Genomic DNA, 72,089 nt, shown 5'->3' on the forward strand with positions numbered 1-72,089 from the left:
GTGCCACAACTATGTTCATTGAACCATCACATATTCGACCACATATGTATGCATTAAAAATTAGATTATCACATATAGGTATCCACACACACATTACCTGTCACAATAGCATCACATTTCATAACTCGTCATACATTAAGCATGTTTTCACAACAAGGTAAAAAATATAAAAAATACTTACACTCAGAACTTAGGATAGAGGTTTAGGCTATTCCTAAGCTTTCGTTTAATGCTATGAATCGCGCATACCAGCAGTGACTCTGGACACTCACCAATTACTCTTTCGCTTACAAGCTGAAAGCTTAAACAAACTTTTCCTTGCCCTTAGACTTGCTAGTAGAAGGCTCCAATAGTTCTGAATCTTCACCAAAATTAACCACACAATAAACATAACTAATTTACAACTATAGACTTACCCAAACAATAAAAAATGCAAGTCTAAGGTTTCTTCCTCTTGAAATTGAAATTTTCGACTTACAAATTCAAAATAAAAAAATCTTAATTTTTACTCATTCCCTTTTCCTAAAATTGATTCCAATCATCTAATTATTTATCTAAGAATGACTCTCAACCTTCATACCATACAAATTTGCTCAAAATCATGGTTCCAAAATTTCGACATACAATGGTAATTTTTCATGAAAACTTCACAAACCTTGAAAAATTTTAATGAAATTTTAGAAGAGTTTAGAAACCTTCTAATCACATCAAAATGAGTTGAAAAATACTTTGAAACATTAATTTCATTCAAAATCCCGAATTTCACCATTAACCCCTCAAAATTTGACATTTACACCAAACCTTTGATTAAATAGATAAAAACTCGATTTAAATAGCTAGAGTTCATAAAAAAACTATTAGGAAATTGAAACATTACCTTGATAGAGGTGAAAATGAACGTTTGGTGCAAATCCAAAAAACCCACAAGCTGAACAATGGTAAAATCAATGGTATTTTGATGCTTTTCTTGAAATTCTAGGAAGGGTTAATGTTTGGAAGATGGTAGAAAACAAGGGATTGGAGTAATGAAGACCAAAAATTGAAGGATAAAGTTTAGGAGTTTTTCTCTTTAATGGACAAAACAAAGAAAAGATGAAGGATGTTTCTCTTTTTTTTAAACATCAAAAGTAAGATAAAAAAAAGGGGAAATAGGTTGATTTTAAAACTTAATATATTTGCTTTAAAACTACTATTAAATGAACTCTTTTTAAAATTGAAAGTCTTTTCTACCATATTTTCATAAATTGATTTAATTTTCAAAAAGCCATAGTCGAATATATTTTCGGGTTACCATACTTCAAATTTTTAAACAACTTTTGAGCTAAAATCCCTAAATTACCCTAAAAACTTCTAGACCCAATGGTGGGATGTGATAAAAGTGATAGAAGGAACTGAGTTGGAATTCAGTTCCTCCTCAAAAGTAATGTCTCTAACCTTATTTCTCCCTCTAAACTCAACATCCTCAAAAAATGTTGCAGTTCCCATCTCAAAAATATTCCTAATTGTGGGATCATAAAACTTATAACCCCTAAACCGCTCAGAATAACCAATAAAGTAGTTGCTCACTGTTTTGGAGTCTAATTTCTTTTCATGTGGCCTATAAGGCCCTACTTCATCTCGACATCCCCAAATGTGAAAGTGTTTTAGACTAGGCTTTTGACCTATCCAAAGCTCATAAGGTGTTTATGCAACTATTTTAGTGGGTACTTTATTCAGAATGTAAACTGCTATCTTTAATGCTTCTCCCCAGAAAGAGTCAGGTAAGGTAGAATGAGCAATCATTCTCCTTACCATATCCATAAGAGTTCTATTTTGTCTTTCAGCTATGCTATTCATACTGGGTGGTCTTAGCATGTTTTATTGTGGGACAATATCGCATTCCTCTAGGAATTTCCCAAATGGTCCTAGACATTATTCACCTCAGCCATCATATCTACCATAGTACTCACCACGAAGATTAGATTTGACGTTCTTAACCCTTTTGTTGAGTTTATTCTCAACTTCAGTTTTATAAGTTTTGAACATGTCCAGAGACTGAGATTTCTCATCAATGAGATATAGGTACCCATCATGTGAGTAATCGTCAATGAATGTTATGAAATATTGTTGACCATTCCAGGATACCGTAGGGAATGGCCTGAGTAATCTCTTCAGATTTTGTGCCCCAAAAGGCTTCTGGAATATTGTGTTTCATGATCATTAGACTTGTGCATTTGAAAGATCCCACCTCTCAAAATCCCTCTTAACATCAGGGGTGCTTTCTGTAGTGAGAGGTGTAAGTTGTTCTTCCCTTAGTGCAAGGTCTATGTCCATATAACCAAGCACATTAAGTAAGTGTCTTTTCCATTCGTTAAAATTAGTCCCAAAAAGCATGGGCATAGAATTTATATTAGTAGATATTGTGGCAGCGGAAGATGAACTAGCTGAATATAGAATAAAAAATAAATAAAAACAAGCTCACATCAATATTCATAAGTAAACAATAAATTCAAGATAATGTCAAATCTCATATCAGGATTCCAAACACAATATTAATATCAAGACTTTGGACAGTAATATTAACAATAATAGATCCTCTTGTTGTAGTAATCAAACATTGACAATAAATTATGTCAAATAATTAATCAATATTTAGACTAACTTATTGCTCACATAAAGTACCTTATAATTGCACACATTTATCACTATAGATGTCGTTGAAATTCTGTCAAATATTAACTTACCTTTAGGTCAATTAATAAACGCATGAATCACAAAAACATATAATCATCTTGATATTTTAAATAAACTAATCTACACAAAAGAGGTCATTTTGGGGACATTTTGTTTTAACTAATCCATTTAAAATATTAATCCTTGATGAAACCCAAAGCTAAGATTTGAATTTATTTGTTCAAATATTTATCTTAATCTCATCTTTCAACCAAATTAAAAGATAATTGTATATATATATTTATATAATTTTCCAAAACAACATGCATAATATCTTAACTGTCGAAATTCATAAACCATACACTTAATCAATGGAGTGTAATATAGAAACACAATTCATACTTTGAACCAATTAAAACATGCATATATTATATATGTATATATATAATCAAAAAATATATAATAATATATATATGAATTAAGCCATGCGTATATATGAAATATATATATGAATTAATCAAAACATGTGAATATATATGAATCAATTTCTACACTATCAACCTCCTCTTTTTTTATTATTTCGAATTGTTATGGATAGATCATTTCAGATTGAGGCAAATGGATTTGCAGAAGGTATTTGGATCTTATAGAATAAATCGGCAAATGGATTTGCAGAAGGTATTTGGTTATTATGGAATGAATCGGTTATGGTGGACATTGTTTGTTTTAATTCCCAATTGGTGCATATAAGAAGTATGAATGTGCAAGGCTCTTCGAGCTTTTTATGTACTACGGTTTATGCTTGCCTACAACTGATTACAAGGAAGGATATTTGGAACGTGCTAAATATCATGGTAGAGTCAATTATAGAATCATGGTTGATTTCTGGTGATTTTAATTCTATTTTGAAGGGTTCAAATAGAATTGGTAGAGCACCAATTCCTCGTATTGGTTGTAAATGGTTTCAAAAATAGAATTGGTAGAGCACCAATTCCTCGTATTGGTTGTAAATGGTTTCAAAAATTCATGTTTAAAAATATCTTGCGCGATTTGGGATATAGTAGACCCAAATTCACGTAGAGCAAGGGTACCTTATCGCAGAGGCTTGACAGAACTATTTGTAATGCTAAATGGGATTCCTTTGCCCCTAATTTCTTAGTGCACAATCTTCATCGTTTGAAATTTGACCATAAACCAATCTTGGTATCTCTAAGACTTAATATTTCTAAGGGTTGCAAGCCTTTTATATGTCTAGCCAATTGGATGTTGCATGTTGAGTTTAAAGGACTTGTTAAGAAGCATTAGAGGAATGATGAGGAGATCATGAATAATTTGGAAATGTTTCAGATTGCAGTTAGATATTAGAACAAACACATCTATAGGAATTTATTTGTAAGGAAACGGATTTTAATTGGTGAACTGATTCGGGTGTAGAAGATTCTTGACTTAAAATCATTTGTCAAACTTCAAAAACAAGAATTGAAAATTTTCCTGGTGATTAAGTTCTAGAACATGAGAAGCTCCTATGGTTCCAAAAATCTAGAGCGAAATGGCTTAATTTTGGTGATAGGAATACTAGTTATTTCCACAATTTCACTTTGGCAAGACGCAAGCGTAACAAGATCGATGGGCTTAAAATAAGGAATGATTGGTGCATTGATGAGGGGAGTTGAAAAGTCATGCAATGGATTTTTAAAAAGAACTATGTTCCATTGATTACTTAGTTCATTGGGTGATCATTTGTCATGTTGCGTTTCTTAAAATCACTTTGACAAATAAAAATGATTTACTTCTCACTACATCTAATGCGGAGATACGTAGAGCAGTTTTTGGTATGGCTTCCTTGAAGGCCTCTGATATCCATGGTTTCCATGCTAAGTTTTATTAGTCTAAATAGGATATTGTTGGTCAATCAATTTGTTGTCCTGTCTAACAAACTTTGGGTGGGAAGCCATTAGATCCCATGATGAGCATGACATTGATAGTGTTATTGCCTAAGATTCAGGGTCTAGAAAGGATTAACTAATTCAGACCTATCAGCTTATGTAATGTTGTGTATAAGATTGTTACAAAAGTATTGGTTAATAGATTGAGACCTTTCATGGTGAAGCTTACGTCGCAGAATCAAGCAAGTTTTGTCCAAAAAAGAAGCATATTGGATAATATTGTTACGGCTCAGGAGGCTATACATTTCATAAGAGGGTTTAAAGGTAGAAATTTCAAAATGACTCTTAAGATAGACTTGGAAAAAGCATATGATAGAATTAGATGGGATTTCTTGGAGGATACCTTCTCTGAAGCAGGCTTACCATCATTATTAATCACTGTAATCATGAACTGTATGTCTTTAACCTCGTTTTAAATTCTATGGAATCGTACAGTCATAGATGTTTTTATGTCAATGTGTAGAATAAGGCAAGGTAACCCTCTATCACCTTATCTTTATATGTTATGTATAGAGAAACTGGAACATTTCATCGAAGAAGCAGTAAAATGTGGAAGATGGTCCCCGTTATTTCTTTCAATAAAAGGTCCTACTCTATCTCATTTATTTTTTATGGACGATCTTTTTCTATTTTGTGAAGCTGATAGGTCTCAAGCATCTCAAGTGAACGAAATTATCAGTTTATTTTGCCATTTTTCTGGTCAAAAGGTGAATAAAAAGAAATCTCAGGTATTCTTTTCTCTTAACACACCTATTGATTTAGCTTATATCATTTGCAATGATATTGGTATGGCGTGAGTTGAGGATTTGTATATTTATCTTGGTATGCCTCTATTGCATAAAAGAGTCATAACGAGTTCATTTGATTTTATAATGAGTAAGGTTTAGAATAAGTTGAACGGGTGGGAAGCTATGAAGCTCTCTTTAGTAGGCATAATAAATTTAGAAAAATCGGTTGTGCTTGCTATCCCCAATTATTTTATGAGCACAATTCGTATTCTGATTTATGTTTGAAATGAGATTGAAAAGATTGCTCGTAATTTCATTTGGAGCTCAACTTCAGAGTTAATGAGACCAGCTCTTGTCCCATGGAGTGACTGTTGCAGATCGATTAAATTCAGAGGACTAGGGATCCAAAGCTTGATTGATCAGAACAATATTTTCTTGTTGAAGTTGGGGTTCCAGGTTTTAACCAACACGGATGCTTTGTAGGTGTAACTAGTTAAGAGCAAATATAAACTTCATGGGGTGTTGCCGAGTACCATTTCTAGAAGTAATTTCTCTTATATATGGAGATCTTTGGAAAAAAATGGTCGGATGTGATACAAATGTGTTTTGGTCGTTAGGAGATGTGCGCTTGACAAATTTCTAGAATGATGTTTGGGTCTGTCAAGTCGGTTAGCTAAAAGACTTCTTTCAAGTAGTTGTGCAACCTGATGATACTCTATGTACGTGTGATGTGGTGAGGGCTAGTGGTGACTAGGTTTTGACTCATTTATGTAGCTTTCTTCCTGATAATATTGTTACTTATATTATCTCAACGGTGCCTCCATCTGCTGATACGGGTCAGGATAGGTTAGCATAGAAATGGATGAATAAAGATATGTTTTCTAGTGCGGAAACCTATAGGAATTTGTATCAAAGGGATGCAGGTGAATTTTCTAGTTGTTGGCAATTGATTCAGAAAGCTAAAACGCCCCAAAGAATTTGATCATTTCTTTGGATCTTCTAGCAAGATAGGCTTCTAACGAATGGAGACCATGTAAGGAGACATATATCGAATGAGTGTTACTCCCCCCAGATGTGGAAGTGTCCTGGAGTCGAGCCATCATCCTATTCGGGATTGTTCTTTTTTAAAGTTGTCTGGCTCTCTGTGATACAATGCCTTTTCGACGAATATTTTTCTCCTTGATGCATAGCGATTGGTTATTATGGAACTTGAGAAATTTTATGAACTAAAGGGAGGTGGACTTTGAGTGGCATTCTTTCTTTTCCATAATTTGTTGGTTGTTATGGAAGAACTGCAGCACTATGCTTTTGCTAATAGTAATAACTATGTTCAAGATCTTGTGAATACAGGTATTGCTTGGGCAAGAAATTATATATCGAAGGATTCATAGGGACCTCAATCAAATACCTCAGTATTGGTGAAGTATTGGTCACCTTCGGAGCCAGGATGGATTAAGATTAACACAAATGGTGCAATGTCGTTTAATGATGATAACACTTCGATTGTAGGGGAATTTAAAGATGAAGATGGAAAATGGTTATGTGGTTACTCAATGAAAGTCGGTAAGGAAACGATATTTTGTATTGAAGCTCAAGCGATTCTTGAAAGTTTACATATAGCATGGGAGAAAGGTTATAAATAGTTGGAGATCGAATGTGATAATGCACTTCTTGTGGAGTCCTTACTAATAGGCAGTGCTGCCAGCAATAATTTGGCAGAGTTATGATTAATCAACGGTTTTCTCAAACAAGATTGGAAGATAAGAATTTGACACATTTCTAGATCTCTGAATATAGTTGTTGATCAAATGGCGAAATGTGTATATTATAATCCTCTGGGCCTGATGCTTTTCGAGGATCGACTGATTTCTATTCAAGAGATTTTGGAGTCTGAAAGTGCTATCCTTAATCGGATTGTTTAATTGTATTGTTTTCTCTTAATGTTGTTGATTTCTACTGGAAAAAAAATTGAAAATCACCCATCAAAATTTTTGAAAAAAAAAATCCTTTTATAAAAATAAATGAATCTTTCTCCATTATTAAAACGAAAAATACCCTAATTCTTTTAGTTTCCTTTTACACTCATCACTTTTCCATTTCTCTCTTATTTTCTCACATAATAACTCTAGAATTTTAACAAGATAGGTGACCAATCTTCAGTATTTTAGTGGATCTCCCTAATTTCGAATTAACTCTTTTTTTTCAAGCTTTATTAATTAATTTCCAAAAAATTAGGATTGTGGTTTTTCTTGTGATAGACTAGGATTTCTATGTAAAATTTAGTTGTTTTATTTATTGATTAAGTTTGGAATATTGATATTTTTATGAGATTATTAACATCTTCATTGGGTAATAATTTTTAGAAGTTAATTCAAATCATCGAAGAAACTAGGATTGATTGTATTTATAATCTTGAATTTTTTGAATATTGGTTAGAAATTTAACATTTTTATTAATAAATTGTTGTTGCTTGCTAGTGTGAGTATTGTGAATCTTGTATTTAAAAATTGACATATTGCATTCTACAAAAACAAAAATCGAGGTGTACTTACTTTCCAAAATAGAAGTTGTGGCTAAAAAAGTACTTGAAACTATGGCCACTGTTTTAACCACGAAACCAAAAGAGTGAAAACAATAAAGAAGAACACTGAGATTGTTTACGCAGTTCGAATTTAGTCTACGTCTACGGGGTCTTGCCAGAGCAATGATCCACTATCTTTTTCATAGTATAATCTATAATTTAAGTCCTAACATTGGTCTCACACTTAGACTTGTTCATGGGTCGAGCTATTCGCCCAATTCCGAATGCCCGCCCGAAATTTGGAATAGTTTGGGTAAAAGTATTAGGCCCGAAAAATAGGCTTGGGTAAAAATATTAGGCCCGTTTAAACTATGGGTTGGGCTCAAGCTTGAACATTCAAGGCCCGAGCCCAACCCGACCTGACCCATTTTTAAGTTTATAATACTTCATATTATGTTATTTTTATATATTATGTAATTTAGAACACATTAAAAAATAAACATATACTAAATATATAATACTACACTAAAATAAACATTAAAATAATGTCAAGATGACTATATAAAAAATTTCAATAAATAAAAAATGTATAAAATTATTAAATATTAAAATAATATGATATAAATATTTTTAAAAAATTAAAAAATAATATGGGCGAGCCTAAAATGAGCTCAAATTAGTTTGTTGCACATATAGGTGGGTTGGGCAAAATTTTAAACCCTTATTTTGGGTTGGGTTAGGCTTGGGAAAACATAATGTATGTTGATACCATGCTTAGGCTCGACCTAACCCAGCCCATGAGCACCTCTACTCACACTCACTAATTTAGCGACCTCATCGTTGTACAAAGATTAAATCACTTTCCCACTAAGTTTCCCCCTAAAAAAAGCTTAGTTTTACAACTCAAGAGATTCTCCTCATTGTTTACAAAAACAATGCACATATACATATTCCTAACTTGAACAGATTTGTGCTCTCTTAAAGCCTTTTTGTAACATCCCTCAACCGTATCCAATACCGGACAGGGCTCGAGGCATTACCAGACTTAAACATTCATAAACATACAAAACCAGGTCACTAAATTTCGTCCAAAATTAAAACTTCTAGAACATATGCATATCGTCCCTTATACAGGTCATTGGGGCCTATAACCTACATTAAGTCGGTTCGGGACAAAACCGAAAATATTTGGTAAACTTTGGGCAACTTAATAAATTTCTAGCTTTGGAGTGTCACACGCCTGTGTAGGTGGGCCGTGTGGACTCACACGCTCGTGTGACTTGGGGCACGCCTATGCCCTTAGCCCGTGGGAAACACTGACTTTTAAACACGGCCATGGCACACGTCCATGCTACCTGTCCATGTTCAATACTGACTTTGGGACACGGCTATAGCACACGCCCGTGTGACCTACCCGTGCTTACTTAAAATTTTAAGTGCAGGGGACATACGGCCATAGTACACACCCATGGGAGGGAACCGTATGTCACACACGGCCTAGACACACGCCCGTGTGTCCAACCATGTGGACCATAATAGGCTATTTCCCAAGCCTTAAGTCACCCATTTCTACTCCTTATACCATTATACTATGTTTACTAACTTATAAATTAAACATCCATGTTCAGGGCATTAACAACTTATTACCATATCACACATTTATTCCATGGCCATGACCACCTCGAATGGTCCTAAGGCATTCACCATGTATATATGCCATATACTTCTTATACATAGTGAACAAGCATAATTACAAATCCCCATCACAAGACATTTACACATATCATGGATGAATAGGCTTACAAGCCAAAATCATTATAAGCCACATCTCATGGCTACATACAACAAATCCTTATAAGCCAATACATTTGGCTAATCACAACAACATCGATCATAGAAAAACTAAGTCTCTATACATGCCACTCACTTGAACATGTTTAACATATACATGTCAATACTCCAAGGGTAAAGGCTCGATAGTGTGATGCTGCCTCCGACGATCTCCAACCCCGAGCTGACCTGTCAAAACTAAAAAGATGGAAAGGGGGAGTAAGCTGTACGCTTAGTAAGTCCATATGAAAATAATAAGCATTATAATAACATGTTTCCTTAGGTAATACAACTATAATTAGGCTTGTATTCATATTCTGGTCAAGCTGTCTACTCGAGTTATAGTCGATAAATTATTTATAACTCATGCTATAGAACTCCAAAATAATATCTGTTAATTTTTTTCAAAAACTAGACTCATATCTTTTCTTATCATAAAATTTTCAAAATTTTTGGTCCAGCCAATAAGTACAGTTTATTATTCAAAGTCTCCCCTGTTTCGTTGTTTGACAGCCTCAACCTTTCTTCACTAAAATTTATTTATCCCATAGTAAGAGACTCGGATAATGTTCCCGTCTCTTTCTCCTGAAAGTAGACTCATTAACGATTTCATTCATATGAATTTTAACTCATAATTATTTTTTTACAATTTCTAGTGATTTTCCAAAGTTGAGACAGGGGAGTCTGGAATCACTCCGACTCTATCTCGCAAGAATTCAAATATCTCATGATACAGAATTCTTTTGCTTACACCATTTCCTTTATGTGAAACTAGACTCATTAAATTTTTGGTGGATTTTCAAAGTTGGACCAATGCTGCTGTACCAAATTTGTCTTAGTGCAACAAGGTAATAACCATCACAAATTTGTCATAGAAATTATTCTCATAAATATCATTCATTCATTTGCACCATCGTCATAAGTCAATTTCATTTCACATGTCAAACACGTGTTCATGGGTCTCGAGTACTTACCTGTGCTATCATTTAGCACCACACTCGTCCAAACATGACAACTCACATGCATCATAATATTATCATATAACATACATTATGTATCATGGCAAGAGCCTTTTATTTCATTTCTCATATTAATCTCGTTGAATTTCTCGGAATCTCGATGGATATCCCATTCACTGTCAATTCATACAAGTGATCATTTCATATGCGCACTCCCGCGAACCTCACATCTTACGGAAGGATTACTAGTCTAGGCTAAATCCTCTGAAATATAATCTCATGGAGTGGTGTCGGGATTACCAGTCCAGGCTAAATCCCTTGTAAACAACAAGCACTCTCAATGAGCTCGGATCTGAATTACCAGTCCAGGCTAAATTCAGACCCTAATCGGATTACCCGTCCGGGCTAAAACCTTAATGCACAAATATTCTTCGGGAGGCTCAATCACTTAAAGATCACCCGTCCGGGCTAGATCCTTTTTATATTTGAGATCAATGGATTACCCATCCGGGCAAAATCCTTTTCTGCAACACATGCAGGATATCAAACCATGTAAGCCATGGTTTATTCATCGAATTTCCCTTTTTATTCAACCGAGATTTTTCTCTTTCCATCAAGTATCTCATTATGCATAGTTGCTCATGCCATGTACATCTAATTCAACATATTTCCATGTTTATTTAGACATTAGTCCATAAGATAAACATGGTATTACATATAATTATAATTTGGCATTTGTTTCAATATATAATCTTCATATAAACTAAATAAATATCCATCACACAATGTTAACACATCAATTTAAGTTCAAGTATGAACAATAATATTATTGCATCATCATTGACATATGAACTTACCTCGGTTTCGAGTACGACTATTTATTTCGAGTTTGTGCTTAACCTTGTTCAACCTCGTTCTAAGTCTGAATCTTGTTTTCCTTGATCTATAATATCATAATTAGCCTACTAATTAGTCCAAAAATCATATTTTTACAAATTTGTAATTTGACCCCTAAACTTTTACATATTTTCACTTTTGCCCCAAGGCTCGGAAATTAAACTTCATCCTATTTTCTTATGTTTTATGAAATTCTAATAATTTTTCATAACTGTGACAGCTCCCAATTTCCACTAAAGCACCCATTTATGACCAATTTTACAACTTTTACAAAACGATCCTTTCGGACGTTTTCATCGAAAACTGTTTAGTAAAAGTCGTTTATTAAACACCCAACACTCATTTTCTACCATTATACATCAAAATGCATGCATATTACTCATGGTTAAATTTTTTAACATAAACTCTAGCTCAAAATAATGGTAGAAATAGCTAGAACATGTTACCGGGATTTCAAAAATGTAAAGAACTTTAAAAACGGGGCTCGGGATCACTTACAAATGAGCTTGGAAGCTTGGAAGAACCCTAACCATGGCTGCTATAGGTAATTTCGGCTGAAGCAAGAAGAAAAGGACACATTTGGGTTTTAAAATTTGTCTTTTAATGTATTTTACCCCTAAATGACCAAAATGTCATTTTTGCCTTTCTTTGAAATTTTATCCATCCAAGGCCTTTTTTGTCCAAAAAGTTATACAATGGTCTAATTACCATTTAAGGACCTCCCGTTTAAAATTTCATAACAATTTGATACCTCTAACATGTAGAACTCAACTTTTGCACTTTTTACAATTTAGTCATTTTGACCAAATTGAGTGCCCAAACGTCGAAATTTTTGAACAAAATTTTAAAAAATCATTCCATGAAATCGTATACCATAAAAATATAATAAAAATAATTTTTTTTACGTCAGATTTGTGGTCCCGAAACCACTGTTCTAACTAGGCCCTAATTCGGGATGTTACACTTTTTCTCTCTCGATTCTAATTTTAACTTAGGCAAAACATAAGTTTATTTAATACTTAAGTTTTATTTACATAAGAATTACAATCTAATCACTTCTCTATAAAGAAAGCTAAAATTCATCACAAGATTCTACTTCGATAAGATTTGGATTTAACCTAATGCCTTCAACTTATGGAAAGTTCCTTGTTTAACAAGTAATCTGCCTTGAGTCGTCACAATTCAATCTTCAAATCTTCAATTTCAACTCAATTGTTCTCCAAGTTATGGGCTTTACTCATCCAAATATCTTCAAAATAACCAGTCCAATGTTTTTGTTCTAAAATTTGTCAAGTTTTAAAATAGGAAAATAAGGCAATAAAATAGTGCCTAAAAATGTGGTCATTGATTCAGCCACAAAAGCAATCACGAAAACTGTTTTGCCTTCAAATGTGTCGACACATTCTCATGGTAAAGCACTTAAGTGATTTTTATTTTTGTGAAAGAAAATTACTTGTTGTATGTCATGTTAGCTTCGTGAAAACCTTTATATTTAAAGCTTAGATTTTTTTTCTTTTGTTTTAAATGTTTGCTTGTGTTGGTTTTGCTTGTTGCTACAATATGTGTGGAAATATATATATAGATATATTTTTTTTTTTTGCAATGAAAATTATAACCTCTTTAAACTTCTTTGAATTGATTTGAGTAGGGTTAAGGAAAGTTTTGGTCCAAAGAGCATGAAATCAATATTAGCCTTTGGGACGCTCATGCTTAGAATGTTGTTGGCCTTTAGAACTTGTAGAGCCAATCAAATTTGCCCCAACTGTCAAATCTGTGTGTTATATCTAACCACAATCACTTCCTCATATCAGTTTGGCGATGAATCTAATACATCAAACCAAGATACTTCACCATAGGACATTGACGATGGATATGGAAAATTTTGGATGTGAGTTTCTATAGCCTGTCAGCTATCGGCCTATAAAATGCCTTCGGCTTTACGCCTTCGATGATTATCATATTTTTACAAATTTATTTAGTAAAATTTTAGGTAATTAATTTAATTAACACAAATCCACATTCTGTTGATAATAATGTTAATGCCAGTTAAATTGAAATTCAATCAACGATTAAATTCATGTATTTTTTGTTTAATTAATTTTATTTTATCTCAAGTCATCAAACTTTGGAAAAGAAAAATGACTAAAAAAATTAAGAAATTTTTATCAAATAATTAAATTAGTAAATAATCCGTCCAAATTTTAAAAAAAATCACTTATCAAATAAATTATTTAACTTTAATTTGAATTAATTTTAAGAAATAACGAATTAAATTAAAATTTGCCTGCATTTGAAGAATTTATATATCAATTTGAATTAACTTAGAAATGATATATCATTTGCAAGAGCATAGCTAAAGGGGCAAGCAGTGAACTCCCGGTGAAGTTTTAGTTTTTTTTTAGTAATAAAGTATTTAATTTAAGCTATTTTTAAATATATATTTTTTATCTTTTCCCCATGCTTTTTATTTGGACCCCAAAATCAAATTCTTGGCTTTGTCCTTGATCATTTGTTTAATATACTACATCAAACATTGAAATATATGACTAAAAATTTAAAAAATAATAATAATAAGACATTTAGATTACATCACATTATATTTTACAAACAAAAAATTGAGCTAATTTTGATTAAAAAATTAACGAATTTATTAACTTGATTTTATAAGTGCGAGATGCTATATCAAACTACAATTAGATTCTTAGCTGCTAGAACAACCAATGTTGATACGACCAGACCAAACAAACATCTTGATAAGAATGTGGCTTACATTGATAAACAATTATATCATCTGGAAAGTTATATTAATCTCCTTAATAAGAAGAAGGGACGAGTATTACACTATAAAGCTAACCTTTTTTTCTCGAGACACTTGACTTAGCCCTTGGTTTTTAATCAAAAAAAAAAGGGAGAAACGAAGTAGGAGGAGTGATAGGGCTAAGGGAGTGCTGATGATGGATTTTTGCTGGTTATTTTGGTTTTATGGTTTTATGGTTTATTGGTGAGCTCTTATTAGGTCTATACTTAAGATTGGATGTTGATGCAGAGATACTTGAAATTTTGCTATGATTTAGGCACTATGTTTTTCTTTCATTAATGCTATGCTTCTCTTTGCATTAACTATTGGTTTCATAGTTTATTTTCATAGCTACTTATATAGATTAAGGGGGAGCACAGATATGAAGATTGTTTTTTCCTTACTTAAGATTATTACTATGTTTTTGATAATAAAAAAATGTCAAATGGCAGAAGGTTAGTGCCAATTTGCACGTCTCGAATGAACTATTTGTTGCTGCTCATTTTACAAATGGACAATTGTGTAACTTGCTATATATATTCGCATTCTTTTAACGGAAAAATCATAGCTTTAATTCTTATATCTTGTTGAGAATTTTAAGTAGTAATTATATAGATTGGTTCACATTAAATTTTAGTCAAGCAAGGACATTATATAAAGACTTTATGTTTGATTATGTTTCCTTAAACAAAGAGATCCAGTTTCTACAAAGGTCTTATTTCTAAAGATTTCTAGTTATTGAACCCCATGTGTTAGCCTAATGTCTAGGGTGTTCATCGACTCAGATGTGACCTGGGTTTGAATCGCACTGGTCGCGTTGCTGTTAGAGCTTTATCCTCCTCTTGTAATTCACCCAAAAAAAAGAAAAAAACCATGGTTATTTGATTCTTCTATTCAAGCACAATTTAGGGAAGCACATGTTAGCACTGATTGGAGTATTGCAAGCATATAATAGCTATTTAAAGAAGACTTGCTTATTTGATTATGTACGATTGAGGGAGAGTGCTTATTCGTTCATTGATAATTAGGAACTTGTTTTTAATACAAATATTTTGTATATCAATTGTTTTCATGTTCAGTTTGTAGCTAAGCTTTCAAGAGAGAAATTTTAGGAAAAGAATGATCTTAGTGATGTATAAGAATGAGATTACAACTTGATAAATGAGTGAACTTAAAACACATTTTGTATTGAAGATTGATAATGAATTATCTTTGAGTAAAGCTCCACAAACGTAGAACAATTATTCCAATTATGTAGCTAATTTTTGTGTCCATCTCTATTTTTTTTAGCCAAAGGTTTATTAAACCCAAAAAAATATGGTAAATAATGAAAGAAACAAGAGATGTTTCTTTGATATGCATCAACACAATTTTGTTGGACTGAAAGTGGATTGATAATGCTTTGGGACCCTTGTCTTGCATATATTTGTTATGGTTCCATGATATTAATACTTTTATCCCCAGGTTGGCCAAGACTTGATTAGGCTGTAGGTAACTAAATTAATGCCAACCCAAACACAAAAACTTAGGTTTCTTGTCTTTGGCCAACACACAAACTTCGAAGTTCAATGCTAGCTCACAAATTCATAAGCTATGTTAGACTATAAATATCCATCAATTTAAAAATGGAGAAGATGGTTTTTTGTCTCAATCTAATAGGCAAGAGCATAAGAAGAAGAGCTGAGAAACTAACAGATACTTTTTGCTCTTATCATTAGCATTGACTAAGCTGCTCGGTTTTTGGCTTTGGAAAGTTCGTCAAAGTTAACTCTTTTTCATGTGTTTCTTCTTGGGTTTCTACTCAAAGTCAAGACTCTCTATCCAACAGACTAGTCAGTGTTTGTTAATCTCGACGTTAAGATTCGATTCTGGTTCTTTTAAAGAAACTTCATTTTGGTTTGAGGATATTGGCTCTTCATCATTTACATGGAGGGAGGGTTCTCTCTGCTATGTATTTTTTTCTTGGATTTAAATTCTATATTTTTAGTTTTTCATTTTCTGAAATGTGAATTTTAATTTTGAGGTTAATTTTTTTAATTCTCAGACTTTATTTTTAGAAACATGCAATGACCTGACATGGGAAAAGATTGTATGAAATAGTGACGCCACATTATCTGTATCCCTTTCCAATAGTTTTATGGTACATCAGTACTCTTATCCTGAAAAAAATCAAATCCAAATTAAAATACTAAAATTCAGGATAAAATCCTGAAATTCAGAATAAGAATACTGATGTGGCATAAAACTATTGGAAAGGGATACAGATGACGTGGCGTCACTGTTTCATACAATCCTTTCTCGACGTGACATATAGATTTGAACATATTTCTTTCTTTTTTTCCCTTTTACCGTAAAAAATGTCAAAATATATCTCATATCATTACATATTTTAAAGAATAAATCATATTATATTATTTGAAAAAACCAATGAAAAAGTTGAAAAAACACAGTTTAAAATTTTTTAAAAAAACTAAAAATAATTAAATTATAATAGATAAATAAAATCAACTATACAAACTTTTGACCCAGATCATAATTTTCCCTTTAATTAAATATTAATTTAATCTTTTGATGCTGACGAGAAGCTTAGGTTTTTTTAGAGATGTTGGTTGACCTTCCAATGAATTTACACTAATCTAGAGAAGAGAGCAGAAGGCTTTACAAAAATTTAATTTCTATTAATATAATCCTAAATCCCGAAGACATGGGGAATCTTCTAATCCTCATTTTTCAAAAATTCAAAAAAAAAAAAGCTAAAATTTTGCTGCAATAAATCTAAAATTATGTCTTTGAAGTTCGTGGAATTTTTGTTCGTTTTAGATTAAACAACAAGCATGTCTGTCAGCTTCCATCGATAACTGCTACATGTTTTTGTTTAACAATAAGGTTGTTGTTTTTAATTAGATGTTGATTATGAAAACTGATTTGTTTTTTTTTTTTCCACTTACGATTGTCTGATTCTGACAAAATGAAAATTCGAAGTTGATTGATCTTTTTTTTCTTTTGAAACATAAACATGTTGTGATTAATTATAAAACAATAAAAGTCCAACTTTGTTGCATAAATTAATACATATGATATCATTATATTATAGTTTAATGATTATAATGGTGTAGATTTATGATTAAAATGCCAGTTCCTAGTTAAACTGATGATCAATTATGGACCCTTTACAACACAAAGGGGAATGAAATAGAGATGATGTTTTGAAGAAAATTATATAGCATTTTACTAAATAGGTTGGGCTTGTGGTAATAATATTTTCTTATATAAAACTTAACAAATTATTAATTAGTATCTGTCATGTCAAATCATTAAAAATAAAATTAGATGCGAAAGCATATCTGAATTCATCGACTTCTTAAAATCTACGGATCTTGCGGTTTTGATCTTCCAAAATTAACACATAAATAATCTAGAGGATGTGTTTTCTCTTTTCTAAAGATGAGATATTAGAAAAGTTATCTTATGTATAATTTGGGACTAGAGTATGTACACATATTTTACTCATATTTTGTTTAATAATTAAAGCCTAATAAAATTTAATTAAATTAGATCACTTTTAATTCGAACTAACCTATTATGATAATAAATAATAACGATATAATTATATATGTGATGTTGATAATTGAATGAAATTCTTAAACCAAAGAAACTTTTTGGCATTAAATCCAACTGGTGTTGATAGCTGTTTAATGAAAACGAATAGAATGGAGATAAAGGGAATGGGCAGGAAAGCAGTCATATTCAAACAAAAAAACAGGCAACTGTAATTATTGATTGACCTTCAACTTTCAGCCCTTTTGAGGCTTTTCCGGTTTCCTTTTTTCTCTGTAAGTGCGACCTTCCTTTTCTTTTATATATTTTAAAAGGGACGACAGTAGTACGTGCACCCAACCACCATGCAAATTCATTTAATATCATTTTCACGATGCACCATACGTGTGACGCACACATGATTGCAATATTAAGTGTTTTTCTTTTATTCTAAAATTTTAGTTACTTCACTCAACCTATATATGATTTCCATGCCTCCTTACTTATGCTACTCTACTACCTGTACCATTTCTCTTTCATGAAGCCTTTTTAAAGTTATTTTTCATGCATAACACATTGCGATTAAGCAACAACAATATGTAATCTAATTGATACATGAATGTATGACTATAACATTTGGAGGGATTAATTTAATAGTATTAAAGTAAAAGGAATCAAGTAGGGTCGTTTTGCATCCCTAGTCTCATAGAAAGATGAGAATATTATATGAACAAAATGAATATATATATAAGTCGATGGCCTCCTTGTTTCTTGTCACTTTGCTCCTTTTTGAATGCCTGAGTTCAACTTTTTGAAATAGCATCGTCCTGATCGATCAATCAAAAAGGCCACAAAGTCCCAAACAAAAACTGATTTACTTCTTTTAATGCAAATTGCGAAAAAAGCCCACCATTCCAAAAGTTATCTTCAAAGGTGGTATAGCTTTCTAAGACAAGAGACTAGTCAACAACAACAACAAAAATTATGGTCACCCTTTGCGCTTTCATGCATATTTGTATACAGCTCACCTCACATATATAGCTCTTCTACCTATGCATCTTCTTAACCTTGCTCTCTCTACTAATTAATGTTTCTGCATGTTAAAAGAGGACAATTATTCTTTTTATTCATTTCAACTTATAACAAGGTTCGTTTTTGTTCATGACTAGTCTCATTCTATCATATTGTCTCTTGTATACCTTATATGACCAGATATTTTATACTTTATTCCCTTGCAATTAATGCGGATTTTGGATGTTTCTTCCTTCTTATATCTATATAATTTGTATCGGGTTTAAGAATTTGTCAATATCTGATGGTTGTATTTTGGTGCATTTAATGCTGTCTCAGTGAATTTTCTATTCTAGCTTTAAACCAACTTGGGGGTATCACCAATTCACCATGCTTCAAGTAAAATGGCGGGGTAAGGGTTCGTATCTCAACCAGTTTGAGTTCATGGAAGCAACTCACAAACGTTCCAACAGGTATATGTCTGAATCTCCAATATATCTTCTTTATTTCATTTGTCTTCTTCTCTTTTATTACTCTTAAAAACCTTCATAACTTTTGGATAAAATGTTGCATTGCATGCCTATGTTTCCACCTTCACCCTCACAGAGACTTCTTAAAAGCTTGCTTGAGATGAAATAAATAATTGCAAAACATCAGCTAACCGATCTGTTGTATTGTCAGTGACCCGCTTCAGAAGAAAGTCAAGAAGAACAAGTTAAACACAATCTTTGAAGCTTCTAATCCCCATGTAAGAATTCCATACCCTTGCGCTCCTCTTGTTTCTAGTATACATCTCGTAGTTGTTTGGTTATATATGGTTTTGTTACACAGAAGGAAGTGGGACAAATGAAGGGCCATGTTGAAGCTAAGAAGATTGAAACTTCAAATACTGAGGTTCACAACTCGTTGAAACAAGAGGTACCAATTCAAAAGCTTTTGCAGGTTTGGGACGTACACACAAATCTCAGTTACAATATTTTTCCATCTTTCATATTTCTGCAGATTCTACGACTTGAAGAACGATTGCAGGACCAGTTTGTGGTTCGGAGTACATTGGAGAAGGCATTAAGCCATAAGCCTTTTACCTATGATGCAACAGTAGAAAATTTAATCCCCAAAGTAAATTGCATTAGTTCCCTTAATTATTTTCATTTATAAGTAACTTCTTTTTTTGCTTTATTTAGTTAGATTCAATTAGTACTTCATTCACGATATGATAATATACCAGGCTGCCAAGGAACTTATCAAGGATATTGCAGTTTTAGAACTGGAAGTTGCCTACTTGGAGAAATATCTTCTCTCATTGTACCGTCGAAAATTTGATAAAACATTCTTGTCCATAGATGAAAATTTGAAACCAACCTCAATGGCACATAAAGAAATGTTTCAAGAGGTTCAGACACATGATTTCATGTCTGGTGATCTGGTCTCCACTCGAAATTCAATCGGAAATCCTCCAAAGGAATGCGACGATGTTTGGGGTGCTGAGAAACTGTTAGATTCAAGCATTTATCGGAGTCATTCTTCGCTCTCCCAACGATCGGCATATTCAGTTAATTCTCCACAACGAGCTGTGGCTAGAGCTGAAGAACTATACCATTCTCTGCCTTTGTCCATGTTGGAGGTAAATCGAATCAATGTGAATTCCATTTTAAATGGCTTTTGACAGCAATGCTTATGATGTTTTGATTTCCAGCAAGCTCAGATGGATACTTCAAATGGATTCAGCTTGGCAGAGCATTTAGGAACCAGTATTAACGATCATGTGACTGAAACATCAAACTGGCTCTCTGAGGAGATGGTTAAGAGCATTTCAGCCATATATTGTGAACTTGCAGACCCACCTTTGATAAACCTTGATTACTTGCCTTCTCCTATTTCACATTCATCCCCTGTTGATGTTGTTACTTCACAAGGTCAAGGTGATACTAATATGTGGAGCCCAAAGTGTGGGAAATTTTCATCCTTCAACTCGCATTTTGACAACCCTTTCAGCATTGGGGAACCTAAGGATTTCAGTGGACCTTACTGCACAATGGTGAAGGTCCAATGGATCCATAGAGATAGTAAGAAGTTACAGGATATTGAACATAAGCTCCAATATTATAGGTGAAATTCTTTATCTATCCCATAGACAATTTTTTATTTCTCATGTCAGTTTTAACGTAAGAATCTAAATCTAATGTTTTATAGGTCACTTGTCTACCAGCTAGAAGATGTTGATGTTAGAAGGATGAAACATGAAGAGAAGCTAGCTTTCTGGATTAATGTGCACAATTCTCTGGTGATGCATGTAATGTTTCATCTTCTTTACATTCAATCCTTTTTTTTTTTTCGTATCTTTTCCCATTAAGTTCCTTGGGCAAATGCGACACATTTCGTTCTTACAGGCGTTTCTGATTTACGGCATTCCAAAAAACAATCTGAAGAGATTGTCCTTATTACTCAAGGTGAGCAAAGCTCTTTCTGGTTAATTTAACCAATGATCATGGGATGGATGTTTGCTATTGCATTCACAAGCCTATGTATGATCCAGGCTGCCTATGATGTTGGGGGGCAGACCATAAACATAGACACAATACAGAGTTCTATTCTAGGATGCCGATTGCCTCGTCCTGGACAGGTACTATTCATTCCCTGAAAATTTTATCCACTTATGGTACTATTCGTTTGTGTTGACACTGATGAAACTGACATCTAACATCTGCTTGCAGTGGCTTCGGTTTTTGTTTCCTTCAAAGACCAAATTTAAGGTCAGAGATCCTCGAAGAGCTTACGCAATCGAATCACCGGAACCTCTTCTGTATTTTGCACTTTCTTCAGGAAGTTATTCGGACCCTGCGGTACACTGTTTGCCCTGAATTAGTTCTTATTATATGGCTGCAGGGTATTTAAAATGTTAGTTCTCAATTTATATCATTTACTTATGATGACACTCTAGGTACGTATATATACACCCAAGGGAGTGTTCCAGGAACTGGAAGTTGCAAAAATAGAGTACATCCAGGCAAATTGGAGTGTGAACAAAGAAGAGAAAATTCTATTACCAAAACTTATGGAGTATTTTGCAAAAGATTCAAATGTTGGCTCAGCTGGTATGTTGCAGATGGTAGAGCAATTCATGCCTGATTCAGTGAGGAAGAATCTTCAGCCGAGTTGCAAGAGGAAAACTGGGAAAAGCATTGAGTGGATCTCCCACAACTTTGCATTTCGATATCTATTTTCAAAAGAATTACTTCACTGATTTTATATCTGAGAAAAGCATTGAGTGTAGAAGGTGGGATTTTGGAATGACAGATGAATCATAACAGCAACTTTCTCAAACCCCCCTTGGCTCCAATCTTCAGTTTGGTTTATGCAATAGAGAATGAGGATCAAATGAGCTGAAGAAACAATCTCCATTCACAAGGTTGTGATTTGGCTGTCATTCCTAATTGTGTTTAAAGTTCTTGTATGCACCTAAATGCTAGAGAATTGATTGTGTATAATATTATATTGCAACTGAAAACATCTTCATAGTTTTTATGATTAGATACAAGTGTTTTCATCTTCTTTTTTTAAAATAGAACAAGAGAAGGGGATGGAGATGATAGGATTCAAACTTAAACTTTAAAAATGTTATCTATTAATCGTATAGATAAATTGGAACTGAACATGGGTTCATAAAGTGTTCTTAACTTTGAACGTTCAGGCTTGTGGACAAGATTCAAATATTTTTCCAGCTAAAGAAAAGGAAATGTGAAACAACAGCTTATGGTCTGAGTTCATTGAAAAACTTCATAATAGTATCAATGACTCTTTATTCATTTCCATGAATGAAAACAAGAATAGGCCAGATTATGTAAAGCCTAATCTAAAAATACACCATTTTATTCGAGAAGAGAAGGAAAAATGAAAAAACGAGTAGGTTTATCATCCACCTCGCAGGTGGCAGCATAGGAACCATAGGTGCCAAAAGCAGAGAGCCCACATAATCTTGTTTTGCAAAGTAGAGGTTAGAGTTGTTTGCTCTTCCAAATTGCTTTTGGGGCTTTGGGTTTATTAGCCCAATTTCTTGGCCTTATGCTGCACCCCCACAACAGAGAAAAAAAAAAAGAAAAAGAAAAATTAAATGAAAGGACCATGGTCTAAGCATGGAAAAGATGAGATTCTTCTCTCCCTCCATTTTCAGACCCCCTTCGGTCTCTTAACAACCAAAGCCCATTTTCCTCTCAGTTTTTTTTCTTTTTCCTTTTATTTGTGATTTAAATTCAACACATTTTAATACTACTAGCAACAGGAAAACAGGGTGAGAAAAAAAAAGGGGGGAGAGTGAGGAAAGGAAAGAAATGGAAGAAGAGGGAGTAGGGTTAGCATTAGCAAGAGCTACAGAGCTGAGATTGAAAATCAGCAACTGCATCACAAAAGCCACCTCCGGAAATCCTGTTTCTCCCTACAAACAAAGCCAAGAAGGAAAACAAACTGATAAAAATGCTAGCTTGAATGGAGACAAACCCCATCAAACTCTCGGTGGAGCTGATGATGAAGAAGAAGCAGAAGAAACTACTGAGGGACTTTTGGATATTCGAGATGCCCTTGAATCACTTGAAGCCCAGCTCCTTGCTTTACAGGTTTGTTAACCTCAAATATCTTAACTTTTCCCTCCCCATTTTGTTAGATATTGGGTTCGTATGTTATAAACCCTAGGCCCTTGAATGACCCTGATTTTATTTCGTTCTTGTAACCCTGTTATAGTCATGTATGCATGTGAATATTTATAAAACTAAAGGAAAAATTGAAAATTACCCGTGGGATCCTACTTTCGACTCCAAATTTTTATGCTATGGAACTTAAGAACAAGTCAAAAATGATTAATGATGATTGTTTGAAATGTTTAGAAATTGTGTAGTCGAAGATACGGGTAGGCTTGTATTGCATTTTTTGGGTCAGAGATTAATCTTGGTTTTATCTCTTCTACCTATTTATAGATTAGTGCCAATTGGTCTGGTCTTTTGCCTACTGACTGCACCTACACTCTTTGTGGGTTTTTTTTTTTTTTTGGTAGAACCAAGGTATCATTCATGTCGGTTCTATTTTATGGTCTATAGAGACTAATTTATCTTTTCTGGTTTTGTGAGTTTTTTTAGATAGCCTTGTTATAGTAAAACCCTAAAACTAAACTTGCTGACTTGGAAATGTTACTTTCTGTATCTATTGAATTAAATCATTTACACCATGTTCCCAATCATTCTAATTTTCCAAAATTAGCACTTTCCATTTTCACAACATATGGTTACATGATTGAGGTCATTCTTTCACTGTTCTTCTGGCGTAGGAGCAAAGTAACTTATTTCTATATGAATTTACTTGTGGAAGAATTGAACTTCCAACAATTCAAAGCCCTAGTTGTTAGTCTTTTCCTTCCTTTGACTTACATATTGGATCTATGCTTTGCGTGCATAAAAAGGCTATGCGTAGAAATAGATAGATGTTTGTGTTGATAACATTTTTTTTTAAAAAATAACACCATTATTTATCATTATCATTTGAATGGTTTAGAATCTGCAACATCAGCAAAGTTATGAGAAGGAAGTTGCCCTTGCTGAGATTGATTATAGCCGGAGAGTGGTCTTGGAGAAGCTCAAAGAATATCAAGGGAAGGACATGGAAGTGATTCTCGAGGCTTCTGCTTTTGTTAGCAAAACAGTGGAAAACAACAGTGATCTCCTCCTTCCCCCATATCCAAGTCGCCTCCCACGATCCTTGGTTTTGGATAATGGCTCATTGTCACACTTACAGTCAACATACAAGTCTTCCCAAAATGGGGTTTCCATCAGTGACCCAACAAATGAAGCAAAGAACCCAAAACAACATCAAGATGAATCCAAAAGGTTGAGGAAAGCATTTGGCTACTTCATAGGTTCAGCTGTGAAGACCGTGCTTCCACTTGTTGGTGTAATATACATATTAAGCCTGTCCAATTTTGTGCCGAATCTCGGGAAAGGCAACCATGTCAAGGTTTTTGGCACAAGTCAGCAACGTGCGACTGAAGAGAAGAATTCCAGTGATCCATGTCCACCTGGGAAAATTCTGGTAATGGAGAATGGGGAAGCTCGATGCTTGGTGAAAGAGAGGATTGAAGTACCATTTGAGTCCGTTGTTTCCAAGCCAGATGTAAATTATGGGTGCGGCTGATTTGATTTCACTTCCTAATGTGTTAATAACTCGACTTTTATTGCTAAATTAGTTGCGATGAAGTTTTACTTGGGCGGATTTTCATAGTTCTAAATTGAGGTTGATTTATGCGTTTGTGAAATGGGATAACAATGGAAGATATGCATGTACCATCTCCTCCCCCCACCCCCCCCCCCAAAAAAAACCCCCTTCTCAAAGCAAAAAAACAATGGATGGTATGCAGGAAATTGAAGTATGTTTTTTGCTTCCACCTTTGAGCCGTCCATTTCCATAACATCAAATCCTCGTCTCAACGAGCTGCAAAGTCTATAGTTTCAGGACAAGCACCACTAAAATAAAACGAGCTGAAATTAGGCCATGTTGCACTAGTGTCGAAATGAAGCGAAGAAAAGTAACCAATTCTGCATCATGAAACATTGAAGAGGGCTCAAATTAAGTAGTGGGTCTACTGTACATAATTAAACATTTGCAATGGCTACCCAAATTCTTAAAACCCATCATCTCCTTTCCAGAACCCCAAAAGAACCCCTTATTCCTTTGTATTTCTTCTCCTCTTCCGCCTTCCCCGACACCACTTCTCCGCCGTCCGATCAACCCGACCCAATCTCCACCGTCACCTCCATACTCACCCATAATCGCTCCAAGTCTCGCTGGTCCACCGTCCTCACTCTCTTCCCATCCGGTTTCACCCCTTTCCAGTTCTCCCAAATTACCCTCCAACTCAAAAACAATCCCCACCTTGTCCTCCGCTTCTTCCTCTTCACCCAACACAAGTCCCTCTGTAACCACGACCTCTCCTCCTATTCCACCATAATTCACATCCTCTCTCGTGCTCGACTCAAAACCCGTGCCCGGGAACTCATCCGCCTTGCAATTCGGACCCCAGGTATCGATAATGAACCCACTCATTTCAAACTATTTGAATTGTTAGTTAAAACTTATAATCAGTGTGGTTCTGCCCCGTTTGTTTTCGATTTGTTGGTAAAATCTTGTTTGCAAATGAAACGGCTTGATGGGTCTATTGAGATTGTTAGAATGTTAATGTCTAGAAGGATTAGCCCTCAGGTTTGTACTTGTAATGCTTTGATTTCTGAGGTTTCGAAATGTTGTGGAGCAAGTAAGGGATATGAGGTTTATAAAGAGGTTTTTGGAGTAGGTAATGGTGAGAGTGAAAGTGATGTGAAAAGGATTTCAAAAGTCCGGCCAAATGTGCATACTTATAACGCTTTGATGCTCTGTTTTTATCGTGAAGGATTGTTGGAGAAAGTGAGAGAGGTTTGGTGTGAAATGGAGAGCTTAGGGTGTGTTCCAAATAGTTATAGTTACAGTGTTTTAATGGCAGCTTTTTGTGAGGAAGGGAAGGTGAGAGAAGCAGAGGACTTGTGGGCGGAAATGAAAATTAAGGGATTAGAGCCCGATATTGTGGCTTTTAATACTGTGATTGATGGATTATGTAAAAATGGAGAGATTGTAAGAGCTGAAGAGTTGTTTACAGAAATGGAATTGAATGGAATAAAGGCAACTTGTGTTACTTATGAGAATCTTATTAATGGATATTGTAAAGTTGCAGATATCGATTCAGCTATGTTGATATACAGGGATATGTGTAGGAAAGATTTTTGACCACAGAGTTTAACCGTGGAACTGTTGATTAGAGGACTTTGTGATAAAGGTATGGTACTAGAAGCTCTTGAGATAATGAAGGCAATGAGAGAAGTTGGTTTTTCCCAACGGGGATAAGTTATGAGCTTTTAATAAAAGGTTTGTGTGTGGATGGAAAGATGGAGGAAGCACTAAAGCTTCAAGCAGAGATGGTGGGGAAAGGGTTTAAGCTGAATCTAGAGATATATGATGCTTTTATAGATGGTTATTTAAGACAGGGAAATGAGGAAATGGTAACAATGTTGAGAAAGGAGGTGTTAGAAACTCAGAAAGAGCAGGAGGGGAATTAGATGTCTACTGTTTTACTAGTTGGAGCAGACCTGTTTGAATAGTGATGGTAAGTTGTTCTTGCAATTTGTATCGGGTTTTGTGCATTTGTTGCTAGATGGTGGTCGTCTAAGCTGTATCGAGGTTCATTTTGGATAATGCAGGTCAATTGTTGGGAGGATGCTTTAGAAATATTGGTCATGGTGTAAGGGAGGATATCTTTTTCGTTGTGCAAAAAGAATGTAGTCTTCTTTGAAGATGGCTCTCTGATATATTCAGTAATAACAAACATAGCAATGTGGCCATGAAGATGGAGGCAGGTCTGAGGTGCTATCGTAATTGAAGTAATAAGCAGTCCAAGTAAGTATTTCCAGCTTCAGAATAGATACATGGTTGTGATAAGAGTACTTGTATGAAATGCAATACTGATGCCAAGCTTTGTTTATTAGAACAAGAATATAGAAATATATTAAATGATTGATCCAAGAAGGGAACTCTATGGTTGCATTATCGATCTTCTTGGAAAGGCTGACAAGCTTTGACGAGGTAGTGAAGTTCATTCAGGAAATGGAATGTAAACCAGACACCCCGAAATGGAAAACTTTGCTTAGTATATGTCTCACACCGAGAGCTCTAAAAAATAAGCTAAGTGCATTAATCCCACGTTGATTGATTCATGGAATAATGGATTTGGATCCTATTTGATTATAAAAGACATGATGCGGCAAGTTCCTTGAAGGAAGATATGGTCTGTCCAAAGATGAAATGGGTGAAGGAAAGAACATCCAAAGAGTCCGTCCTTTGTGGTTAACACTAATGCATACACCAAATACATAAAAGTGTTCCCTGCCAATTGATAAATGAGTCAAGCTACTTGTGTATTCAGGCTCGACTAAAAGAATGCGACTAGTTTGTTGTTGGCCAAGCTCAACTTTTTGAATACTCGATTAACATGTAAAGCCGAGTTTGAAAAGATTTTATTTTTATTCTATAAGTACAGTTCAAATGCTGCAATGTGCATTTCTTCCACTGCTTTTTTTTTATTTTTTAACTACACCCCCTAAAGGGAGTATGCGACCTTGTGGAGTTTAAATATTTCATTGCTAACATATCAAGCAATTTTTTTCTTTCTAATATTCTATATATAGAGAATAGAATATAATACTATTTGCATTTTTTTTAGTTTTTATTTCAATCTCAAGTTTGTTGCATAATTTAATAATAATCAATTCAAACTGGCTCAATTACTTCTGAAACTAGCTTCAGAACAAAAAAAAAAAAAAAAGAGCTTGAAATGGCAACTCTTTTCAGCTTGACCCTTACTCCTAACTCCCCCCTCCAAAAAAAAATGCTTAAATCAAACCGATTAGTAATCAATTGTTAAATCAGTTATCTTATCTATGATTTGCTCTAAATTGAGTCATTCAGATTTTGAAAATCTTTAAAAAAAACATCGAAATGAGTCCAAAAAAGCTTAGGTACGAAAATAAATATAAATATACTTGAAATGCTAAATCATGAATGAATATCGTTAAATGAATGAAGTATGATCCATGTTGAATGTTATGTTGTAAAAAGATCCGCCACAATCTACTATCAGGTAACTGTTGAATGAAGTTAACAGAATAGAAATTGGTTAAGATAGGAGCAGAGAGAAGAATAAAGCTAGCATCAGCAGCTGGATTATGTGTGAAGTGGCAGAATATACCTAAACTAGGTTAAGGTTTCAAACTTTACATGATTGTAACCTATCTTTTATCCCATCTACCTACCTGCCCTTTGTTTCCGCATGGTGATGCTCTCCCAATAATCTACATTACATTTACATTGAGACGCAACATTTATAGTATAAAACCTAGAGAAACTTACGAGGAAGGAAGTAACCATAGATTGAGAAGCGCTGAAGCCAAAGACAGAAACCAAGTGAGAAATGCCATAGCAGCTGACAGTTGATATCTACCGCAACACTTTGGAGTGCAAAAGGAGCCGCTTGTCTGGAAAAGGAGATCCACCACGCTAGCTGTTGAACATGCTGCGGCTAGCGTCAGAACTGATAACACCTGTCATCACACATTTATTATCACTTTTCGCCTCCTTCAAATACCTTCTTCTCGCATATAAATCTAAGTCGCTCAAAAACTGACATATCAATAGCCCACTCATACCCAATCTCCTGCAGCTATTATGAACAATATTCCAGGCTGATGAACAGGGCATTTAACCACTACAGAGTACCCATCCAGCACTGCCAATGTACAACTCCATGGAATCACTAATCCCATGGTTGTTACCAAATAGCTGAAATGAAGAAAAAATTGTTGTTAACAGAGAAGAACCCCAGCAATCAGATTAAATAAAATTAGATTACATACCAGAAAGCAGAATAGCTGTAGAACTCCACCCCCAATGACATGAAGAGAAGAGAAGCAGAAGAAAACAGGGTCTGTCCTATTCTCAATGAAAACCCAACACTGGTGCCTAAAGAGCCAGGCACCCCTTCCATGGCCATTTTGTTCTGGAAATTCTCTGCCGACTGGACGGCTCTCATCCCACCACTAAATTCGTCATCTAAACACACCACACGTATATATGATCAGTGATACATGTGATTCCACAATTTCCTATATTGCCGATAAGAAAGTTGATAAATTTAACCGCTGTCAAGTTTTCATGAGCAACCAAGAAGTGATTCACAATATCACCAAACAGAATGTAGCAGAGAGCTTAGAGTTGCTATTCTTATTCTATATATGAACAATTTCATATATACTTCCCACCATTCTTATTCTATGGTCGGTAGGTAGGAAAATGGAAGCATCATGAGATGAGGGCCTAAAAGCAAACCACTTTATCGAGGCCAATAACATTAGGATATCATTAGAAAATGTGAAATTTTCTCATGAAACTAATGTGCATAGGAGTGAAGGAACTTGGACAAGCCGATGCTTTTAAAAGGTAGAGCTGTGGACTTTCCACATGTCATAGCTTTATAGATTTCCTTATTAGTGGGAAAGATGATGTCATTTGCCGCCCCCATTAAGGAAAAATCAGGGTTAAGGTTGGCCTTCAACATCCCCTTCTCTTATGTTGTTGATGGCAAACATCCCTTGGTTGATTACATGAGTGGATCAGTTCATATCTTTTAAACCCTTGTACTATTCCAAGTACCAGCATTTACCCAAATTCCAATAACATAGCTTATAATTTTTTTTACATTGTACATTAACAGGCAGATAGATAGCATATTATTATTTTTTACATATGGCATACCACTAAGGCCCTCCCCCCCCCCTTTTTTTTTTCTTTAAGATACTCAATTCTTCTCAGTTCTCACTCATTAAAAATTTCTGAATAAGTGAGTGGATAAATGCAGGAATTTAAAGCAGGAAGCATCCAAAATTCATTTATTAGCGTTATCTCTTGCCGGCATCTGTCTTCTGATCTAGGTGCTATCACTTTCAATAGTCAACTCCTAATGGGTAAATCACACAAAAACCCCTTTAATTTTACCATTAATTACACTAAAAAATTTTCAATCATTGAGGAACCCTAATATCTTCAACCAATGCATTGAAGATGATGAATTGCGGCATCTAATAGTATATATCAAACGACCTTAAAAAGTAATTTGTTGATAATGTTCAGCTCTTGGTGGTAATAGTGTTAGATCCATTAGGAGTGGTTTGTAGGGTATTGATAAGCTATTGCAGTGGAGTGTGAACAAGAAAAAAGTTGAAGGATGTTGATGTAATATACCCAAATACTAACAAATAGCTTATAACTAGATAAACGAGGATGAAAGCATTACAGGGTACAGCTGATCATATCAACTGCATATGATTTGTTTCTGAGTAGCTCATCTGTCACTGTATCTTTTTATTTTCTCAAATTTTATTGATGTGAATAAGAGAAGGGTAATTTAGACCTTCAAAAAACTATGTAAATAACAATAAAGCATGGTATGTATTATATATATATATATATATTTATTGTTAGTTGAAATGCAACAATGGCACAGTAAAAGGGGAAGGGGAATGTGTAGCTATGATATCCAAAATTAATGTCTCTAATTCTCCATTGAATTCACAGGAGAGAAAGAGAGAACCGAACCGAAGAAACAAAATGAAGTCTTGACGCCTCATTTAGAGACTAGTACTGCATAAAATGAGCAACAGAAAGGAATATTATATAGATCTCACTCACACTGCCCGTTGTGCTTCTTTCAGTTCATGGCATGGCGTTTGCTTAGTCAACTATAAATAATAAGAGCAGATGGTAGCGGTCCATGCCCACATGCCAAAACAAAGCAGATGATGTGGGTGGTAAGTACCAAATCCAACCCAAACTCAATCAACCAAAATGTTAGTTTGGAACCCAACCCAAATACAAATATAAACAACCTTCAGTTCAGTTTAACACCAAACTCCCCAACGTCTCTGCCTGCCCTGCATTTAATGACGCTTCTTCCTTTTCCTTTTTCTTTTTTCTTATTTTCTTCCTCCCCCTGTTCTTCTTCTTCAATGTTATTAGGCTGGCAGGCTCAAGTCAAGCGTAAGAAAAGCTCAAAAACCGTGACGTGTCATATCTATCTCTAGTCAATTTTCTCATTAATTGTCACTCCCCACCTTTCATTAATGCCCCCCCGCCCCTTTTTCGACGCTCACTTGCTTTGCCACAACCCCCCCCTTCTCCTCCATTAACTCTTTCTTCCCCATTAATTCGACCCCTCCCCCCAACACCAATCTCCAACCGTCCCTTCTCTACCCTTCTCTCCTCTTCTCTATCCGGCCTTCCACGTGTCCTCTGGGTTTTTCTTGGAACAATTAACTTCTTTTTTTTTTATCTTCTGTTAAACCTCTCCGGTGATAGCAGCGCCTCTGGATCCCCGCATCTGAGCCGACTCGACGAGAAAGCCGCCACACTTGAAGCTGCTGATCTTAAAAACATCGGACTCGCCATCGACTTACTTCTTCTCGACGAGCCTCCGCCGCCGGCGGTAAATCTAACACTTGATTCCGACAATGGAAAAAACCCTCTCCGACGAAAAAATGGCGAAGCTTTGATCCCTCTGTAGTACCTAAACGAGAAAACCCTGGGTTTCATCATTAACGACCCAAACGGAGACGTCCTTCTGCTCCAAAATCCATTCCCTCCTCTCCTGTACCTCCAAGGCGACGCTGTGTTCGGCTCGGTTATCATCCTCTCTGCGGCTAAACTCCTCTCGAACCCAAATGAATATGACCTTTTTAGAACAAAATTAAACCTCTCCTCGCAATTGCTATTCCCGTTCCTTCTTCTGGGTGACGGTTCTTCGGTTATTTCCGTTATAGTGTTATTTGGAAAAGATTGCAGAGGAGTTTCGGTTAGGGACTCCAATGTGTTGTTCTCAAAAACGGGGTCGTCGAGGCTCGGACGGATTCTGGCTGCCATTAACGGAGTAAAAGGAGATTCTGCAGCGAAAATTCCAGCTCTACACAGTGGGCAATTAGCGTGTGATTTCAACCAAACGTCAATGCAATCCACGTGGAAGGCATGCGAGCAAACTGGGAGTGTTCGAACGTATTCATTGTCTTCGAACTCCAATAGACATACGGCACAGTCTTTGGGGCTGTTGTTGGGTCTATTTTTTGAAGTATAGAGGGAAAGCGGCAGGGTTTTGATGGCAGAGTCATCAAGACCGTAAGGGGAAAGAGGGAGATCGAAGGGATCAGAAGGTGGAAGAGAGTCAAGGTCGGTCGTGGTGGATGGAAGGAAGCGACGACGGCGGCGGCGGCGGCGGAAGAAGCTCAGTAGACGGAGAATTAGAGGGACGAGCCGTTTTGAGATGAGACGCGAATAGGTAACGACTAAAAATGCTGCAGCAACTACTACCACCATTGCGATCAACGGTGGGCTGAAGTCAACTGGAAGCTTTGAAGGCGGCGACAACGAAGATGATGATGACGACGACGATGGCGGTGATGATGATGACAAGGGAGAAGGGGAGGGGGTCAGATATGGAGATGGAGATGGGGCCCAGGAGGTGAACCCCATGATCGGCGATGGAGGTGTTTCGTAGAGGGTGGTGGTGGTGGGTGATTTGTTTCCACTTTCAGAGTTTGCGTTAAGTTCTGGGCAAGTGAAGTGTTAGAAAGGTTTAATTTTGAGGGTTGACTGTTTTGTCTGGTCTCACCCAACGATTTGTCGTGGGGGGATGGCGGGTAGACCCAACATTGGTGAATTTAAGGCTATGAGGATGTTTTATTGTCTGCGGATGAACACATATTGCAACTGGGTTGTCCATGTTTTATCTACTTGACACGTAATAATCTCTTCAAAAACAGGGTCACCAGGTACTTGCGTGGTTTGTGATTATTGGTTTCATTTGGCTTCTGTAGCATAAGTTTAAGTTATAATGGCTGCATGAATCTGGAAAAATAGAAAAGAAGATTTGATGTGGTGACCCACAGGGTGAGGATCCTTTAAGGAAATGGAAGACAGGCGAAGAATGTGTGATCCTTTTCACACCACACACTTAGTGGTGATTTTAGACTTTTTTAACTCTGCTTTCTCTGTCAGATCATATAATTAATTCATTTCATTAATCTTTCAGTCAATGAGATTTCGATACTCTTAATAAAGGTTAAAATATGTATAGCTACTTTCACTATTTACAAATTTAGAATTTAGTCTTTGTATTTTTAATTTTAAAATTTTAATCTTTTTACTTTTTACTTTTTAGATTTTAAATTTTATGTCTAATAGTTTATTTCTTTTATTAAATTTATTGGTGTAATATTTTGAAACAAAAAATATTTAATTGATAGCAATAAAATAAATTTTATAATATTAACAATTAGATCTAATTTTTAAAATCTAAAAAGTAGATGAACTAAACTCTTAAAAATAAAAGCACAAAAGACTAAATTTTAAATTTATGAAAAATACAAAAATTGATGACATATTAGTTAACGTTGAGATTTTGGATAGATTTACATATTCTCAGTCTAAATTTTATTTTGGATTTAAATCTTATTATATATAGGCTTATGTTCAAAATTATTTTAATCTAGATTAAGATACATTCCAATTATTGATATGTATGTTTTTATTTTGTAATAGTTTAATTGTGATTAATAGTTAAATAGATATATTGATCATAATTGTAATATTGTTATGTATTGTACTGAACAAATTTATTCATGGGTCGAGCTATATGCTCAGGTTTGAAGGCTCACCTAAAATTTAAGAGGGTTTGGGCAAAAATATTAGACTTGAAAAATATGTTTAGACAAAAAACTTAGGCCCGTTTAAAATATGGACTGAGCTGTCAACAAAATGTTCTTTTTAATCTTTTTATTCTCTTTCCTTAAGTAAACAAATAATATTTTAACAAAAAAATTCTTTCAAAAATATAAATTTTAATTTTATTCCTTAAACTTAATCTTTAAACTAAATGGTTAGTATTTAATACATTGGCAGTATATACTTTTTTATTATACAAATAATCTTTAAAAATTGTCATATATTTTTTAAAAGTATATATATTTAAAATATTTTACTATGCACTATACGATATTTACTAACCCCTTTATCTTACTTGTGGAGTGTAAAACTTCCACAAACAATGTATTAATTATTATTCCTAAACTTAAAATCTTAATATTAAAATCATAAGCTTTAAACCCTAGACTCTAAATATTAGACTATAAACACTAAACTCTAAATATTAAATTTTGAATTTTAAATTTTGAAACTCAACCTTACACTTAAAAAAGAAAATCACATATTGGCTTCTCAATCTTTCATGAATTTACGGACAAATGCAAAACTAGAGGGCAGTTAAGGCCTTGGCCCTTAGAATAAAAAAATTTATGTTTTAACCCTTTAAAATTTTAAAAATTATAAATTAATATATAATAAAATTATATTATATTTTCTAAAATAATAAATTTATAATTTTATTTTCTAAAAAATATAAAATTATATATTTTTTAAATCTTATAAAAATTTATAATTTAACTTCCACCAAGTAAAAAAAAATTGGCGCTAAGCATTTACTTTTCTTAGAATATGTTTTTTAAGGTAACTCCACACTCGTAGATGTAGATATTTTTTATTTGATATAAAACTCATGACAAAATATGTAATTCAATTATTTGCCACCGATGATATGATATTTACTTTAACCTCTATACCAATGGAATGGATGTTTTTTTGAACTTCCCCTCAATTACCTGATATTTAATTGTTAATAATTTAACTTAATATAATAATAAGGTAAATTACATAAATCATTATTTGATTATTAGAATTTTTCTTATTAGGTTATTTAATTTTAAAAAATTACAGAATAATTATTTAATTTTTTTTTTAAAGTTTAAAACGGTTAAATATTTAGCAGTTGGTTGATGTTCCTGTTATGCGAATAACTTTTTTTTAACATTTATTTTTAACACACATCATTTTCATGTTAAATAATAATTAAAAAAATTTATTACTCCAAATCATCTCATCTCACCTCCCCCTCACTGTCCCCCCCCAACACATCATGCATTGTTATTTCACTGTTTGAGTTTTTTTTAAAAATCATTAATAAACAAAGAAATTACAACTAAGTTTTAAAAGCATGAGTGTTGATGTCGTTGATGATAGCCCCATCATGGTTACAAGCGACCGTGTTAAGGTTGCAAAGATAGAAAGCATCACGATTAATTTTAATGATATTAGTAAGTGAAGGAGCTTGAGATAGTGTATGGATGTTGCTCGAGGGCATAGTGGGTGGGTGAGTTCTTAATTTGTTTTATGAATTCTTGGAAGTTCGAAAAGATTATTTTTGGATTCTCCAAACATATGATGTGATAAAAAAAAAACTCGAGAAAGAATCAAAGTTTGAAATGAGCAATTGAATCACAATCTGTCTATCTAAATATCAAAAGAGACAGAATAGTGAAAGGTCAAAGATCACCAAGTAGCTTGGGCCATCAAACAAAAGAAAACAATATGTTCTAATGGCACGATGGAGGGAGAGGGGGGCAGATGGGATAGTGGGGAAGAGGGAGATGTGCAAGGGAGAGCGGTGGTGAGGAGAGGGAGCCGAGAAGGGAGGGACGGGATGAGGTGAGGTGAGGTGATCTGGGCTATTAATTTTTTTAAAATTATTATATGAAATGAAAATGATGTGTATTAAAAGTAAATGTTAAAAAAAAGTAAGTTATTAACTTGACAATCACATCAGCCAACTGATAAGTATTTAACAGTTTTGTACTTAAAAAAATAAAAAACAAATTGGTGATCATTTTATAATTTTTAAAAATTAAGTAACCTAATAAAAAGTTTCTAATAGTCAAGTAACTATTTATGGAATTTACCCATAATAAACTCGTTTTCTATTCACAGTAAAATAAAAATAAATTATTTGACAGAAAATAATAAAAATAAATTATTGAGGAAAAGTGATGACTTAGAAAAACGGAAGGTGATACTTTTTGAGCATGGAATAGATTTTCTATTGATTGTACTTTAATGACAAGATTTAGTCGGTCAATGTACCTTAATGACGTCCATTAGCAAAAAACGACAAATCTAAATTAATAAAAATCGTTTACGTTTTACACGGGAGAAGTTGAAAATTAGAATTAGTTTATGCTCGGTGAAAAAATATTATACAATAATGTTATGAGATTAAATTTCATCATAATTATATTTTTATTCATTTTATATCAAATATATACATATAAAATCTCATTATAATATAATTTATTTTAATAATTTTTTAATTAAATTGATGAATCAAAGGTTTAATATAAATATAGATAACATTATATATGGAATTTTTTACAAAAAAGAAACTTTTAAATTAATAAAAAAATTTATTATTAATCACTTTAATAAATTAATATTAACATAATATTCTAATTTTTTAAAAATTTTAATATACTTTTACTATTATTTAAAGTATTAAATTTTAAGTTATACATTTTACTAGTATTTCAATAATATAAAACTCATAAGCTTTATCAATGTAAAATAGTTTAATTAACATTCAAATTGTAGGTATTTTAATTTAATTAGCAATTTTTTTAAAAGTGTAACAAGTATAATATAAATAAAATATTAATACGAGTTAGAGTAATTATAATACAGAATCAAACTATTATATTAGAAATAAATTAAGAATTTATACAATTCAAACTAAAACCAATAAACAAGAAATTAACTGAATTAAAATCCATCAATGATAACTGCACATAAAAGAACTCAAAGGCCTATACATAAAATTTCATATGGTAGATCTTGAATATTATTATTGTTTTAATTCAAACTTTAATTACAATTTGAAAACATTTTATTGATATAATATTTTTAATTATAAAAATAATTAATATTTTTTATAAATTAAGAAATAAATATATAAAATGGTAAAAGAGAGTGGTAGCAATGCATTTAACAAAAACATTCATTTTACATTATATAAAAATATAAAATTTCTAATAATTTTTATAAATTGGAGTTGATTTGTAAAATAAATATAAAATGGGATTGGGTTAAATCCATCGGTTAAAAAGAAGCAGCCCAGTTCACGTGTTGTTGGATTGACGACAATATTTAATGTCACTACAAGTTGTTCAATCATTAAGGCGGCTTCTTGCTGCCCCCCTCCGCCGGCGTCCCAAATATTAACTGCTTTGTCGATTTGATAAGGATTTCTGCTTTTGGGGCTCCTCATCACTTCATTTTTTTTAATTTCAGCTCAGTCTTTCATTTGAATGTTTAACGATTCCTAGGTTTTTATTGGATTTTTGTCAATTAAATTACACTTTTTACTTAATATTCAATCAGCCCTTCGTAGTTTTCTTGTGCCATGGGTCAGGTCGGCCTAATTCAAGTTCAGTCTAAGTATGATATTAATATATTTTATATTTGTTTAATTTTGACCTAGCTAAAATTTGAGCTTAAAATTTTGTTCAAATCTGCTCATAATTATAAAAGACTAACCCAAAATATTTTAGATCCGCTGATATTATTTTTTAAAATATTTATATTATATTATTTTAATATTTAATAATTTTATACATTTTTTATTTATTAAAAATTTTATAATGTCATTTTAACATTATTTTAATGTTTACATTAGAGTAATATTATATATTTAGTATAAGTTTATTTTTTTAATAATATATAAAAATAACATAATATAAAATATTATAAATTTTAAAATGAGTTGGGTTAGATTGGGCTTAAACATTTAAGCTCGAGCCCAACTCATATTTTAAACGAATTTTTATTTTTTTCTCAAATCTATTTTTGGGTCTAATATCTTTATTTAAACTCTTTTAAATTTTAGATAGATCTTTGGACCTAAATAAATAACTCGTCCTCATTAATATATATGTATTTTTACATATCAACAAATTTTTCTTTTAAGAACCGAAGAGAAAAAAAAATCCAACTAAGGCCTTGCTCATTAGCTAACCGACCGTCATTTATTAAGGTACTAAAAAATCGGTGTTTATCGTTTATGAATTTAATTAATGAGTTTTTTTTAAAAAAAATTCAAATTAATGTATAAAAATAAAATTTGTATTTAGTCTATTGTAAAATATTAATAACTAAAAGATAAATGAATTTAAAAAAGTATTTAAGTGCACACATAAAATAATTTCATATATCCTTTATATTTATTTTATGGTCCATAAAAATAATCATTTCAGGGTTTGTGATTACATTTTCCAGTAATGTTGTTTTTTTTCATTTTAGAAGTGAAATATGACTTATAATTGTATCCAACATTTATTAATATTATTTATGAATTTTATTATTGAATGTTTTCTAAATTTAGTATATAAATACTATTTGATGAATATATTGAAAATAATAAATTAATTTTAAAATAATTTTAAAATAATTTTATTATAGATTCTAATCATATTTGTTTTTTTACATAATGTCTAGAATTATTCATAATCCTTCCTTAGCCCCTAAATAAAAAGATAATGCGCTTTAGCATACTTGAATCTACATCCTCTTACATTGACAACAATACCTATATTCATCGAGTTAATACTCAATGGATTAGAAAATTTTTAATTCTTTATTAAAATTTAAAAAACTGGAGAAAACAATAATAATTCCTCTGCAGAGATAAGATGTATAAAACAATAATAAATGCGAACCAATAAATATAATTTTCAACTTCAAAACATTAATTGCCTCCTTATTTGGTGAGCCACATTTATGGCCTCTGTTCACATTCCCATGACTTACAAAAAGAGAAAAAAACCAAAGGACTTCCAATAAGAAGGAAAAATAAATAAACTTAACTAAAAATTAACACAAATTATTATGACATTTAATTACATTTTTCTCTTTATTTTTTCATATCATGCATCTTTAATCTTTTGGTTTTCTTTTTCTATTGTCTTATTTTATTAAAACTTAGCATCATAATTTTTTTTCCTCTTAACTTTAAAAAAAATTATTTTAATTTTTATTTAATTTTTCACTTTTTGTAGCTTTTAAATTTACATTTTTTATGAAATCACTCAAAATAGATGAAAAAAATTAACTTTGTGGATTAGTACATGGGTAAGACGTTAGCATTTAATTGATTTTTTGATATTTAAAAATATAAAAACTATTTTTATAATTATTATACTATTTTATTATTTTTTATTTTTTAAAAATTATGTATTTGTTGACATGTAATGCTTCGTGTATGTCATATTAACAATGTGTAAAAAAATTAATTTTTTTCATCTATTTTGAGTAATTTTACAACAAACATAAGTTCAAAAATTAAAAAAGAAAGTCAAAAATTTAAATAGAGAACTAAAATATTTTTTATTCCTTAAATTTTTATTTTATTTTTTTCAACTTAATAATCTAAATCTTGTTTATAGATGTGAGAATCTCTTAAGATATCTCATTTAATGGTAGCTTCTTTCTCACATGCTCTACATTAAGTAACTTAAGGTTGTTCTAAAGGAATTTATCATTTTCTATATTAAGTAACTTACAATTCTTATAATCATGGTTTTGTTTGATTTCAATTTTATATTTTTAGATTTATTTTAGCAAAATAAATTATTTTTCAAAATCATTTTTAAAAAAATTCAAGTAAATAAAAATAATCGATAGCTTTTATAAGGTATTTTTAAAAATATTTTATATAAAATTTTTAAATTTATTTTTAATATTTTATTATAAAATATTCCCTTGCATTATAAAAAATTAATTTTACTCAAATAATAAAAAATAATTACAAATAAATCGAGTTTGATTCAATTTAAATAAATATGTTTTTTATCTTGTATTTCAACAATCATCCAAACATCTTAATTTCATTTGATTTTTGATTTCTCAAAATTTTCTTCCTTAGCCCTACTAGAGTTAAGTAGCGATAGGGAGATTTTTCAAATTTTTATGATTTATTTAATTAATATTAAAAGCTAGTTCTAATTTAAAATTTATTCAATGGTAAAAGATATTTACTCTTTTAGTGTAAAATATATTTCTCTATAATTTGAAGAAAACCACATAAACCTTGATCTATTTTCTAAGAAAAATTTATATTAAAATATAATTATACACTTATTATTTATCTATATAGATTCTTTATGTTTTATTCATTTTTTTATTTTTAATTACAAAAATAATAAAAAATTAATGGCTATGGAAGTATTATAGAAATAAATATATTTAACTTCTTTCATAAAAAATATATTTGGTTGCAATTAAAATAAATTATTTTAAATTTATATTTTATTCGGTTTTATATTAACCTTTATATGAGTTAATTAAATTATTTCGATAGAATTAATTAAGATACCAAATTTTAAAAGGGTTTAAAGGAAAATAAATTGATTAAAAATAAAAGAAAAGTAAAGAAATAAGAAAAAATAATAATTCATATAAAGTTAATATATATAATTAAATTAAGGGAAAAGATTTGATATACCAATTACTAACTGTTAAATTGAAATTAAAATTAAAATTAAAATATATAACATGTATTTGCATAAAAATATTAAAAATGAAGTAAAAAAGTAAATGTTAAGACAAAAGCAAAATATAATTATCATTAATAGCAATTTTATTCTATGTTGAGTGCTAATGAGCCGAACCGAGTTTAGGCTCGATTCTAAAAAATTTTCTAGGCCTAAGCTTGAACATGAGCTCGACCTAAGCCACTCAAAAGGTAAAAGGTTTGTTTTAATGTTTAAAAGTAATAATATGTATTTTTATTTAAATTTAATCATAAAAACATAGAAACGTTAATATGAAATAATTTTTAGATTTTAATAAAAGTCAGGCGAGCCCATTGTTGAAAATACCGTCAACTAGGCCAATAAGCAGCTTGAAACTTGGCTGCTTTTAACTTTGTGTAAATTATGTCTGAATTCTCAATTTCATTCCATATTTATTTTGATATATATCTAATAATATGTGTTTATGTATAAATTTATTTTGGCATAAGTCTAAATATATTTCGGTATCTTTCATCCAAAACTATTCTAAATAATATAAAAAATAATTTTTTGATAAAATTTGAACTGAGTTGGAATTCAGTTAATAAGTGATATTGCTTTTGACTTAAACGTGTTCGAAGGAACCACATACATACATGCTTTAAATATAGCATTTTAATAGGCAGACATAAACATGAAAATTAAGAAGTCGTGGTAGGTAAATCAATCTTGAACTAATTTAGCTCACATCTAATTAATTATGGAGGGCAAAGTTTTATTGAGAAAGAAAACACAGATAGAAGAGAAAAGACTTAACATTCATTGATTCACACCAACCTCTCAACCTCCTTCATAAATAAGAGGGCAAAGTTTCTTGCCATAATTCAACTTTAACCCATTGCATGGAGCAATCAAATCTTCAATATTTTCTTTTTTGGTTTGGAAAATACTATTGTATGAATTTATTGAGGTAGCAGCTCAACTAACTCTCCCACCTCCTCTCATTTTCTCTTTCCTTTTTCCTTCTGTGGTTAAATATTATTTGTCATCACAGCTTAGAGCTTACCACATATATGTTCACTGGCTTCAGCTTCATTTATTCAGCTGTTGGTGCAAACAATATAGACTTCTTGCAATATTGTTTGCTTTAGTTAAGGTGATAATTTATAATGTCAGTCACATATACAGTGAAGGTTGAAGATTCAAGGCCGGAATCTGGGAAAAAGCCGTCCGCCGGGCCGGTTTATAGGTGCATCTATGCTAAGTATGGTCTCTTGGATTTGCCAGACAGAATGCATTCTCCATGGGAGTTCTTTAGGTGAGGATATATATATATACACGATTTGCTCATTTCTTCAAAACACGAAACAATGATGATCTATTGTTGTTCTTAACTTTTTCTCTGAATGGATTGGTTCTCTTTTCTGTTTCATTTGTTTCTTTTGATCTGATTTTTTGGTTTTTTTTTTTAACATTCACTGCTTCCTTTAACTTCTAAACTCATACATAGAAATAAAAACACACTTTTAACATCTATATTTTTATAATTTTTAAAGAATTAAATTAAATTTTTATAATCTTTTAAGAGATAAAATATAATTTTGTCTTTATTAATTTAAAATTTTAAAAAATTCTAAAGAGTTTAGATAATAAATTTTTATTTTAAGGGGACCGAGTCCCACCAGCTCTCCTAAATTCACCTCTAGTTACAATAATAATGGTGTCAAAGTAAATTAAAAGCTCAATCCGGTTTGTTAATTATTTTCATTTTTAACGACATCTTATGACATAATTAGGACGTATTTAGAAAATCAGCTTATAATTAAATTTGATTATAATTACTTGTAACTACACATATGTGGTAAGTTTAAGTATCTACTAGTGCACCCCGATTGCACGCTTTAATTCTTATTTAGGGAGGTGAAATTTTAAGTAATTACATGGATAATTATAATCAATTATTACACTCAAATCTAATTATTTTATGGCTTTCTAAACATGTATATACATGATTTAATTTTTGTTGTCAAATATAATAATTATACTATAGCTTTTTAAACACGTCAGTATATGATTTATTTTGCCAAATATATATGCTTTATTTTCTAAAATATATTTATATGTTATTTTACTAATCACTTTTGAATAATCTGAAAATTTTATTAACCAGAGATAATTTTATATATGTTTTGACTTATTAAATAATTAACTAAATTACATAACATTTATTACAAATTATTTATACATGTTTGGAGAGAGAATAAATTAATAAATATGAGTAATTAAATAAATTACGTGGATGTTTAACTTTTTTATTAATTTGATTAATGATAGTATTTTAGGATTTGGTGTTTTGGTTTTGTAACAAGCCAGATGTTTTTACATTTCTAATATTGGTTTCTTCTGCAGCGAGTCGGTTAAACGGAATCCAAATAATCGAATGCTGGGACGACGACAAACCACAGATTCTAAGGTATAAAAACCCCAATTCTTGAATACACTAATAGTAACTTAATGCCCCAAGTTTACAACTATTGCCTTGGTCTGTCTCAAGTTTAGCTAACAAGATAACCTGTTAACATAACTCAAATTTCTGCAATATGCCGTAATGCATAATTTATCTTGTTTTGCAGCAAGCTGGTCCTTATGTATGGATCACATATCAGGAGGCTTATGATGCAGCTCTCAGAATTGGTTCTGCCATGAGGAACCAGGGTGTCAATCCTGTAAGCCTATACTTAATCTGTCTAAACACAATTTTGATTCCTTTATTAATCTGAATATTTACAAACAAAACATTTACGACCATGCTTTTAGGGGGACCGATGTGGTATATACGGGTCTAATTGTCCGGAATGGATCATTGCTATGGAGGTATATGCCTTGCCTAGTATCTAATAACACCATTGTCACAGCTTTACAAGCTTATATTGTATTATTTGTTTGTTTGCCCCTCTTCTACAGGCTTGTAACTGTCAAGCTGTAACATATGTACCTCTATATCATACTCTTGGTATGACCTCTCTTCTACAGGCTTTACAGTTATCTATTATTCTTCGATTCATTTCGAGGGGATAATTTATCTTGTTTTACGTGATCGCAGGTGCTAATGCAGTGGAGTTCATCGTTAACCATGCCGAAGTTGCTATAGCCTTTGTTCAAGAGAACAAACTCCCTGCTGTAAGTCGTCATTGCAAATGAATCAATGTGGTTATTAGATAATGTTCTATGAATTTGTTTCGTTTCACAATATGGTTTTGATCCTGAACAGATCCTATCATGCCTTCCAGCATGTTGTTCTTACTTAAAAAGTAAGTGGAAATTCCATTCATTAAGATCATTTTTATTTCTTACAGTAATAGCTTAACGTTTGAAGTATTTATCCTCTTTCTTCAGCCATTGTTAGCTTTGCAAATGTTTCTAGCATACAGAAGAAGGAAGCTGAAGAGCTTGGTGTATCTCTGTTTTCATGGAAGGAGTTCTCTGAGCTGGTAGCATGCTTCAACAATGTTGTGCCTTTATTTACGTCTTCATCCAAACGATGCTTCACCAGTTAATAGAAAAACTTGACCTGTTTTGAAATGTTCATAGGGTTCTTTGGATTGTGAGCTTCCACAAAAACAGAAGACTGATATATGCACAATAATGTATACAAGTGGAACAACAGGAGAACCAAAAGGAGTCATTCTCACAAACAAGGCAATCATGACAGAAGTTTTGTCTATAGATCAGCTTATAGAAATTACAGACAAAGCGGTAAGCAAGCAAGCATAAATCCTTTTAAGTAACCATTAAATGAAACGACCATATTTGTAGGATGGAAGCATGTCAATGGCTTTCCGATATTCCCATTTTGGTGACATAAATTGCATTACAGTGTTCGGAAGAGGATACATATTTCTCTTTCCTCCCTCTGGCTCATGTCTACGATCAGATAATGGAGACTTATTTCATCAAAAGAGGTTCCTCAATAGGATTTTGGCAAGGGGTAAGATTTAAGAATGCCATAATCTATACAATTTTACTCTCTTTTGTACTAATGCATCTAATTCATTTCTCCTGCTTTACTTGCAGGATGTCCGTTATTTAATGGACGATGTCCAGGAACTAAAACCAACCGCATTTTGTGCGGTTCCAAGAGTTTATGACCGTATATACACTGGTACATATCAACAATGATCTTTATGAACAAAAAAACAATATGTAATTTCATGTTCTTGAAAATTGTTCCGGGTTCTAAAGCAAAATCCTTAAAACTTGTTCTTGAAGGTATTGTCAACAAAATTGCATCTGGTGGTCTAATTCGGAATAAGTTGTTCCAGTATGCCTATAACTAGTAAGTTTAATGGTAAACCTTTAAACTTTTTGTCCTTGGTTTTATTTGATTGTTAGTCTGCTGCCCAACTAATGTAAAAGCTAAAAAAACAGCAAATTAAGAAATATAGAGAATGGATTCCCACAGGACAAAGCATCTCCTCTCTTAGACAAACTCGTCTTCGACAAGGTTTTTCGATCTCAAGATATTTTCTGTGTTCTGATTAAGATTCTCGATTTGCTTGCTGAAATTTTTTTAAATTGTTATAGGTAAGACAAGCATTGGGAGGCAAAGTTCGTTTAATGCTATCTGGTGCAGCACCTTTGCCTAGGCATGTGGAGGAGTTTCTGCGGGTCTCCTGCTGCTCTAATTTATCACAAGGATATGGTAACAAATTTTATGCTCTAATTTATCAGACTACGAATGTTCTTAATGAAAAATTTTATGAACTTTTTAACATGACAGGTTTGACTGAGAGCTGTGGTGGATGTTTTACTTCACTTGCCAATGTAATGTCAATGATTGGAACTGTAGGAGTTCCAATCACAACCATTGAAGCAAGGCTTGAGTCAGTGCCAGAGATGGGATATGATGCACTTTCCAGTGTACCACGTGGAGAAATATGCTTGAGGGGAAACACCTTGTTCTCAGGTTACTACAAGAGACAGGATCTAACTGATGAAGTTGTTATCGATGGCTGGTTTCATACAGGTATATAAATATAAACTAAAAAACCTTCCTATTTACATCAATGTTTCAATATCTCTTCTTGACTTGAGATTGTTGTAGGTGACATCGGAGAACTGCAATCCGATGGATCGATGAAAATCATCGATAGGAAAAAGAATATATTCAAGCTTTCTCAAGGTGAATATGTTGCAGTTGAGAACATTGAGAATACATACTCACGTTGCCCTCTTATAGCATCGGTATGTTGCTGATTTCTATATATTTAAGCAGCCATAACTGGTATACGAACTCTCCACTATATGACCCTATATACGAGTTTGTTGAACCTTTTGCAATGGTCACAGATTTGGGTTTATGGGAACAGTTTTGAGTCATTTCTGGTGGCAGTGGTAGTCCCAGAAAGGAAGGCATTAGAGGACTGGGGTAAAGAAAATGGTGAAGCTACTGATTTCAAGTCATTATGTGAAAACCCCAAGGCAAGGAAGTACATTTTAAACGAGCTAAATAGCACTGGTCAGACACATCATGTAAGTAGATAAAATTCTTCTTCTTAGCACTATAATTTAATGTATAATAATGGCTTTTCCTCAACTGATGTAAAATCTAATACTTGCAACAGCTCAGAGGCTTTGAACTGCTAAAAGCAGTGTATTTGGAACCAAATCCGTTTGACATGGAGAGGGATTTGGTAACCCCAACTTTCAAACTTAAGAGGCCCCAACTGCTTAAATACTACAAGGTAAGCTTTTTGTTCTATCCCTGCAAACCATTGGTTTGATGGTGAAAAGTGAAAGTGAAAGATTATTTGGATGGATGTGCAGGATCGAATTGATGAACTGTACAGCGAAGGCAAGGGAGCAAAGGTATAATAAGGTCACTTGTTGTGAGAGAAATTCGGCTCTTCTTCACTCAAGTGATTGCAGAAACTTGTTCCTATTAGTTTGAAGGTCATAATGAAAGAAAAGCAAGTAATATTACTTACAAAGACAGATTTATGTGGTCAACAATGCATATACGATTTCGAGTTTACAGTTTAAACCTTTAGAATTATTTATTTTGATTATGGAACCCAACATAGGAAAAAAAGGGGAAAGAGATAGGGTAAGCCCCATCAACCGTTTTTATTATAAATAACATAAATATTATAATAACATTACCAACATAACATATGGACAACACCAATAAAAAAAAATGACTTCAATCATTATATAATTATTAAATATTATAATAAAATCAATAAAAATCCAAGCATGGCTTAAAATATTCCTTTTAAATAAACAACTCATACTTGGATGATATGCCATTTTTCTTTAATTTGTTTTTTTATTATCTTTACTGATTGGGATAATTTTCTATCACTGTCCTCCACTCCTAATTCAGTATCAAGATGGGCTTGGAAGTTAAAAAAATTTCATTATTAGAAAATAGGTTTGGGCAAAAAGATAAGCTCATCTTAAATATGGGTTAAACTTATGCTCTAATATTCAAAATTTGTTCCTAGCATAATCCGATTTGTTTTCAGCTCATATCTTAAACAGGCCCATTTTTTGCCCAAACTTATTCTTTAATCATAAAATTTTTACTCGGACTCAACGAGCTTTCGAACTTAAACTAGTTACTCGACCTCTGGGTAAATCTACTTAAATATAACTTTATTTTTGTAATACCCAAACCTGGCTTAAAAGTTATGATTGAATCTGGAGAAATTACATCGACTCATTTGGAAAACTATTCTCAATAAGTATTTAGCAAATACGAATATGGCAAACAACCATTGAAAACTATTTGTTTGTTTACATAAAACACTTAGGAAATTATTTAATTTGCAGCGGAAAATCTTTTCGGAATTTTATTTTTGAAAACCAAAATCCATTTTGTCGACTTGAGTAATTTTGTAGTTTCATGTTTGGAAATATTAATTATCGATGAATTAATAAAAATCTAAAACGAGTTCAAAAACAGATCACAGATTTCAAACCCAAAAGTTCAAACAAATAATAACGGAAATCACCATATTTACATTAAGGGCGAAAACAATTTGAGCTCCTACACATTGTCCGGTCCTAAGTCAAAGGATTTCTTGAAAAGTCGTAGACAAAACAAAAGAAGTGAGCTATAAAGCTCAATGTATAACTAAACTCAACCAGAGAGTATACCAAACACAATATACCAATCAGAGTATCGCAAAGAACTTCATCATGATCATATAAGCAGGATGGAGAATGGATGGTCAAGGAATTTTATAATAATCAAATACATAGAACGATGAACGCACGACTATGCCAATGCAGTATTTTTTAGAAAATCAGAATGCAAATATTTCAGAAAACATCATACCCAACTCCACTACACACCAAAATAGAGTTCCCCAAAACTCATCCAACCAAATCACACCAACAGATATTTGTGCATAGTGCCACAAGAATAGCAGTTAAAACTGTCGGATTAGATATATGTGGTCAAGTCACTATGTTGCAAACAAGTTGCCAAATAGAATCGTGGATAAACCACCAAATAATACAAATCATTAAACTGCCAGAAACTTCTTCCTTTCACATAATCCCAAACCCTATGCAATGTTTCATGGCATGCATAGACAAAATCAAAATGATAAGAATGTAGAACATGTCGTCATACAATAACAGAAATAGAAGGCATGAGAATCCACACTTTGCAAAACAGATTTGCCAAATCTCAGTGAATCATATTGTGATATCCCGAATTAGGGCTTAATCGGAATAGTGGTTTTGGGACCACAAATCTGAGAGAGAAATAATTATTTTATAATTATTTTTAGGTCTATGGTATGATTGCATGATTGTGTAAAAATTTTGTAAAGAAATTCTATGCATAAAGTACTTAATTTGAAATTAGGGACTAAATTGAATAAGTTTCAAAACTTGCATTGTAACGCCCCCACGCCCGAGACCATCACTAGAGTTGAGCTTGAGGGGTTACCAAACATAATTTATCAATTTAAGAACTTCAAATCATTTGTTTCTACATTCACAGCTTTCTAGCTACTCGCATCACAGTTACAAGAAAAATCATATCTCAAGTTACGAAACTCGAAATCAAGATCCGTAAATTTTCCCTGAATCTAGACTCATATATCTATTTACTAATTTTTTTCTAGAATTTTTTATTGGGCCAATTAGTACAGTTTATTAATTAAAGTATCCCCTGTTTCAGGGTTCGACTACTCTAACCTCTGTGTATTACGAATCAAATATATCTCTATACAAAATTTCAATGACTATGAGGTTTGTTTCTATTAAAACTAGACTCAATAAGGAATCTGTATATATAAATAACAACTTCTAAATTTTAGTAAAATTTATTATAAACTTTTAAAGTCAGAACAGGGGATCCAGAAATCACTCTGGCCCTATTTCGCAAAAGTTTAAATATCTCATAAAATATAATTTATATTCCTGTTTTTTCAATCCATATGAAAATAGACTCATTAAGCTTCAATTTCATAACTTACTCATCATTTAGTTCTATTTATACTATTTTTAGTGATTTTTTCAAATTCATGTCATTGCTACAGCAATATTTTGTTTTAAGGCAAGTTTCATCTTTCCATGAATTTTTATGAACTAGATAACCTGTTAAACTTCCATGATATCAAACATGATCTAAATTAGCCATCACCATGACTTATCAATATCAAACATTTTCTCAACCAAACATGGCCATATCATAAAATTATTTACACAAAATAGGTATATTGCTATACATGCCATACTTAAGTAGTTGTACAAGCCATTTACCAAGATAAAAGTCCTTTGGATAGTGTGATCGAACTTTCGACCTGTCCCGATTCCTGAGCCGGCTTGTTCAAAACTACAGTGAATGAAAAGGAAGGAGTAAGCATAAATGCTTAGTAAGTTCATATGTAAATAACAAGTAACATAACAATACAAATATACCAAACAACTTTAGCATGGTATCACCAAAACATATATCACATTTCTAAACATCATTCATCATCTTACCACCTTATCGTTGTTGTATCTATTTTCAACCCGAGGATTAAGAACATACCTGTCCAAAGTGTCCATTTCACAACACTTACCAAAACGTCGCTTGCATCTTAAGTGTTCTTCCATTTCACTAGAAATTTCACCCGTTGAACACATTGGAATACAACTCGGATACACGGATAATTTGCACATAAGTGCCTCATATGTAATCAAGAAATCATGTAACCCACCCCTAAGTGAACTCGGACTCAACTCAACGAGCTCGGGCGTTCGCATCCATAAGTGAACTTGGACTCAACTCAACGAGTTCGGATGCTCAACCATCCTAGTGACATGTCACTTGTATCCTAATCTATTCCTAAGGTTCAAACGGGCTTTTTCCCTCGATCTCACATTTGCCGTCTTCCATGGAATATCGAAACCGATACTCGGTAGCAATTCATATTTATCAAGTAGTAAACATAATTTGCATATTACTCAACATTAACCACAAAGCATAATATTTCACGATTAAAAATCAGCATATCATATAATTAACATTAATAACTTAAAAATAACATTTATGCTACATTATTTACACATGAACTTACCTTAGTACCAAAATATAAAGATTTTGCAATTTAGTCCACAATCTTTTCTTTTCCTCGATCACGACTTGAATCTCGTTTTTCTTGATTATGGAGCTTGGAAGCTTGAAACAAACCCTAGCTATGGAGAACCCTTGAAATTTCGGCCTAATGAAGAAGATGGACAAAAATTGGCTTTTAATTTTGTTTTTAATTCATTTTAATAACTAAATGACCAAAATACCCTTACTACTAAACTTTCCAAAAATTCCTTCCATGTCCTAATTTTGTCCATGAACTTAAAATTAGTCAATTTGCTATTTAAGACCTCCTCATTAATATTCCAAAACAATTTCATACTAAAAACTTCTAGAATGCAAGTTTTGCAACTTATTCGATTTAGTCCCTACTTTCAATTTAAGCACTTTAGGCATAGAATTTCATCACGAAATTTTCACACAATCATGCAATCATATCATAAACATCAAAATCATTGTAAAATAATTATTTCTATCTCGGATTTGTGGTCACGAAACCACTATTCCGATTAAGCCCTAATTTAGGATATTACAACTCTCCCCCCATTTTAAGGATTTTCGTCCTCGAAAATCTTACCGGTAAACAGGTGTGGGTATTGGTTTCTCATAGTTTCTTCAGGTTCCCATGTAGTCTCTTCTACCCCATGCTTTTGCCACAACACTTTTACAAGTGCAACACTTTTATTTCTTAGTTGTTTGACTTCTCGAGCTAAAATCTTAATCGGTTCTTCTTCATAAGTCATATCCGGTCGCAGTTCAATTTCTGTCGGTGAAATTATATGTGAAGGATCCGAACGATACCGACGTAACATAGATACGTGAAACACATCATGAATCTTCTCTAATTTGGGTGGTAACGCTAGCCGATATGCTACCGGTCCAACTTTTTCAATTATTTCATACGGTCCAATAAAACGCGGACTTAACTTGCCCTTTCGTCCAAATCTAAGGACTTTCTTCCATGGAGACACTTTCAAAAATACCTTATCACCAACTTGAAACTCCATCTCCTTTCGTTTCAAATCCGCATAAGATTTCCGTCTATCTGAAGCAGCTTTCAAACAATCTCGAATCACTTTCACCTTTTCTTCGGTTTCTTTTATTAAATCAACTCCAGAAATCTGATTTTCCTTGAGTTCAGTCCAATACAATGGCGTCCGACATTTACGACCATATAATGCTTCATAAGGTGCCATCTTCAAACTTGTCTGATAACTATTATTATAAGCAAATTCTACCAACGATAAATACTTTTCTCAACTACCTTGAAATTCCAATACACAACATCTGAGCATGTCTTCAAGAATCTGAATTACTCTCTCTGATTGTCCATCAGTTTGTGGATGAAAGGCAGTGCTGAAATTTAACTTTGTACCTAATGCTTCTTGCAACTTTTGCCAAAACCGTGAGGTAAACCTCGGATCTTTATCCAAAATGATTGAAAAAGGTATCCATGAAGTCTAACAATCTCTCGGATATACAATTCAGCCAACTTATTAAGAGAATAATCTGTACGTACCGGAACAAAATGAGCCGATTTAGTCAGTCTGTCAACTATTGCCCAGATGGCATTTTTCTTCCCTGGAGTTAACGGCAACCCTGATATAAAATCCATAGTAATCCAATCCCATTTCTATTCAGGAACCATAATAGGCTGGAGTAATCCCGAAGGTACTTGGTGTTCAGCTTTCACTTGTTGGCAAACTAAGCACTTTGATACAAACTCGGAAATATCTCTTTTCATTCCACTCCACCAGTACATTTTCTTCAAGTCATTATACATCTTCGTACTGCCCGGATGAACCGCTAAACAACCATTATGTTCTTCATGCAAAATCTTTTGAATCAACTCATCATTTCTCGGTACACAAATCCAATTTTTAAACATCAAACAACCATTAGAACCGATTCTGAAATCTAATCCCGTATCAGCTTCACACTGTTTTCTTTTGGCTAGCAAATCTTGATCATTTTTTTAAGCTTCAGAAATCTCTTGTAAAAACATCGGTCTTGCTCTTAACTCTGCTAGAATCGAACCGTCATCTGAAATTTTCAACTGAGTGTTCATAACTCTTAAAGCAAACAACAACTTTCTGCTTAAAGCATCGGCAACCACATTCGCTTTTCCTAGATGATAATCGATAACAAGCTCGTAATCTTTCAATAACTCCAACCATCTTCGCTGTCTCAAATTCAAGTCTTTTTGTGACATCAAGTATTTAAGACTTTTGTGATCGGTATATACTCGGCACTTTTCACCATACAAATAATGTCGCCAAATCTTCAAAGCAAATACCACCGCAGCCAATTCCAAATCGTGAGTAGGATAATTCTTCTCATGAGGTTTTAACTGTCTCGAAGCATAAGCCACCACTTTTCCTTCTTGCATAAGTACACACCCCAAACCATTTAGAGAAGCATCACTATACACCACAAATTCTTTACCTGATTCGGGTTGTATCAACACTGGTGCTTCAGTTAATAACTTTTTCAATTCTTCGAAACTCTGTTGACATTCTTCCGTCCATTCAAATTTAACATCCTTTCGGAGTAGTCTAGTCATAGGAGCAGCAATTATAGAAAATCCATTTACGAACCGCCGATAATACCCAGCTAGCCCCAAGAAACTTCTAACATCAGTTACGTTTTTCGGTGGTTTCCAATCAACAATGGCTGAAATTTTACTAGGATCAACCCGTATACCATCACCTGAAACAATATGACCCAAAAATCCAACTTTCCGGAGCCAAAATTCACTTTTACTAAACTTAGCATACAGCTGCTTATCTCTCAAAGTTTGCAAAACTATCCTCAAATGCTCAGCATGCTCTGTCTCATCTTTTGAATAAATTAAAATATCATCTATAAACACCACAACAAATATGTCCAAGTATGGCCGAAATATGCGATTCATTAAATCCATAAACATAGCAGGAGCATTTGTCAACCCGAATGGCATAACTAAAAATTCATAATGACCGTACCTTGTTCTAAAAGCAGTTTTAGGCACATCTGACTCTTTTACTCGCAGCTGATAATACCCAGATCTCAAGTCAATCTTTGAAAACCATGTCGCTCCTTTTAGCTGATCAAACAAATCATCAATTCTCAGCAACGGATACTTGTTTTTGATTGTCACCTTGTTTAACTGTCGATAATCAACACATAATCTCATAGAACCATCATTCTTTTTCACAAATAACACGGGAGCACCCCAAGGTGAAAAACTCGATCTCAGAAAGCCTTTATCAGTCAACTCTTGCAACTGCGACTTTAATTCTTTCAACTCTGTTGGTGCCATTCTATACGGAGCAATCGAGATCGGAGCTATTTCCGGTATTAAATCAATACCAAATTCTACTTCCCTGACTGGAGGCAAACCCGGCAATTCTTCTGGAAATACGTCCGCAAATTCACACACAACCGGCACTGATTCAACTTTCATTTCAACTTCTTTTGTATTAATTACATACGCCAAATAAGCTTCATAACCTTTTCTCAAATATCTCTGAGCCGACATCGAAGAAATCATACTAGATAATGCCTCTGATTTGTCTGGCTCAACCCGCAGAATTTCACCACTTTCACACTTTAATTCTATAACTTTTTCTTTGCAATTTATTATAGCATCATGCAATGTCAACCAATCCATACCCAAAATAACATCAAATTCATCAAACGGCAACAACATCAAGTCGGCCGGAAAGTAATGAGCCCGAATCATTAAAGGGCATTTCTTGCTTACTTTATCAACTATCACGCATTTGCCTAACGGGTTCGACACTCTAATCATAAATTCTGTGTTCTCAACAGGTATATTCATACTAGACACCAGTTTAATGCATACGTATGAATGAGTAGAACCAGGATCAATCAAAGCAATAACATTAATATCATAAAGAGAAAATATACCGGTAATCACATCGGGTGAGGAAGCATCTTCACGCGCTTTAATAGCATAAGTTCTAGCCGGAGCTCTTCCCTCAGATCTAACTGCTGCATCTCTGGCTACATTCTTACTGCTTGTTTCACTTCCAGCTTTTCTCGGATACCTTCCCCTCGAGTTTGCACCACTAGCTTTTACACTCTGAAATTTTTCTTTCTCAGCTCTCTCTGGGCAGTCTCTAATAAAATGATCCGGAGAACCACATCGAAAACATTCATTTGCTCTGCACAGAGCAAAATGATTTCTACCACACCGCTGGCACTTGGGTTTAACAAATCTCGAGTTCCCTACACTGGCTGCAGAAGTATTCTGAGATTTAGGACCCATATTCTGCTTCTTAAAATTTCCATATGATTGCCCAGCTGAAACTTGGGAACGAGGATTCATATTTCTTGACTTTCTGGGTTGCTGTGAAGGTGCCTTACTCATTGGCCTTTTCTTCCAATTTCGTGTCTCAGCCTCTACCTTCCTCTTCTCTTTAAGTAGTTCTTCAGCCTTACAAGCTTGATCAACTAGGACTACCATTTCTTTCAGTTCAAGGATCCCGAAAAATACTTTAATGTCTTTGTTGAGCCCATCTTCAAATCGTCGGCACATCTTGGCTTTTGTAGGAACATATTCCCTGGCATACTTACTCAATCGAACAAACTCTCTTTCATATTCTGAGACTGTCATATTACCTTGCTTCAGCTCAAGAAACTCTTTACATTTCTGATCAATAAATCTTTCACTAATATGTTTCTTCCGAAACTCTTCTTGAAAGAATTCCCAGGTTACCCTCTCTTTCGGTACCACAGAAATCAAAGTCTTCCACCAATTATAGGCTGAATCTCTCAACAAAGATGTAGCACATTTTAAACATTCTTCAGGTGTACAAGATAATTCATCAAATACCCGGATAGAATTTTCAAGCCAGAACTCTGTTTCCTCTGCATCATCATCAATATTTGCTCTAAGTTCTTCAGCCCCTTGCTTACGAATTCTATCAACGGGGGTTCTGTGAAATTTTATCATATCCACTCCTTGAGGCATTGGAGGCATAGGTTGAGGAATTGGGGGAGGTGGGGGAGGTCGTACATTTGGGTTCGTACGAACGAACTCAGTGTACCATGCACTCATCATTTGGAGAAAGGCTTCCCGATCCCTTTCTTCTCCTCCCTGACCAACAGTAGGAGGTGGGTTTTCAGTCGGCGCTGCCCTTTCAGCCGGAGCTGGCGTATTACTCTCTACTTCATCTGCCACAGCTGGATCGGGATCCATTTACTATATAAAAATCATTTAAAAAGGTCAGAAGTCGTCACATTATCACAATTCATACATATGGCATGTATAGCAAAATCCGTACATACAACACGTAGTTCGAGAACTGACGAAACCTGCTCTGATACCACTAAATGTAACGCCCCCACGCCCGATACCATCACCGGAGTCGAGCTTGAGGGGTTACCGAACATAATTTATCAATTTAAGAACTTCAAATCATTTGTTTCTACATTCACAGCTTTCTAGCTACTCGCATGACAGTTACAAGAAAAATCATATCTTGAGTTAAGAAACTCAAAATCAAGATTGGTAAATTTTCCCTGAATCTAGACTCATATATCTATTTACTAATTTTTTTCTAGAATTTTTATTAGGCCAATTAGTAAAATTTATTAATTAAAGTATCCCATGTTTCAGGGTTCGATTGCTCTAACCTCTGTGTATTACGAATCAGATATATATCTGTACAAAATTTCAATGACTATGAGGTTTATTTCTATTAAAAATAGACTCAATAAGGAATCTGTACATATAAATAACAACTTCTAAATTTTAGTAAAATTTATTATAAATTTTTAAAGCCAGAACAGGGGATCCAGAAATCACTCTGGCCCTGTTTCGCAAAAGTTTAAATATCTCATAAAATATAATTTATATTCCTGTTTTTTCAATCCATATGAAAATAGACTCATTAAGCTTCAATTTCATAACTTACTCATCATTTAGTTCTATTTATACTATTTTTAGTGATTTTTTCAATTCATGTCATTGCTGCAGCAATATTCTATTTTAAGGCAAGTTTCATCTTTCCATGAATTTTTATGAACTAGATAACCTGTTAAACTTCCATGATATCAAACATGATCTAAATTAGCCATCACCATGACTTATCAATATCAAACATTTTCTCAACCAAACATGGCCATATCATAAAATTATTTACACAAAATAGGTATATTGCTATACATGCCATACTTAAGTAGTTGTACAAGCCATTTACCAAAATAAAAGTCCTTTGGATAGTGTGGTCGAACTTTCGACCTGTCCCGATTCCTGAGCCGGCTTGTTCAAAACTACAGTGAATGAAAAGGAAGGAGTAAGCATAAATGCTTAGTAAGTTCATATGTAAATAACAAGTAACATAACAATACAAATATACCAAACAACTTTAGCATGGTATCACCAAAACATATATCACATTTCTAAACATCATTCATCATCTTACCACCTTATTGTTGTTGTCTCTATTTTCAACCCGAGGGTTAAGAACATGCCTGTCCAAAGTGTCCATTTCACAACACTTACCAAAATGTCGCTTGCATCTTAAGTGTTCTTCCATTTCACTAGAAATTTCACCCGTTGAACACATCGGAATACAACTCGGATACACGGATAATTTGCACATAAGTGCCTCATATGTAATCAAGAAATCATGTAACCCACCCCTAAGTGAACTCGGACTCAACTCAACGAGCTCGGGCATTCGCATCCATAAGTGAACTCGGACTCAACTCAACGAGTTCGGATGCTCAACCATCCTAGTGACATGTCACTTGTATCCTAATCTATTCCTAAGGTTCAAACGGGTTTTTTCCCTCGATCTCACATTTGCCGTCTTCCATGGAATATCGGAACCGATACTCGGTAGCAATTCATATTTATCAAGTAGTAAACATAATTTGCATATTACTCAACATTAACCACAAAGCATAATATTTCACGATTAAAAATCAGCATATCATATAATTAACATTAATAACTTAAAAATAACATTTATGCTACATTATTTACACATGAACTTACCTTAGTACCAAAATATAAAGATTTTGCAATTTAGTCCATAATCTTTTCTTTTCCTCGATCACGACTTGAATCTCGTTTTTCTTGATTATGGAGCTTGGAAGCTTGAAACAAACCCTAGCTATGGAGAACCCTTGAAATTTCGGCCTAATGAAGAAGATGGACAAAAATTGGCTTTTAATTTTGTTTTTAATTCATTTTAATAACTAAATGACCAAAATACCCTTACTACTAAACTTTCCAAAAATTCCTTCCATGTCCTAATTTTGTTCTTGAACTTAAAATTGGTCAAATTGCTATTTAAGACCTCCTCATTAATATTCCAAAACAATTTCATACTAAAAACTTCTAGAATGCAAGTTTTGCAACTTATTCGATTTAGTCCCTACTTTCAATTTAAGCACTCTAGGCATAGAATTTCATCACGAAATTTTCACACAATCATGCAATCATATCATAAACATCAAAATCATTGTAAAATAATTATTTCTATCTCGGATTTGTGGTCACGAAACCACTATTCCGATTAAGCCCTAATTTAGGATATTACAACTCTCCCCCCTTTTAAGGATTTTCGTCTTCGAAAATCTTACCGGTAAACAGTGTGGGTATTGGTTTCTCATAGTTTCTTCAGGTTCCCATGTAGTCTCTTCTACCCTATGCTTTTGCCACAGCAGTTTTACAAGTGCAACACTTTTATTTCTTAGTTGTTTGACTTCTCGAGCTAAAATCTTAATCGGTTCTTCTTCATAAGTCATATCCGGTCGCAGTTCAATTTCTGTCGGTGAAATTATATGTGAAGGATCTGAACGATACCGACGTAACATAGATACGTGAAACACATCATGAATCTTCTCTAATTCGGGTGGTAACGCTAGCCGATATGCTACCGGTCCAACTTTTTCAATTATTTCATACGGTCCAATAAAACGCGGACTTAACTTGCCCTTTCGTCCAAATCTAAGGACTTTCTTCCATGGAGACACTTTCAAAAATACCTTATCACCAACTTGAAACTCCATTTCCTTTCGTTTCAAATCCGCATAAGATTTTTGTCTATCTGAAGCAGCTTTCAAACAATCTCGAATCACTTTCACCTTTTCTTCGGTTTCTTTTATTAAATCAACTCCATAAATCTGATTTTCCTTGAGTTCAGTCCAATACAATGGCGTCCGACATTTACGACCATATAATGCTTCATAAGATGCCATCTTCAAACTTGTGTGATAACTATTATTATAAGCAAATTCTACCAACGGTAAATACTTTTCCCAACTACCTTGAAATTCCAATACACAACATCTGAGCATATCTTTAAGAATCTGAATTACTCTCTCTGATTGTCCATCAGTTTGTGGATGAAAGGCAGTGCTGAAATTTAACTTTGTACCTAATGCTTCTTGCAACTTTTGCCAAAACCGTGAGGTAAACATCAGATCTTTATCCGAAATGATTGACAAAGGTATCCCATGAAGTCTAACAATCTCTCGGATATACAATTCCGAACTCGTTGAGTTGAGAATACAAGTGACATGTCACTAGGATATTTGAATTCCGAACTCGTTGAGTTGAGTCCAAGTTCACTTATGGATGCGAACGCCCGAGCTCGTTGAGTTGAGTCCGAGTTCGCTTATGGGCGGGTTACATGGTAGCTTGGCTACATAATTTCCGCAGGCTATTGAGTTTGTCTAGCTGCGGGTATGACACTTATGTGCATGCAATCCGTGTATTCGAATTATATTCCAATGTGTTCAACGGGAGAATCTTAAGTGAATAAGGAGAATACCTAAAACGAAGGTGACATGTTGATAAGTGTGGTGAATGGGAAAATTTGACAGGTATGTGCTTAAACCCTCGGGTTGAAAACTTGATATGATGAAATCGTGGTAAGATATTAAATGCAAATGTAACATGAATGTCTTGGTGATATTTATGCAAATGATGTTTTATGTTGGATTGCATGATTATGTTACTTGCTATTTGCATGTGAATTTACTAATCATTTATGCTGACTCCCTCCTTTCCATTTTTTGTAGTTTTGACAAGCTAGTTCAGAAATCGGGAACGGTTGGAGGCTCGCTCACACTATCCGTAGACCATTTTGGTATAGAGGTTTGTATATTTTGAGTATGGCATATATAGCATTATAATTATTTTGTGTATATAATCTTATGATATGGCTATTGAGTGGTACGGAAATGATTGGTAATGATTAGCCATAGGAATGGCTAATCAAAAATCATACTTGGTGTTATGTATGCTTAATGTGCTATTTATTCCATGGAAATTCATAAAAAGGTGACATTTGCTATAAAACAGTATCATACAGCAGCAATTACGTGAGTTTGAAAAATCACTAAAAATAGTAGAGACAGAATTAGATAGTGAGTAAAATATGAAGTTAAAGCTTATTAAGTCTATTTTCATATGAAAGAAACAAAACAGGTAAATTAGTTGTATTTCATGAGATATTTGAGTTTTGGTGGAACAGAGTCAGAGCGATTTCTGAATCCCCTGTTCTGACTTTAAAAATTCACTAAAAATTGTACAAAAATAATTATGGACTTTATATGTATAGATTCCTTTTTAAGTCTACTTTTAAGAGAAATAAACGGCATAGTCATCTGAATTCTGTACAGAGGGAAAAGTGATTCGTAGTGAACAGAGGTCAGAACGGTCGAACACTGAAATAGGGGAAATTTAACTAATAAACTGTACTAATTGGCCCGAGCAAAAATTCTGGAAAAAATTTTAGTAAATATGAGTCTAGTTTCAGGAAAAATTTACGGATTTAAATTTCGAGTTTCGTAACTCGAGATATGAATTTTTTTAGCGACTGTGACGCAAATGGGCAGTTTATTTCGAAAGTTGAACTAAATTGTTTGAAATTGTTTAAGTGATAAATTAAGTCTGTTAACGCCTCGTGCTCGACTCCGGCGACGGTCTCGGGTAATGGGGTGTTACACATATTAGGTTTGCCATGAAGTCACATGCATGGTTATAAATCAGAATCAGTATCAAACAAACCAACATATCCGGATATCACACGTTCTTATTCAACAAAGTATCACAGAAACACACCATTTGTAACATCTCGAAATAGGGCCTAGATGGAATAGTGGTTGCGAAACCATAAATCTGAGATAGAAAAGTTCATTTTGATTAATTTTTATGATTTACCGAGTGATTAGATGCATGTGTTAGAGTATTGATAAGAAATTTTATAGATTGCATGTTTAATTTGCCTATTAGGGCTTATTTGCAGAAGTTACTGTAACAGCCCGATTTAGGGCCTAAACGGAACGATGGTTTTAGAACCACGAATTTGAAGTTGAAAAATTTATTTCGATTAAGTTTTAAGGTTTATTTATTGATTAAAATATTGTGTAAAAATATCGTTAAGTAATTTTACTGATAAAGTGCTTAATTAGACTTTTAGGACTAAATTGCAAAAGTTGCAAAATATGTGTTCTAATTCATAAGTACTTGATTGAAATGAGGGTTTAAAGAGGAGGTCCTTAAATGGTAATTAGACCATTATATTTTGTTTGGACAAAAATGGACATGAATAGGACAAAATTTTAAAGAAAGGCCTTAAGGGCATTTTAGTCATTTGGTAATTAAAAGAAATAAAAAGGGAAAATAAAGTCAAAATTGACTCATCTTTTTCATGGAGGTCTAAATTAGCATGGGGGAAGCCATGGATAGGGTTTTCAAGCTTTCCAAGCTCAATAGTAAGTCCGTTCTAGCCCCGTTTTTCAAGTTCTTTACGATTTTGGAATCCTGGTAACTTAATTAAGCTTATTCTAGCAATAATTTAAGCTAGGGTTCATATTTGGAAAAATACCCATAGGTGAAATGTGTTTATTTTGATATTTTATGGTAGAATATGAAGACTGAAATTATGTTAAACAACTTTTGCTAAGCGGTTTTAAGCAAAAATGAGTAAAACGGCTTAATCGGTAAAAGTTGTTATTGTTCATAACTATGTGTTAGAGTGAGAATTTGATGTTTCCATAGAAGGGAAAAATGATCAGCATGTCATAAAACATAAGAATAAGGGATGAAGTTTAATTCCTGAGCCTAGGGGTAAAAGTGTAAATATGCAAAAGTTTAGGGGCAAAATTGTAATTTTTCCAAAGTTTGAGTTAAGGACTGTTTTGAATAGTACATTAATTAAATAAGTAAAATATGATGTTTTAGATCTCGAAAAATGAGATTTGAATCTAGAATGGGAGAAAAATCGAAAATAGGGAAAGTTAGTCAAATGGCCATTGTAGTATCGAAGTAAGTTCATATGTATAATAAGCATTAATTTATGCATGTTTCAATGTAAAATTGATATATTTACTATGATTGCCGAGGTGTTGAAAGTAAGTATAATTATGATGATTTAAACGTTCAATATTAATTCGACATGGAAATGAGAAAGTATGTAAGTTTGTATGTAAATAATACATTATCTTTATTATGTTTTTGTATTTCAGCATATTTTATGTATTGTAGCTGATTTTTGAATCATAATTGACTATTGGAAGTATGGAATCAAGTATTAGAAAGAGAGAGAAATCCCGGTTGAACCTTCGGAAAGATTGGATGATACAGATGGTACGTAGCTAGGTCACATGTATGGTGCTTAGTGCACATCATGTGTACAAGAGAACTACGAGACATTATGATGTAGCTAGGTCGCATGAGTGATACTATGTGTACACCATGTAGACAAGAGAGCTACGAGATATATGTAGCTAGGTCGCATGCGTGGTTCCAGGTGAGGGACACCATGTAGACAAGAGAGCTACGAGATAAACTGGCTAGGTCACATGGGTGGTACTAAGTGTTCACCATGTGTACAAGAGAGCCAAAATTATGTGTACAATCGAGCTAGGTCACATGAGTGGTGCTAAGTGAAGGCCACTATGTGTACAAGAGAGCTTCGATTTTAAAGGTGGGCTGTGTGCGATACCATTGCGTATCTTTATTATTCCGAAGCGTTCAACTGAGAAATTGATTAAAGGAAATTGTGTATGACTTTATGATGATAAGTGTAACTTATGAGCAATATGCTCAATATGTGATTGGAAATTGGAAAGATTGTTATGGGAAAGTGATGAATACAATTGAAGTGTGAAAGATCAAAATTGACAATAAAACTGTTCTAAATAGTTGCAGTGATGTAAATCTAAAAATTTACCAAAAATAGTAGAAATTGAATCAGAGATTGAATGAGATATCAAATTAGAGCTTAATGAGTCTATTTTCATATAACAGAAACAGAGCAAGAAAAGGAATTCTATATTATGAGATATTTAAGTTTTTGAGAGACTGGTTCAGAATAACTACGTGATCCCCTGTTTTGACTTGGAAAATCATTAAAAATTTTAAAAAAATAATTAGGGAATATAATTTATATGCTTGAAATACTTAATGACTCTAGTTTCAAATGAAATAAACAGAAACATCCTTTGAATTCTGTACAAGGAGAAAATTGATTTGTAGTGAAGAGTGGTCAGAACAGTTGAGCAGTGAAACAGGGGTAACTTCAATAAATAAACTGTACTAATTGGCTAGACTAAAAATTTTAAAAATTTTATGGTAAGAATATATGTGAATCTAGTTTCAAGTAAAATTAGCGGTTTGTAATTTGGAGTTCTTTATCTCCAGAAATAAATAATTTTGTTGCTGGTACTCTACTAGACAGCTTATTTTGAACCTATTTATGATTGTAATAGTGAAAGTATGTGTGTTTGTGATGGTAATATTCCGGGAACATATTGTGACTTTGTTTAAAGTATGATAATGTATTGTTTATTAATATTTACATACTTACTTACTAAGTTATAATGCTTACTCCCTTCCTTTCCTTTTTCCTATAATGTCGTAGATGTTAGCTCGAGTTGGAGGTCGCCGGAGGTTAAATCACACTATCAAATTATTGATCTATATATAAAGGTTTTAAAGTACTTTAAGTCTTTGGCATGTATGGAGACTCGTTTAATTGTTATTAAGTAGCTAGGAATTGGCTTAAAATACTGACCTATGTTATTTGAAGGTCTCTATTGTATAAAATCATTTAATGTAAATAGTCTTGATTATTGATTAAGTCTGGTAATGCCTCGTACCTGTTTCGGCGTCAAACACAGGTAAGGGGTGTTACACCATCAAAATTAACAAAACACAGATTCGACCTAAATAAATCACACACGTTAAACATATCCCAAACAATAGTGCATTGTATGCTAACATGTTATACTCACTTAGCCTATATCATATCAAACATATGTACAGATAACAAATCATACCCTAATATACCCTAATAGATCATCAGATATCGAGATTTATAGCTTAATCCGGAACATACAAGACCTTACAAAATGCCTATGTTTGATTCGAATGATGTTTATAGCCCTAGAGAAAAATTTCATTTTTTGGCCCACACGCCTGTATGGATTCACACGACCTACATGGCTAGCTCGTGTGGCCTACACGGCTTGAAAGGGGTTGATCTCTTCACTGCTGAAAATTGGATAAAATCAACAAAAAAGATTTTGAAACAACTTGAATGCACTCTCCGGGAAATTTTAATGTGTGTTGTTTCTTTGTTATAAGGGGAAGCTTATGTATGGTGGGAATCGGTAACCTGACATGTACCAGAAGAACAGGTAAACTGGGATTTCTTCCAAAGAGAATTTCAGAAGAAATATGTGGGTGAACTGTATATTGAAGATAGAAAATAAGAATTCTTGATGCTTAAACGAGGTGAAATGTCAATAATGGATTATGAACGAGAATTTTCAAGACTCAGTAAGTATGCTGTGGAATATGTGCCAACTGAAGCCGATAGTTGTAAAAGATTTTTTAGAGGTTTACGTGACGAGCTACGAGTGCAATTGGTGTCTCTTAAAATTACAGAATTTGCAGATCTAGTCGAGAGAGTAAAAATGGTTGAACAGGTATTGGGTTTAGAAAAAAAAGCCTGAAATTACTCGTCTACCTGGGAAACGTACCGAAACTACTGTTCAACTCCGTAACCTAAAAGATCTAAAGAATTACGTGGTAGCTAGAAACTGAGTTTTAGGACAAAAAGAAGTGATAAAAATTATGGAAGGCAGATGACAGTTTCCACTGGTAGTATTAGAGGTCAATCTTAAAATACAGAACTTTTGGAATGTGAACACTGTGGAAATAGACATCAAGATGAGTGTTGGAAATTGACTAGGGGTTGTTTCCATTGTGGGTCTGCTGAGCATTTTGTAAAGGACTGTCTGAAGAATAAAAATGCTATACTAGTTACATCAAAGAGATCCGAATCTGCTTCCAGAGGTCAAGGATCAGGCCGAGGTGGTTCAGTTATTAGAGGAGGTGCTAGAAGAGGAAGTGATATTGCCACCTAATAATCAGAAACTAGAGTACCAGCACGAGTATATGTGGTATGGACTCATGAAAAGGGGAATGCAAACGATGTAGTAACAGGTGTATTTTCATTACATTCAAAACCTGTTTATGTTTTAATAGATCCGGGATCATCACACTCATATGTTAATACAAAACTGGTTGAATCGAGAAATTTAAAAACTGAAATGTCTAAAGTATCTATAGTAGTGTCTAGTCCATTAAGGCAAATTGTTTTAGTGAATCAAATGTGTAGGAGATGTCTTAGTGAATCAAGTGTGTAGGAGATGTCTATTAATGATATAGGATAAAATTTCCTCTGTTGATTTGTTAATAATGCCATTTGGTGACTTTGATATAAACTTGGGAATTGATTGGCTATCTGAGCATGGGGTGATTTTGGACTATTGTAAAAAGAAGTTCACTGTTCAGACTGAAAGTGGTGATAAGATTGAAGTTAATAGTATTCGAAGCAGCGAGTCAACTCGTATTATTTCAACAATTCAAGCTAATAAATTAATTCATCAGGGTTGTGCAGTTTTTTCTGGATTATATTATCAATTCAGATTCTGTTATAGTCAATGTAGTAAAATTCGAATAGTCTGTGAATTTCCTGATGTTTTTCCTAGAGAGTTGCAGGGATTACCACTTGTTAGGAAAGTTGAATTCGCAATTTAACTTTATTCGGGTACAACTCCGATATCAATACCCCTATATTGTATGTCTCCTATGGAATTAAAAGAATTGAAAGTGCAGTTGCAAGATTTACTAGACCGTGGTTTTATACGTCCGAGTACTTCACCGTTGGGAGCTCCAGTGCTGTTTGTTAAAAAGAAAGATGGTTCAATGAGGTTATGTATTGATTATCGACAACTAAACAAGGTGACAATCAAGGATAAATATTCGTTACCTCGTATTGAAGATTTTTTGATCAGTTGAAAGGAGCTTCTATGTTTTCAAATATTGATATGAGATCGAGTTACTAACAATTAAAGGTAAAAGAAAGCGATGTACCGAAGACAACATTCTGAACAAGGTATGGGTATTATGAATTTTTGGTGATGCCATTTGGTTTGACAAATACCCCAATTACTTTATGGATCTTATGAACCGCATCTTTTAACCTTATTTGGACCAGTTTGTGGTGATTTTTATTGATGGCATTTTGGTTTATTCAAAGTCTGAGATCGAACATGAGCAGCATCTCAAAATCGTTTTGCAAATATTACAGGAGAAGCAGTTGTATGGGAAATTAAGTAAATATGAGAATTTTGGTTGTCCGAGGTTATATTTCTGGGACATGTGGTATCGGCAGAAGGAATTAGAGTTGATCTGAAGAAGACTGAAGTAATTATTCAGTGGAAAGCACCATGAAATGTGTCAGAGGTACATAGTTTTCTCGGATTAGCTAGTTACTATCAAAGATTTGTAAATGGATTTTCAAAGATAGCTCTACCAATGACGAAGTTGTTGCAAAAGAATGTTCCATTCGTCTGGGATGATCAATGTCAGGAAAGTTTTGAGAAATTAAAGCAAATGTTGATTGAGGTACCAGTTTTGACATTACCAGAGTCAGGGAGAAATTTTATCATTTATAGTGACACTTTATTGAACGGTCTCAGGTGTGTCTTGATGCAAAATGGATAAGTGATAGCTTATACTTCTCGCCAATTGAAACCACGTGAACGTAATTATTTGACACATGATCTAGAGCTTGCTGCTGTGATTTTTACTTTGAAAATATGGAGACAGTATCTGTATGGTGAAAAATGTTACATTTATACAGATCATAAAAGTTTCAAATATATTTTGTCACAAAAGGAGTTAAATTTTAGACAACTTCGATGGATAGAACTCTTGAAAGATTATGATTGTGTCATTGACTATCACCCAGGTAAGGCTAATATGATATCGATGCATTAAGCCGAAAACCAGCAATTGAATTACGAGCAATGTTTGCATAATTCAGTATCAGTGATGATGGAAGTTTATTGGCTGAATTAAAAGTTAAACTAGTAATGTTTGACCGAACCAAGTCAGCATAGTTAGAAGACGAAAAGTTGATGAAGAAAAGAGAAATGGTTCAAAACTGCATGGCAGAGAATTTTAGCATTGATAATCATAATTGCCTGAGATTTCATAATCGAATCTATGCTCCAAATGTTCTAGAATTGAAAGAGTTGATACTTTAGGAATCACATGATGTCATTTTGCATTGCATCTGGGAGGAACGAAAATGTACCGTGATCTATGAGAATTATATTGGTGGCCGAGTATGAAGAAAAATATTGTGGAATATGTGTCTAAATGTTTGACATGTCAGCGAGTAAAGACAAAGCATCAGGTTCCTACTGGATTACTTCAGCCTATTAACATTTCTGAATGGAAATAAGACTGCATTACAATGGATTTTGTAACGGGGTTACTATTGTCAGCGAGTAAGAAAATTGCTATTTGGGTGATTGTCGATCGACTTGAAAAGTTAGCTCATTTTATAGCAGTCAAAACTGACTGGTCACTCCAGAAACTTGCTGAAGTTTATATTCGGGAGATCGTAAGATTGCATGGTATTCCGGTATCAATAATTTCTGATCGGGATCCACAATTCACATCAAGATTTTGGAGGTAGTTGTATGAATCTCTTAGTACTCGACTTCACTTTAGTACAGCTTTTCATCCACAGACTGATGGACAATCTGAGTGGGTTATTCAGATTTTAGAAGACATGCTTCGAGCCTGTGTTATTGATTTTGAATCAAGTTGGGAATGTTATTTACCATTGGTTGAATTTGTATACAATAATAGTTTCCAATCAAGTATTCAGATGGCTCCGTTTGAAGCTCTCTATGGATGTAGATGTCGATCACCTGTATGCTGAATAGAATTGAATGAAAGAAAAATGATTGGGCCATAATTAATTCAAGAAACAGAAGACACTGTCAATAAGATCTGAGATAGACTGAAAGCAGCTTTTGACAGACAAAAATCATATGTAGACTTGAAACGTTAAGATATCGAATATTCTATTGGTGATAAGGTATTTCTTAAAGTATCACCTTGGAAGAAAATATTGACATTTGGTCAAAAGGGAAAATTGAGCCCTCGTTTTATTGGGCCATATGAGATTGTGGAGAGAGTTGGGCCGGTTACATATCGTTTGGCTTTGCCTTCAAAATTACAAAAACTTCATGATATTTTTCATGTTTCTATGCTCAGAAGATATCAATCAGATCCCTCTCATTTTATCACTACAGAGGATTGAAATTCGACTTGATTTGTCATATGAAGAAGAACCGATTAATATATTGGCTCGAGAAGTGAAGGAATTGCGTAATAAACAGGTTCCATTAGTGAAAGTGTTATGGCGAAGTCATAGTATTGAAGAAACGACTTGGGAACCAGAATAAACTATGAGATCTCAGTAACCCTACCTCTTTTTAGGTAAATTTCGAGGACGAAATTTATTAAGAGGGGGAGAAATGTAATGACCCGAAATTTATGGTTATCGGAAAAGTGTATTTTTGGGTCTCCGTTTTCATAAAATGAATTCGTCAATATTTATTAAAAATATTTACGAAGTTAGTATAGTGGTTAATTAGATTTTGGCTAGGTGAATTAGCTTGAATTAATGTTGATTTAGTGTAAGGACTAGATTGAATATAGAGTAAAAAGTGAATTATAGAATCAAGAAAAGTTGAAGGACTAAATTAGAAAATAAACCATAAGGGATATAGGTGACAAATGTATGAAAAATATTATTCCATGTGTATGTATAATATACATATATTTATACTTAATACTTAAGTATAATATAATAATATAATATAATAATACATAAAGTAAATAAAAGAAAGTAAAAGAAATAAAAAGAAAGAAAGAACAGAGAAGTGAAACGAAAAAGAGAGAAAGAAAAAGTAAAGAAAAAGAAAGGGGAAATTAGGGTTCGAAGGATTCAAAATTAATTTGGTAAGTCAATTTAGCCCTTTTTTCTTGTAATTTCAATGTTTTTGGAATTTTAGAACAACTTATGTGAAAATTTTGAAAGTTAGTTGATTTTTAGATGTGGTTTATATTGAATTAATTGAAGAATTAGGGTTTGAATTGATAGAATTTTAAGTTAGAATTGAGAAAAAAATTAAATTGCAAAACAAATCATAAGTTTTATGTAGTAGGGACTAAACTGAAAGAATTTCAAAATTAGGGTTTTATGGTGAAATTAGGGAATTGAAATTAGATTTAAAGTGGAAATTGAATTGACATATGGAATTAGTTTTGTAAGAAAATAGTTAGTTTGATTTAATGACTAAATTGGAATTAAAGCAAAAGTTGTATATAAATTGAAATATTCAATGTTAAAATGTAGCGTATTGATAAATTTTAATTGTTTCGATTTCCGTTGGTAACATTGAGCTGGAGACGTCGACTAAGAAATGAAAGGAAAAAGTCAACGAATATTAGCTCAAAAAATACGGTTTGTATTTCCATAATCTGAATTTAATAATAATTTAATGCATTTATTGATGATATGTATGATAAGTGAAAATTGAGGTAAGTGTTGATATTAAGGTATTGAATTAGATTGTAAATATGTATGGATTATTGAATTGAAATGTGTATTGATTGAAAATTGAAAGTGAATTGATAACCCTATTAACAATGTCGGGCTAAATCAGATATAGTTGGCATGCCATTGGTGTAACATCCCGATTTTGGGCCTAGTCGAAACAGTAGTTTCGGGACCACTATTCCGAGGCCAGAGAAAATTATTTTAGTATTATTTTGTGTTATAATATAATTTTATAAGTGCATGTAAATTTTGGTAAGTTAATTTTAGCGATTTCTAGTCCAATTTCGAAAAAGGACTAAATCGCGTAAAAGGTACCTAAAGGTGTTAAATTGCCTTTTATCTTAAATTGGGGGTCTTTAAAGTGAAATTAGGCCATTGAAATTGTGATGGCCGGCCATGGGAGACAAAAAAAAATTGTTGAAAAGTCAAAATTAGGTGAAGTTGGTCAGCAATTTTGACTAGTTTTATTATTAACAAATTAAAAAGAAAATGCTATCATTTTTCTCTTCTCCTCCACCGAAAATGGCAGAAAAGAGAGGAGTTTTGAAGCTTTGAAATATCAGCCACTTACATCCCTTGCTAGTAAGTGATTTTTAATGTCTTTCTTAATGATTTTTACATTTTTGGAACCCCTAAAGCATAAGCTTTCATATGAGGGGTCTATTTTGCAAAATGATGAAGAGTCTAGGGTTTTGCCATGAGAGTAAATGTGTTGTTTGCTGTGTTTTTATGGAAGATTATGAGTCCTAGTTGTCTAATAAACAACTTTTGTGAAAGAAATTGCATGAAAAACCTTAAAAAGGGCTAGATTGCTAAGTTGTAAAATGAGTTGTAAATGTGTGAAATAGTTGAAATTATGAGTTGCTATAGTTATGAAAATGGTTCATCTAGACTCAAGGAGTAAAGAAATGTGATAAAAATTATTTTACGAGCCTAGGGGTAATTTGGTAATTTTGGCAAAATTGTAAAAATTGCTCAAGTGTGTCAATGGACTAATTTGATCAGTACATTGTTTTAATAAGTTGAATGTGATATTTTAGATGATGAAAATTGAGATTTGGACCTAGAACGGAAAGAAATCGATTAAAGGATAATTACGTCTTTTTTTTCACCTTTGCGGTATCAAGGTAAGTTCATATGTAAATGTTGGTAATATAGTTATTATTTTAAATGTTTTGATGTTACTTAAATGATATGATAATTATTATGAGATATTATACTTGTGATAATTGTTTGATAATATGTCAAATTATATGATATACTTGGAAAATGTGAAATACTATCGAGTATTGGTATCGGCATTCCGTAGAAGATGGTTGAGACTCATGATTGGGAAAAAGGTCCCGTTGAACCTTAGGAATAGATTAGGATACAAGTGACATGTCACTGGAATATTTGGGCATCCGAGCTCGTTGAGTTGAGTCCGAGTTCACTTATGGATGCGAATGTTCGAACTCGTTGAGTTGAGTCCGAGTTCGTGAGATGAGTCCGAGTTCACTTATGGATGCGAACGCCCGAGCTCGTTGAGTTGAGTCCGAGTTCACTTATGGGCGGGTTACATGGTAGCTTGGCTATATATGTGGCACTTATGTGCAAACTTTCCATGTATCCGAATTATATTCCGATGTGTTCAATGGGTAAAATTCTACTCAAATGGAGGAATACTCGAGATGAAAGGGACGTATTGATAAATGTTGTGAAATGGATACTTTGAACAGGTATGTACTTAACCCTCGGGTTGAAAACTCGACATAACAAAAAAATGGTAAGATGTTAAATGAAAATGTGATATGAATGTCTCGGTGATGATTATACAAATGATGTTGTATTAATTTTGTGAACAATGATCATGAATGAGTAATTTAGCCTTGACAGATTTGAGTTACTGCAGTAGTGTAACTTTGAAAATACACTAAAAATAGTGGAAAATGAGTTAGAGGCAGAATAGAATGTAGGATTAAAGCTTAATGAGTCTATTTTCACATGAAAGAAACAGGGGAAGAAAAAGAATTCCATATTGTTTGATATTTGAATTCTTGTGAAACAGGGTCTGAATGAATTCGAGATCCCTTGTTCTGACTTTATAAATTCACCAAAAATTGTACAAAAATTATTAAGAGTCATACCTTATATGCATGGATTCCTTATTGATTCTATTTTTAGGGGAAATAAACGGTATGGTCGTTGGAATTCTGTACAGGGAGAAATTCGGTTTGTAGTGCACAGGGGTCAGAGTGGTCATACCCTGAAACAGGGGAGACTTTAACTAATAAACTGTACTAATTGGCCCAACCAAAAATTCTATAAAAAAATTAATAAGTATACATATGAGTCTAGTTTCAAGAGAAATAGACGAGAACATTATTCGAGTCTTGTACTATGAGATAATTGAACTTTAGTACAGAAGGGTCGGAACTATCAGACAGTGAATCAGGGGTAACTTTGAGGAATAAACTGTACTATTTGGCTTAACCAAAAATTCTGGAAATTTTATGGAAGAAATTAAAATAACTCTAGTTTCATGGAAAATTAACGAAACTTAATTCGGAGTTTCGTAGCTCCAGATATAAATAATTTAGTGACTATTGCTCAG

At 33.2% G+C, this 72,089-nt stretch overlaps 5 protein-coding genes and 1 pseudogene across 7 annotated transcripts; 4 read left to right on the plus strand and 2 right to left on the minus strand.

Annotated features, from left to right (window-relative positions):
* Window positions 1-18,919: 18,919 nt before the first annotated feature.
* On the plus strand, window positions 18,920-22,409 carry LOC107925378 (uncharacterized). 2 transcript variants are annotated; one of them, XM_041113244.1, is made up of 12 exons: window positions 18,920-19,014; window positions 19,218-19,351; window positions 19,560-19,626; window positions 19,710-19,796; window positions 19,881-19,997; window positions 20,107-20,502; window positions 20,575-20,987; window positions 21,072-21,171; window positions 21,269-21,328; window positions 21,415-21,501; window positions 21,593-21,721; window positions 21,820-22,409. In XM_041113244.1, exons 2-12 carry the CDS (start codon window positions 19,269-19,271, stop codon window positions 22,120-22,122), a joined length of 1,842 nt encoding a protein of 613 aa, XP_040969178.1. In that variant the 5' UTR covers window positions 18,920-19,014; window positions 19,218-19,268; the 3' UTR covers window positions 22,123-22,409. The 2 variants fall into 2 exon arrangements, with proteins under 2 accessions (XP_040969178.1, XP_016711526.1); XM_016856037.2 differs by lacking the exon at window positions 18,920-19,014 and having other exon boundaries at window positions 19,109-19,351.
* A 497-nt stretch (window positions 22,410-22,906) lies between these two features.
* On the plus strand, window positions 22,907-25,173 carry LOC107925454 (plastid division protein PDV2). The gene is made up of 2 exons (XM_016856142.2): window positions 22,907-23,488; window positions 24,417-25,173. The coding sequence occupies exons 1-2, from the start codon at window positions 23,207-23,209 to the stop codon at window positions 25,050-25,052; spliced, it is 918 nt and encodes a 305-aa protein (XP_016711631.1). The 5' UTR covers window positions 22,907-23,206; the 3' UTR covers window positions 25,053-25,173.
* Window positions 25,174-25,241: 68 nt separating this feature from the next.
* On the plus strand, window positions 25,242-28,010 carry LOC107925453 (pentatricopeptide repeat-containing protein At2g15980-like; annotated as a pseudogene).
* Window positions 28,011-28,598: 588 nt separating this feature from the next.
* On the minus strand, window positions 28,599-31,439 carry LOC107925462 (CASP-like protein 5C1). The gene is made up of 4 exons (XM_016856159.2): window positions 31,185-31,439; window positions 29,354-29,549; window positions 29,147-29,279; window positions 28,599-29,041 (listed from the first exon to the last, which is right to left on the minus strand). Exons 2-4 carry the CDS (start codon window positions 29,527-29,529, stop codon window positions 28,847-28,849), a joined length of 504 nt encoding a protein of 167 aa, XP_016711648.1. The 5' UTR covers window positions 29,530-29,549; window positions 31,185-31,439; the 3' UTR covers window positions 28,599-28,846.
* Window positions 31,007-33,702, minus strand: LOC107925461 (RING-H2 finger protein ATL65). The gene has a single exon (XM_016856158.2). It carries the CDS (start codon window positions 33,012-33,014, stop codon window positions 31,821-31,823), a length of 1,194 nt encoding a protein of 397 aa, XP_016711647.2. The 5' UTR covers window positions 33,015-33,702; the 3' UTR covers window positions 31,007-31,820.
* An 8,047-nt stretch (window positions 33,703-41,749) lies between these two features.
* On the plus strand, window positions 41,750-46,973 carry LOC107925470 (long chain acyl-CoA synthetase 2). Of its 2 annotated transcripts, none has more exons than XM_016856175.2 (19): window positions 41,750-42,248; window positions 43,340-43,403; window positions 43,564-43,656; window positions 43,748-43,804; window positions 43,895-43,943; window positions 44,034-44,110; window positions 44,202-44,241; window positions 44,327-44,439; window positions 44,522-44,686; window positions 44,808-44,918; window positions 45,005-45,092; window positions 45,200-45,266; window positions 45,359-45,434; window positions 45,515-45,632; window positions 45,711-45,956; window positions 46,035-46,174; window positions 46,280-46,462; window positions 46,555-46,674; window positions 46,757-46,973. In XM_016856175.2, the coding sequence occupies exons 1-19, from the start codon at window positions 42,100-42,102 to the stop codon at window positions 46,802-46,804; spliced, it is 2,004 nt and encodes a 667-aa protein (XP_016711664.2). In that variant the 5' UTR covers window positions 41,750-42,099; the 3' UTR covers window positions 46,805-46,973. The 2 variants fall into 2 exon arrangements, with proteins under 2 accessions (XP_016711664.2, XP_016711665.2); XM_016856176.2 differs by having other exon boundaries at window positions 44,327-44,421.
* Window positions 46,974-72,089: the final 25,116 nt, after the last annotated feature.

Source organism: Gossypium hirsutum, chromosome A01, assembly GCF_007990345.1.
Source record: "Gossypium hirsutum isolate 1008001.06 chromosome A01, Gossypium_hirsutum_v2.1, whole genome shotgun sequence".
Taxonomy (NCBI): domain Eukaryota; kingdom Viridiplantae; phylum Streptophyta; class Magnoliopsida; order Malvales; family Malvaceae; genus Gossypium; species Gossypium hirsutum.

What these genes read in the sequence shown, in the direction of transcription:
- LOC107925470 (XM_016856175.2), top strand. Translation starts at nt 42,100, where the DNA reads ATGTCAGTCACATATACAGTGAAGGTTGAAGATTCAAGGCCGGAATCT. An exon ending in GGAACCAGGGTGTCAATCCT is followed by an intron (nt 43,657 to 43,747) that starts GTAAGCCTATAC and finishes CCATGCTTTTAG; the next exon opens with GGGGACCGATGTGGTATATA. An exon ending in GTTGCCCTCTTATAGCATCG is followed by an intron (nt 46,175 to 46,279) that starts GTATGTTGCTGA and finishes CAATGGTCACAG; the next exon opens with ATTTGGGTTTATGGGAACAG.
- LOC107925461 (XM_016856158.2), bottom strand. Translation starts at nt 33,014, where the DNA reads ATGGGGTTCACCTCCTGGGCCCCATCTCCATCTCCATATCTGACCCCC.
- LOC107925462 (XM_016856159.2), bottom strand. Translation starts at nt 29,529, where the DNA reads ATGAGAGCCGTCCAGTCGGCAGAGAATTTCCAGAACAAAATGGCCATG. An exon ending in TACAGCTATTCTGCTTTCTG is followed by an intron (nt 29,280 to 29,353) that starts GTATGTAATCTA and finishes TCTTCATTTCAG; the next exon opens with CTATTTGGTAACAACCATGG. An exon ending in TAATAGCTGCAGGAGATTGG is followed by an intron (nt 29,042 to 29,146) that starts GTATGAGTGGGC and finishes GTGTGATGACAG; the next exon opens with GTGTTATCAGTTCTGACGCT.
- LOC107925454 (XM_016856142.2), top strand. Translation starts at nt 23,207, where the DNA reads ATGGAAGAAGAGGGAGTAGGGTTAGCATTAGCAAGAGCTACAGAGCTG. An exon ending in CCCAGCTCCTTGCTTTACAG is followed by an intron (nt 23,489 to 24,416) that starts GTTTGTTAACCT and finishes TGAATGGTTTAG; the next exon opens with AATCTGCAACATCAGCAAAG.
- LOC107925378 (XM_041113244.1), top strand. Translation starts at nt 19,269, where the DNA reads ATGCTTCAAGTAAAATGGCGGGGTAAGGGTTCGTATCTCAACCAGTTT. An exon ending in TAGAAAATTTAATCCCCAAA is followed by an intron (nt 19,998 to 20,106) that starts GTAAATTGCATT and finishes ATAATATACCAG; the next exon opens with GCTGCCAAGGAACTTATCAA. An exon ending in GATTGCCTCGTCCTGGACAG is followed by an intron (nt 21,502 to 21,592) that starts GTACTATTCATT and finishes ATCTGCTTGCAG; the next exon opens with TGGCTTCGGTTTTTGTTTCC.